General features: G+C 54.6%; 3 protein-coding genes, 2 long non-coding RNA genes and 1 other non-coding gene across 19 annotated transcripts in view; 2 read left to right on the top strand and 4 right to left on the bottom strand.

The window, feature by feature from the left end:
* Positions 1-6,602: 6,602 nt before the first annotated feature.
* Positions 6,603-21,255, bottom strand: RASGRP2 (RAS guanyl releasing protein 2). 4 transcript variants are annotated; one of them, XM_025879319.2, is made up of 17 exons: positions 21,132-21,255; positions 19,116-19,256; positions 18,356-18,458; positions 17,743-17,805; positions 17,280-17,414; positions 16,344-16,494; positions 15,967-16,140; positions 15,682-15,798; positions 14,303-14,584; positions 13,098-13,175; positions 12,746-12,868; positions 12,304-12,419; positions 8,959-9,100; positions 8,613-8,649; positions 8,062-8,238; positions 7,004-7,068; positions 6,603-6,823 (listed from the first exon to the last, which is right to left on the bottom strand). In XM_025879319.2, exons 2-16 carry the CDS (start codon positions 19,186-19,188, stop codon positions 7,010-7,012), a joined length of 1,830 nt encoding a protein of 609 aa, XP_025735104.1. In that variant the 5' UTR covers positions 19,189-19,256; positions 21,132-21,255; the 3' UTR covers positions 6,603-6,823; positions 7,004-7,009. The 4 variants fall into 4 exon arrangements, with proteins under 4 accessions (XP_025735104.1, XP_025735106.1, XP_025735105.1 ...); XM_025879321.2 differs by having other exon boundaries at positions 17,280-17,411; XM_025879320.2 differs by lacking the exon at positions 21,132-21,255 and adding an exon at positions 20,390-20,512.
* LOC112829624 (uncharacterized) lies at positions 20,607-25,014 on the top strand. Its single transcript, XR_003209732.2, has 2 exons — positions 20,607-20,697; positions 23,208-25,014. It is a non-coding gene; the product is annotated as an uncharacterized lncRNA (long non-coding RNA).
* On the bottom strand, positions 22,779-34,608 carry PYGM (glycogen phosphorylase, muscle associated). The gene is made up of 20 exons (XM_025879318.2): positions 34,287-34,608; positions 33,156-33,257; positions 32,970-33,048; positions 32,779-32,882; positions 32,258-32,389; positions 30,870-30,981; positions 30,699-30,781; positions 29,996-30,139; positions 29,578-29,670; positions 29,195-29,341; positions 28,856-29,019; positions 28,336-28,450; positions 27,818-27,919; positions 27,337-27,484; positions 26,977-27,035; positions 26,707-26,848; positions 26,093-26,300; positions 23,600-23,734; positions 23,315-23,381; positions 22,779-23,201 (listed from the first exon to the last, which is right to left on the bottom strand). The coding sequence occupies exons 1-20, from the start codon at positions 34,527-34,529 to the stop codon at positions 23,052-23,054; spliced, it is 2,529 nt and encodes an 842-aa protein (XP_025735103.1). The 5' UTR covers positions 34,530-34,608; the 3' UTR covers positions 22,779-23,051.
* A 2,328-nt stretch (positions 34,609-36,936) lies between these two features.
* Positions 36,937-37,009, bottom strand: TRNAQ-CUG (transfer RNA glutamine (anticodon CUG)). Its single transcript has one exon. It is a non-coding gene; the product is annotated as a tRNA-Gln (tRNA).
* Positions 37,010-38,986: 1,977 nt separating this feature from the next.
* Positions 38,987-53,155, bottom strand: SF1 (splicing factor 1). 11 transcript variants are annotated; one of them, XM_073883513.1, is made up of 14 exons: positions 52,408-53,155; positions 50,980-51,108; positions 48,170-48,245; positions 44,994-45,146; positions 44,698-44,787; positions 44,170-44,353; positions 43,966-44,081; positions 43,743-43,850; positions 42,840-43,020; positions 42,299-42,572; positions 41,589-41,648; positions 41,293-41,472; positions 40,346-40,550; positions 38,987-39,909 (listed from the first exon to the last, which is right to left on the bottom strand). In XM_073883513.1, the coding sequence occupies exons 1-14, from the start codon at positions 52,802-52,804 to the stop codon at positions 39,780-39,782; spliced, it is 2,283 nt and encodes a 760-aa protein (XP_073739614.1). In that variant the 5' UTR covers positions 52,805-53,155; the 3' UTR covers positions 38,987-39,779. The 11 variants fall into 11 exon arrangements, with proteins under 11 accessions (XP_073739614.1, XP_025734008.1, XP_025734006.1 ...); XM_025878223.2 differs by having other exon boundaries at positions 52,774-53,155; XM_025878221.2 differs by lacking the exon at positions 40,346-40,550.
* Positions 53,156-53,266: 111 nt separating this feature from the next.
* Positions 53,267-60,948, top strand: part of LOC141370952 (uncharacterized) — an 8,980-nt gene continuing 1,298 nt past the window's right edge. The window contains exon 1 of the long non-coding RNA XR_012375475.1: positions 53,267-53,619. This is a non-coding gene — a long non-coding RNA (uncharacterized lncRNA). The remainder of the gene's footprint in view (positions 53,620-60,948) is intronic.

Below are 60,948 nucleotides of genomic sequence, written 5' to 3'. Positions count from 1 at the left end.
AGTGTGGATGGAGCCGGGCGGGGAGCCGCCCCGACAGATGGAGCAGCAGGGTAGGTGGCGTGTGAGACACATGGTTGGCGTCCCCCTGGGGGCTGAGCTCGGAGCTGGGATGAATGGACAGCGTGGCTCCAGCGTCAGGCAGGGGTAGGGCCCCCAAGGATTAGTGCCGAGGGTGGGGGCCTAGAAATGGGAGTTTCTGGGGAAGGCCAGGTGTAGCTAGTGACAGGGAGGGATTGTGGTTGTGGTCAGGAGGGGTAGGAGGGCCTGGGGCTTGAGGGGGCTCTCGCAGGGCACAAAGATATGAGAGTGAACGAGAGCAAATGAAAGTGGAGAAGCTTAGGGGGTGAGCCAGGGCATAAAGGGTGTTAGCAAGCACGAGCGTGTGCCAGGGTGCACACACACACAAAGGCCTGAGGCAGCGTGGTACCATGACACATCGTGATGCCGACTGGGGCTGGGGGTGTCCGGGAGGGTGTGTTCCGGAGGCGAGGGTGTGTATGGAGGAGCGCAAGAGTGCTGACTTGACCCTGGTTCCTGGGGAAGTGAATGGGTGGGTGGGGAGCTGTGTGTGTGTGTGTGAGTGTGTGTGTGTGTGAGTGTGTGAGGGTGAGGGCTGACAGTGCAGAGCTGGGGCTGGGGCTCCGGGGGCAGGTAGGGGCCATGCATGTGTCGCGTACATGAGCACAGGGCACCTGGGGGAGGTCTCTGAGGCAGGCAGCGAGGTGGCAGTCTCCGGGCAGGGAGTGTAGGCGTGTGCTGCCGGGAGGTGTATTGTGTATGCAGGTGTGTGTGCCTGTGTAGGTGTGCGTCTGGGTGGGTGCCACCGAGTGTATGTATCAGTGTCAGGTTGTCTGTGTCACTGTCAAGGGCGGGCAGGAGGGAGCCGCTGGACCCGGGCAGAGACTGCGAGCTTCCCAGAGAGGTGCCTAACAGCCAGCCCCTCCAGAGCCCAGCCCCAGCCTCTCAGGAGCCCTTAGTGTGGATTCAGCCCAGGCCAAGAAGCCAGGACAGAACCCCGACTCCTGGAGAGAGCTTCCCAGCCACCCAGTGACCACCGGCCCCTGCCAATCGGTCAGTCCCACCCACCCATGGATCTGAGGACAGGATGGGTCTGAGAACACTTCCTCCAGCAGGAATGAAGGAACCCCCAGCTAGAGCCTTCTCCCCTGCCCTCAGGAAGATCCAACCCAGCCTCAGATGCCAGCATCCCCAGAGGCATCCCTGGAGACAGGAGGACTTAGGGACTGGAGTGGATGAAGCACCCACAAAACAGAAGGCCTCACGATTTACAGACCAGCCGACCTCCCTCCACTCTTTCTTCCCTCTGTCTCCTTTCTCTTTCTACTTCTCTGGCAGAAGATAGAGAATGCAAAGCCCTAAAGTCCCCCAGAAGGAATACCCAGACACAAGGCAGGTGGACAGAAGGAGGGGCGGGAGCGAGGGGAAGGTCCTCCCCCACCCCACCCCAACCCCAACACACACAAAACCAGAGGTGTATGGAAACCCCCAAGGCAGTGGAGAGGACTGGATGCCCAAGACCCACCCCCTAAGGTTTATTCCATCCCTCCAGGTCTGGACGACTACCCCCTTCACCTCCAGGCACCAAGAAACAATCCCTTCCCAGCCCTTGCTCGTTCAATGAGGCACCAAATGCCTTCACCCAGGACTCAGGTAGAGGTTGAGAGTAAAGAAGACAACCACCCCCCGAAAAGCCAATTTTGCCTCCAAGGGCCCATCGAGGGTTCAAGGGCTCACACCTAGCCCAAAGAACCCAGGGCAGATGGCTCCTTCAGCTGGGGGGAAGGCCGGGACATGAGAAATGGTCCCCTCCTCTTTGGGGGTGGGGGAGCAAGCCCAGGGCCCTGCAGCTGCCTCTCCCTGCAGCACTCTCTGACCATAACCCTGTCGCTGCCCCCAGCGCATTCCCACCCCAGCACAGCCCCCTCCTACTGATTTCCCAGTCTCCCTCTCCATCGCCCCCAACCTTCCCCCGCAAGCTTCCGCTCCTCTCCCTCAGGCCCCCTATCTTAACCGGCTCTCCACCAGCACAAACCCATCTCTGCCTCAAGCTCCTTGGCACCTTCCCCTCTGCTCCCTCCCGATAACCTCCTCTCCCCTTGGCTCCCATCCCCCAGTAAAGCCTGGTCCTCCGTGGTGGCCCCCAGTGTGAAGCCCTTGGCCTGGCCCCTCCTCCCTTCTTGCCTCTCCACTTCTCCCTTTCCCCTCTCCAGCGCCCTCTCCTTCTCCCACCAAGCCCAGTTCCTCGCTGGTTTCTCCCCTGCAGACCCTTCAGAGCACAACAGCTTCCCAGCCCCTCTGGATGAACACTGCTTCCAGCCCTTGGGGCTAGCACAGACTGGGGACCCCCCCCTCCAGAGCCTCCCTCCCAGCCCTCCGGATGCCCCTCCTTCTCGGTCCATCCCTTCCCCCAACGACCCTCCCTCCCACCCTTCTCCATTCACCCCTGCTCAGGACCTGTGCCCCTTCCACAGGGAGCCTCCGACCCCCAACCCCCTCCCCAGCCACTTAGCCTCCTCGCTGTCACCTAGCCAGCCCTCTCAGCGCGGCAGCGCCCCCGTCCCCCCAATCCATCCTTCCTGCCTCCCCCGCCCCTCCGATCGCTCCCCCCCCCCGATCCGCCCCCGCCCCCCGCCCCTCCCCCCCCCGCCCCCCCCCCCCCCCGCGTACCTGGTTCTGAGGGCGCCAGGAGCTGGAGGGTGGGGATCAGAGCCCCAGGGCCGCCCCGTCTCCAGCGGGTGGCAGAGCCGGGGCCAGCGGAGTCGGCCGCCTCGCGCCTCTCTCGCTCCCCGCCGCGTCCCCGCCCGCCGGCTCGTCCGCCCGCCCGCCCCGCCGCGGTGCCGCTCGGAGGAGGATGCTCTGCGAGTCAGGGCGGCTGCTCCCGCCGCCGCATCCCTGCAACACCGACTGACGGCAGCATCAGCACCAGTGCCCGCCCCCCAGACACGATCATTGGGCCACGCTGCGCTAACGGACGAGCGGCGCAACCAATGCGAAGGCGCAGAAGCCGCCAGTCCCGCTGCTCCACGGGCCCACCTCCCTCCCCTGCCGGGGACCCAGGCGTCCCGGCCCCAGGGCATCCGAGCCCTGCCCCGCCTGTCGCGGTCCTTAGCCCTGGCGCCCAGGCTCCCAACCAGGCAGACCCCCAACTCACCCCCAATGTCTTTTCCGGCAACCCAGACGCCCTAACCTCTCCCGTATTGGGTCGGGTTCTCGGGTCCCGCATCCCTCGGCCAACGGCCCCGTGTGGCAGCGCCCAGGACTGGGACGTGCCCAAGGAGAGGCTCTGGGCCCCGACTTGGGGCACCGAGGGAGCAGGACCAAGTGAGGGGGCTCGGGCCGCAGCGCCCTCTACTGGTTACTCCCAGGGACGGGCCCGGGCTGCCGGGAGCCTAGGGAAGGAGGACCTGCCCGAGGCCGCGGGGGGGGGGCTTTTTCCAGCCCCTAGCCTGGCCTCCGCTTCCCACCGCCCGAGGGCGCCCTGGCTTCCCCTAGAACTGAGGCGTGAGGGTCTCAGCTGGGATAAGGAAGGAGGCAGTGCGGGAGGGAAAGGCAGCGATGACGGCGGGGTAGACCTAAGGGCTTAGGGTTTCCCAGCCCTGCCTGATGGGAATCCGAGTTTGAAGCCTGGTTCGCAGTCCTCCTCCTACCCCCCGTCCAGAGTTCCGGGCAGGACTGGGGGAAGAGGTGAGGTTGCACTTTGCCTGGATCTCTTAAGGAATCCGGTCCTCTGTTCTCCTCCCCAACCAGGAGTTTCAGAGTGAGCGTGGCGCTGGGCGGAGGCCTTCCCGGTGAGGACACCCTAACTGTGCGCGTGCATGAGTGTGGGAGGAAGGGGACACCCCTTCCCTCACTCAGCCAATCAAAGATGGACCTGGCACCTAGTGTGTGTACCACAAAGTTGGACACTGGGCTTCTGAATGAGGCTGTGTGTGTGTGTGTGTGTGTGTGTGTGTGTACCAGACCGTTCTGCCACCTCACCCAGAACCCTGATCTCTGTCGCAGGGTCCGCGATTTGCATAGCCCGTAGCAGGTGGTGCTTCTTTAGCCAGAGGCAACATGCAAGAACACTCACGTTCCACTACTAATGCAGGCACGGGCACCCAGGGGCACACCCTCACAGCCATGCCCACCTATCCATGTGCACACAGGCATTCCCAAAGAGACACCTAGGGACAGCTGCAGAAATGCCCCACTGGGGCAAGATACCCACAGGAAGCACATGCTTGCCCAAGAACATACACCTACACATACAAACTTGAGCATACAAGTGCCTGCACACTCAGAGGTAAATGCACGCCCAGGAGAATAGGTGCACACAGAGGACTTGCTCACAGGGTCATTCTGCCCCCGTGAAGCACTTTGCACAGGAGTGGCCAATTACCGAGTAGATGGGCGGGGATACCCACCCACAAAGTGGTCTTCCTCTCCAGACTGTGTGGGGGAGGAGGGGACCCAGACTGCAAGGGGCGTTTCCTAGGGGTCTGGAAGAGCGATCCCTAAGCCAGGTCCCAGACTCGAGGCCCACTCTGACCTTGGAAAGACCCTCAGCCTGGCCCCACCAAGGCCACTAGAGGAGCCAGAGAATGGGAACTGCTGAGTCAGGGACTGTAGATGTGAAATAGGCTCTCTGACCCCACAGGCCACTGCCCCACCCATCCCCCACTGCTCACACACACACACACACACACACACACACACACACACACACACACACAGACTTGCCCAGCCAGACACCAGGGCACGGAGAGACAGGCAGACAGGTGCAGTAACTCAGAGATTCTCTCAGACCCTTTCAGATGGGTGTAAAAAGGGAGAGCAGGAGGACAGGGGCAGGGAGAGATGTAAGAGTGAGCATCTGTCTCCTGTCCCTCCCCGCAGCTCCCTCGGCCACCTTTGCCCATCAAGGGCAGGAAAGGTCACCTGGCAGCTCCTGCACCTCCTGCCCCTCCTCCCAGCTACAGGAATGTCTCCCCCCAAGGTCCAAGGTTCAGACTACCCATAGTAGTTGGGACCCACCACCTCCAGACAACCACCCCCAAAAGGCACCCACTCAATGTGGCCCTTCTCCCAGGCACAGTCCAGCGGGGACACACGGTAGGGGGAAAAGGCAGCAAATAGAGCGTGTGTGTCTGTGCACACACACACACACACACACACACACAATGTGAAAGCTCATACACCACATTCACACAGGCAACCATGAAATGACAGTCCCACATTACACTCCCGGGGCAGGGCAGACCTGAGCCCACATCTGCATTCACACACACACACACTGGGAAGAGGCCCGGCTGGGGCTGAGGTCTGCAGGGAGGAGAGCCGACCAGGCTGCAGGGATGGAGGCAGCGCGGGAGGCGGGCGGCACAGGGAGCGAGCTGCTCTTCACAACACAATCGCCGTCTGTTGTTATAGCAACTCAGCCCCCAAATCGTGAAACGGATATTACAGCCTTCAGAGGGGGAAGGGCAGGAGGGGGCTGAGGACGCTAGTGCGAGGGACCCGATGGGGGACAGGACTGGGGGCCTGACAGAGGGTGGTGCTGCAGCTGAGATGTAACAGGATGGGGGGAGGAGGTGACCTCAGTGAGGAGTGGGCCAGGAGTGGGGTCTCAAGGGGAGAGGTGGGCATGGGGTCAGGGGACCCTGAGGGAGGTGCTGAGGCCATTGCTTTGCAGGTAGGGATTGGGGTGCTCAAGCCTCCACCCCCAGGACAATCCACAGCTGCTGGAGGATACACCCCAGGTTGGGGGCTGAGGAGGTAACTCCCCCACTCTCCCGCGGGCTGCTTGGAGCCTGGCGCAGCTTCAGAATCTTTAAGAAGACCCCCAGTCCACCCTCTTCACCCAGACCAGCCTTAGAAGTGGTCTTAGCCTTCCTCAGGTAGCGGTGACCCCCAAAACCTCCGTGCTGCAAACTCAGGAGGGAAGAGCTGGGCTGGGAGAGGCCACAGGAGGCTGAGAGCAAGGATCAATATGCATTTCCCCTGGAAGTTGCCGTCCTTCCGGCTGGGCTGGCAGCAGCACGGGGCCAGGAGGCTGCAAGCTCAAGCAGTACACCCCCCCACCCTGAAGCATGCAAGCCCAGCAGGGGCTACTGGGGCCTAGGCTGCCCAGGGCCCCACCTCTTCCCCTCCCCCTCAGCCAGCACTCTGGGCTGCCCTCTCTCCCCCATGATTCTCTGCTGTGCGGTCCCCATTGCTGGAAGGATTCAAGCTGGGGCTGAAAGGCCACCTGTCAAGCAAGGGAATTTTGGCTATGGGCTGAAGGCTATGGTTATACATGACCATTGGCCCCAGCAATTCTGGGAGCAAAGAAGCACAAGCTTCAAGTTTTAGACGCCCAAGATTCTGGACTCCTGGAGATTGTAGACCCTTTCCCAAATTGTTATATTCCAAGGTTTTTTGGTTCTACAGTTCTAGCTCCCAATTCTAGTCCCCCTACAATTCCCAACACATGAGACTCCAGACCTCCCAAGATTCTCTGACTATAGAGTTCTAGACTCCAAGACTCTAGTCCCTATGATTACAGTTCTCGGCCCCCCGACCCCATCCCCCGCCCCCGTGAAGATTCTAGACTCTGATGGTCTAGGTTAATTACACGGGCCTTTTTATTCCATCTGGAAAATACAAATATTCACAAGAGTCTGTACAACCTTAGGGACGCCAGCCCTGGCCCAACCCTCAGTTGCATGCTACCCTCACACCCCGCCCCCCAGCCCCAGCCTGCTGCCCCAGCACCCCAGGCTTTCTGCTCTGGTCCAAGTCTTTTTTCCAAGGCAGATATGAGTGCTTGATCCAGTCACAGCTGGGAAGGAAAAAAACAACAACAATAAAATAGAGGTTGTAAGGAAGACCTTCCCCAAAAAAGTAGGAGTCCACCTGGCCTGGGCCATTTGGACAGACCACCTGTTTCCCGATCCCGCCCCCCCCCCCCCGCCCCCATGCCCCAGCCCTCAGTGGCACAGGCTGTGGAGGGACGACTCACCATCCATTACAAGTGGATGTCGAATACGCCATCCTCCACTCTCTGCACCTCCTCTTCTCGGATCTCTGCAGGGAAGGGGGGGTCACAGGAACAACACCTGGGTCCTTGTGCCTTTGGCAGCCCTTCCCCCACTCACAGGAGGCACCCCACCCCATCCCGGAAGCAGGCCCATCCACCAAAAATCAATTCACCAAATGACCAATTGGCCTCATTTTTGAGGCTCTTTCTCTAAGTTTTCATTCCGCCGCAGCTTTTTCACAGCCACAGATTTGTCAGTGCAGTTTGCTTAAAATGTCAATTTTGTGTGTGTTTCACATTTTAGACCCCCAGCACTTCTGGAAGGCTCAATGCAAATGGTTTCATCTTTTCTATTTTTGAGGACTTATGCCTGGTGCCTGCCTCTATTTTTGAGGACTTAATGCCAATCCAAATGGTTGCGGTCAACTGCCTTAGACCCCCGTTTAACATGGTTGCTCAGACTGTTCTCAGCAAAACAATCATTGGGGGAATTGTCATTCAGCAAACTGACCCTAAAGTTACCACCAGAGACCCCAAGAGAGCCGCCAAAGATGTTCAGGGCAAGGGACTTTTCTCAGAATGGTGTCCAGAGCAGCCAAAAAGGGAAATACAGGCAAATGGCTCACACAACTCCCTCTACAATCCATTGTCAATCCCCCTAACAAAATAAGAGTGTGACTGGAATTTTTTTTTTTTTTTAAGTAAACTTTATGCCCAACATAGGGTTTGAACTCGCTACCCGGAGATCAAGAGTCACATGCTCTACAACTAAGCCAGCCAGGTGCTCCTGTGACCGAAATCTTGAAACCTCTCTCACTTTTACTCTTCTTTATGTATTAGCCTCTCTTAGCTTCAGAAGATCAAGGGTTCCCAAGCCCCCTCCTGGCCCCCTTACCTGTTCAACCCTTCTTTATCGCCCCACCAAAATAATAGAATTACCAACTCTGGAACGGTTTCCATCCTGGATAAGTTAATACTTTGCCAGAATGGCCCTGCCTTCCTCCCTTTAGAGACCAAAACAGAATGAGATCCCCTCTTACCTGGAGGCCGGGAGCCTCGCCTACCGGGGCGGGGCAGGGAGAAGCTGAAGGCCCGATGATGGGTGTGTGTGGGTGAGGGTGAGGGTGCAGACCCCTCCAGACTCACACTCTGGGCCCGGCGCCGGCACTCAACTGACAGACGGTCTTTACACTGCTTGTGGCAGTTCACACCACAGGCTGGGGGAGGCAGATGGGGAGCCCAGCCAGGGCCATTTGTCAGAACACCCTCACCCCGTTCTCCAGGCCTCCACCTCTCCCCAGTTTCTTTTGCTCCTGAGCAGCTGCCCCACCAAAATAAGAATCTTCCAAAGTGCCTTCTTCATCCTACTTGCCAGTCCATGCCCTCTCCAAAATTCTCTGTTCCTGGGCAGCTGTCTCACCAAAATCAAAACCCACTTGAAGGCTACCCCCCACCCCTTCAATATGACCATCGTGCCTCTCTGGCTGCAAGGTTCTTCACTGCTCGGCAATTGCCCCACCAAAATAAGAATCCCTACCCAGAGAGTAACTCTTCCCCCGCCCCCCAAATTCAGCCCGCCAGCCCTGCTCACCTCGGCATTTGAGGCCCTGCTTGTAGATGCCCAGGATCTGAAATAGAGGAGGGGGCCGTGCTGGGGAAGAGGTCTTTAGAGCTAATGACTCTACGTCTTCCTTCTCAAGGGCAGGGACTGGGACTGACCCTCTCTGGGCCCCTCTCAGGGCTAGTTAGGCGCAGAACAGCGAGAGCAGAGACAGTCGAGATTAAAACGGTTTGCCCCGGCAGAGAAGCCTCCAGCAGGGGCGGGGCCAGGGGGCGCGCGGGGCGGGCGGAGGGGGCCAGGGCCGGAGAGGCGGGGCTTAGGCGGGGCTTAGGCGGGGCTTAGGCGGGGCTTAGGCGGGGCTTAGGCGGGGGCTCACCAGGGCCTTGCAGTGGCGGCAGGCAACCGGGCGCAAGGAGTTGCTCTCGTGGAAGTTGTGCACGAAGCCCATGCGGCCGCCCAGCACGGAGCTGGAGCGCAGGAAGTAGGAGACCATCTCCTCCCTGCTGATGCAGCCATCCCTGTCGGGGGAGGGGGAGCGCCTCAGGTCGGGCCCTCCCCTGGACCACCCACCAACAGGCCTAACCCATCCCACTGGGAAGCTCCCTACCAGGTAAAGATCCTCACCCAACTCCTGATTTTGGATTTGGATTCCTGGTGCAGGAAAGACAACGCTAGCCTTGGAGTCAGGCAGATGCGCGGGCGGCTACTAACTACTTGTGTGGTCTTGGGCAAGCGACTTGCCCCACTACCAGTCACCCCCCCACCCAGATTTCCTCCCGCCGAAAAATGGGGATCATAATTCCTGCCCCGGCCACTTCACAGACTTGGGGTAGACACCAACTAAAAGGGCTGTGCACTTGCCCACGAGATCATCAGCTTTTGTTTTCCAAAGTGAGCTCTTTGGAACACCAGTGGGGAGCCCTGAGAGTTAAAAGAGATTTGTGAGGAGCTGCGGGACCGGGCAAGACCGGGGAAAAGCCGCGTGTGCCTCGCTCTCATGTGAGTGTCAGAAGGACACCTGCCGTCAGGGTTCCCCACATAATCCAGGGCTGCCCACAGAACGCTTTTCTCACCCATCAACGTAGAGTAGGACAAGAGTGAGCATGTGCTTGGGAGACAGACCTCAGTTCAAATCCCGGTCGGCTACTTCCTGGCTGTGTGACCTCTGGGCTAGTTAATCTCCCTGTGCCTCAGTTTCCGCTTCTCCAAATGGGGACTGTGATAATCCCTGCACCTCAGAGGGTTTGTGTGAGGATTCAGTGAGGCAGGTGCATAGGAAGCATTTACAACAGTGTCTGTGTAGTTAGCAGGTCCTGGGCCCCCAGGAGCTATTTCCGGCAGGGTTGGTCCTTGTTGGAAGCTCCTGCCCATTATATCTGGGGCTCCGGGACCTGACCCAGGCGACTGACCCCTCAGTTCAATGGGGCATGGGGGCCACTGGCCATCTAGAAAACAGTATCACCCTGGATTCCTACCTCCACACTGTGCATGAACATTAAATCTTCATCAAACTGAGAACACTAATGTAAAAACATAAAAATTATTAAAGTATCTGAAAAGGTGTAAGAGAATAACTTTGTAATCTCCAGGAGATGAGGGCCTTTCTACACATAACACAAATCCGAGAAGCCATAAAGGAAAAGACTGACATATTGAGCACACGACATTTTTTTAAAATTTTATATGGCAAAAGACAACATAAATGACAGACTGGGAGAAAATATTTGCGAACACATTCAACAGCAAAGGGTTAATATTCATTAACACAGATTCTGAAAATTGATGAGAAAAAGACCAACGAACCCAGTGGAATAATGGAGAAAGAATATGAACAGGCAATCCACAGAATAAATATAAGAGGCCAATAAACATATGAAAAGATATCCTACCCCCACTGGTATTGGAGAGATTCAAATTTAACCAAGACACCATTTGCCAATTAGACTGACAAAATTGTAAAGCTTATTATAGCGTCCACTGTTGGCAGGGAAGTTGGGAAATGGGCACTTGCTCACTGCTGATGGGGGTGCAAGCTGACACAACCTTGCCGGAGGTCACTTTGGCAGTCTCTCTTCCAATTTAGAATGTGCATATCTTTTGATGCAATTATCCCACTTCTAGGAATTTCTCCTACCGAAATAGTGACCTGAGTGCAAGGGTACAAAGATGTTCACAGAAGCATGGCATATATTAATAGCGAAAACCTGGGAACAGTCTACACGTCCGTCAGTAGGAGAGTGGTGAGGCCAATGACGGCCCAGCTACACAGTGGGGCTATGCTGCGGCTATTCTAAAGAATGAGGTCGTTCTGCATAAAGCAGCGTGGAAAGCTGTCCATGATAAAGGGTTAGGTGGCTAACAAAAGCAAAAGCAAAAAACCAAGATGTGCAGTTCCATCAAGACAGTGATTAAACAACAACAACAACAACAACAACACAAAAACCTGAAAATCCTACTACTACAAATACATAGAGCCTAGTTAAAATACATCCACATTTGCTTTAAGGGCATAGGTGAGTTTTCGAGAAAGAAATGGAAATCCCCAAGTTGCAGAAACAAAGAGCGAGCTTCAAGCTGACGCAGGGAGTGGGGACCAGATGTTGAGGCTGCCCCAGAAGGGGGTGGCTGGTCTCCCCAGTGAGCCAGGTGCTGGGTTTTGATACCCAGCTGCGCTGGGCATAAGGCTTGGGGCGTGCAGAAGGTGGGGAGTGAAGGCTGAGACCCCTGTGTGAAGCTATATCCAAGGTCTCCAAGGACTGCACCCTCACTGAAAGTGTGCCCTGGAAAAAAATCCACTCACCAACCCAGGGACCTAACCTAGAACTCGGTCTCAGTTCTGGTAGCAGAAACAAAGCAACTACAACCAGCACCATGGGCAGAGCCAGATTTGTACCAGAACCCTGTTTGTCCATGGAAGGGACCCAGACAAACAGAATCTGTATCAATTTGCACATACATGGGGGAAAAAGACTGGAAGGATACTCTGTTGCCAAACCAGTAACATTGCTAACAAGTTACTAAGGATAATATAACCTCTTCCCATGGGAAAGAGAGGGGGAAAGAGGAAGGGAATTTTCACTTCTTACTTCATAGGTTTTATTCACTCTAAGTCTATTTTACTACCTGGATTTCTTTTTCACCACGGAGTGTTGCAGTATGAAAAAAAAAAAAAAACCCACCAGATTTTTTGAAACATGAATAACATTAAAATATAACTCGCCCCGCCCGAGATGGACTGTAAATTTTGACTGGAGTTTTGTCCGCTCAGCAAAACAGGGATATGAACATGGTTGCAGGGGGGCATGTTTAACCTACTTCAGAGAACCAGCTGTTTGTCCAAATTGTCAGGATGTGAATTGTTGATAAGCAAGTGGGTGCTGCTAATTACAGGCCTTTCTTTTCTATTCATTAAAACAGGCTACCCAGGAGTTGAACTTGCCCACACTTTTTGCCAGCTGTGAGCTCCACAAATAAAACGGCATCTACGTCCCCAGGCCACAGTCTTTGCAAGATTCAGGTGGAGCCCCCCATCTGTCTGAATGAGTGCCATAGCTGCCAGCCTCCCCCCACACACACACACCAATAAGAGCCCCTCCCCACATTGGTAGCTTCCTCTGCCGAGATCATCTGGTTCAATGGCCTCCTCTTGCACAGGAGGAAGCTGAAACCGGAGGGGAAGTGAGCCTGCCTTCCCTCTCTCCCAGCCCCCAGCCCTCCTCACTGGTTCTGGTCGAGGTCCCCAAAGGCGCTGAGGTAAGGGAAGTTCCCACGGATGATCTGGAACTCTTCCTGGGAGATGTGGCCATCCCCATCGACGTCAAAGTTCCGGAACACAGACTGGAGCATGCAGAGGGACACACAAGGGCAGGAGATAAAACAAGCATCAGCCCCATCCTGCCCCTATTCCCAGGCCACATTAGGAAGGATGTCTCAGATGTGGGTGACTCTCCTTCTCCCCTTTTATCTCCCTCTTCCATACCCCCACCCCACCCCCACCCACTGGCTATGCCACTTGCCTTCTGGAGACTGAGCACTGGCCCTTGAACATGACACTGGTGTGGCTCCAAGGGGAATGGCCTGGCAAAATCGCTCTTGATTGGCCTGTCCTACGGACCTGTCCCCCGGCCCCACAGGTGCCAGGGCAGGGGGCCACAGAGTCTCACCTCCACCATCTTCTCGATGTGCTCCACCAGGAGTGCCTGATCCAGCTTGGGTTTGGCAGCTGAGGTCCACTCATCCAGCACTGGGGGTCGGGGAGGTGGGGTGCAGCTTGTGGGGCTGGTTGGCTATGGGAATGGTCAGGACTGAGTGAGGGCCAGAGGGAGGGAGCCCAGGGCCCAGGAGAGCAGAGCGGGGGGGAAGCCTTGGGGAGAAGGGAGCCCACCCAACAAGCTGGAGAGGTGAGGTAACCTCTAAGAGCTCTGCTTGCCCTCATGTCCTGGGATTTTCAGGAAGGGCAGAGGTAGGAGACAAAGAGGGCGGGCGGAGTGGGGAAGCAGGGATTCCCTATCTCACCGAGGACTTGGAGCGTGGCTCCCGCTGCAGGGACAGCTGGTAGAGTTCATCCTCCGTCTGATACTGATCCAGAGATACCTGGGACACACACAGGTCTGATCATACCCACTGCCCCTGCTGCCCTCAGGAGCCCACTGTCCAGAGCCCAGGGTCATAGGGCCACCTAGAGGCCATAGCTCGGCCTGGAACCCAGTCCAGAAGCTAGACTCATGGGGCGCCTGAGTGGCTCAGTCGTTAAGCATCTGCCTTCGGCTCAGGTCATGATCCCAGGGTCCTGGGATCGAGCCCCGCATCGGGCTCCCTGCTCCGCGGGAAGCCTGCTTCTCCCTCTCCCACTCCCCCTGCTTGTGTTCCCTCTCTCGCTGTGTCTCTCTCTGTTAAATAAATAAAAAATCTTAAAAAAAAAAAAAAAAGAAGCTAGACTCAGGACAAAGGCCAGCTTAGAACACACCGCAACAGGGCGCCTGGGTGGCTCAGGCTTGATTTCGCCTTAGGTTGTGATCTCAGTGTCATGAGACTGAGCCAGCAACCACATGCCAGCCTAGCACACAGACCAGAACCCACATCTTGGCCCAAACCTGGAGCACAATGCACTGCCAAGAATCTAGCCAAGAATCCAGGTCAGAACACAGCCAAGAGCTCTGAGATAAAGCCCCAACCTAGAACCCAACCCAACGTCCAGAATCCAGCTCAGATTTCAATCCTGATCCCAGTCCAGAGCCTAGAAACAGCTAAGAATTCACTCTAAACCCAAAACCCAAGCCCCAGCTCCATGTCTAGAACCTAATCCAGATCTAGACTCAAACCTCACTCTCATCCTAGACCCCAAAACCAAGTCCAAGTCTGGGCTTGAGCTCAAGGCCATGTTTAGAAACCACCCCTGCACCCAGAACCCAGAGCTGGGCCCCAAGCTTTGAACACAACCCATTCCCAGGAACTCAACCCAGGACCCAGGACCTGCTTCAAGGCCCAGCACAAAAAGCCCACATGGCAGCCTTGAGCTCAGACCTCCGTCCATAGCCCGTTCAGAGCCTGGAACTCATCTCAGAGTCCACTCCAAACCCTAGAGCCCAGGCTGGATCTCAGTCCCTCTCTCAGAACCTCGAACTCAAGGTCAAGTCCACAACCTTGCACAAGCCCAAGACCGGGTGTGGTTGTCAATCCTGGTGCCCAGCCCCCCAGCATCCCTGCTCCCAACACCTCACCGTGAGTAGGCTCAGCAGGTCGGGGTTGGCCTGCACCGGTGGTCGAAGGCTGGTCACCATGGCCAGCTCCTCCAGGATGCTGAAGAGCTGCTTCATCTTGACGCCATTAAGTCGGGTCCGGGCAGGGTCCAGCCAGTCAGGCAGTGCTAGCTGCAGGGCCACCAAGTCCTTGAGGTGTACGCCCAGGATGGGAAAGCGGAAGCCCACACAGGCCGCCAGCCGGCGCCGATAGTTGCCATAGTTGCCCGTGGCCGTCACTAGTTCTGTCAGACCTTCCCAGAGCTGGGGGGGGGGTGGGCAGAAGACAGAGGGTCACACACACACACACACACACACACACACAACCATTGGCTCAACTACCTTCCCACCCCCCAGCCCGGGAAACATGGGAGGGGTGAGGGGTCAGAGTCAGGGGTGGGTGAAAGGTTAAAAATCCTCCCTCACTGTCCCCTGACAGTGTCTCCTTTAGCCCCAGAGGGTCAGAGTTCATAGGTCATGAGCTCAAGGGAACACCCACAGCCCAATACCACACCTGTGCACCAGGCCTGGGCATGGACCATCAACAACACTTCACAAGAGAAGAAACTGAGGCTCAGGGAGGAAAACCGCACAGGAGAAAGATCCAGAAGAATGTTCCTAGCTGTGTTGTTTGTGACAGCCCATACTGGAAAGACCCCCAGATGTTCAACAGGAAAGTAGATCTATACATTGTGGTAGACTTACAAGAAAATATCATATGGCAACAGAACCGAATGAACAACTGCTCCAAGTAACAGAATGTAAGAATGAAAGAAGCAAGACATAAAATAACATACAACAGGATTCCATTCATAGAAAATCCAAAAACAGGCGACAAAAACCCCGCATTGTTTGGAGATTCATGCGTAAGTGGTACAGTTATAAAGAAAAGCAAGCCCATCATCATTACGAAAGTCATGACATCCGTTACCTCTGATGGGGAGGGGGTTATGCTTTAAGGGGCTGGGAGCTTCGGGGCTGGCAATGTTCTATTTCTTGACCTGGGTGGTAGTTACACAGGCGTTTTCTTTATAATGTTTCTTTAATCGCACATATGCTTTCAGTACGTCTCTATACGGACGTCACCCAATATGTGAAAAGATAAATATACGGAGAGGAGAAAAGCGCAAACTCTGGGGTCAGGCAGACTTGTGAGCCCTCACTCTGCCACTCTCACTGTGTAACCTAGGAAGAGCATTGAATCCCTCCGAGCCTCAGTTTCTGTATCTGTCAAATGGGGATGGGAGTGGCCAGCCCCCAACACTACTGGGAGTTCTCAGTGAGGCCAGACCCGGGAAGGCTGGCCCCGCAGGCTTGATGAGGCTCTTCCCCTGACACCCCCCCCCCAGGGTCCCAGGCACCTTGATGGTCTCAGGGCTAACATGACTGTGGGTCTCCTTGAGGCGGGAGATGGAGCTATGGCTCAGGCCTCCAACCACCGCCATCAGCGTGTTGAAATTCTGCAACTGCAGCAGCTTCTGGGGGGAGGGTGGGAGGGGAGAACGAGGAGGGGCAAGGCAGTGAGTCACTGAACAAGGCCCAGGATTTGGCCCGGCTTTTCTGGAAAGGAGGCAGTGGGTGAGTGGAAAGGAGGGAGTCACCCTCCTGGCCCCCTGGGAGCTTAGGAGAGGGGGAGAGGCAAGCACCTCTGCCACGTGGACGAAGTGCGTGATGACCAGGGCTCGCTGAGGGGCCGTGGGCTTGCTGAGGATCATAAGCTGCACCCACTGTGAGACACTGTTGAAGAGGGAGATGAATCGCTCCAGGACCGGGTTGTCCACGGTGCAGCCGTGGGTCACGAAACTGTGATAGTCCTGAAACTGGGGGCAGGAGTGGCCTCAGCCCCGCCGGGCTCCTCCCCTCACAGATGGCCACTCCTCCCCCTCCAGCTGCCCGTCATCGGTTACACTGAAACCCCCGACGCACCCCGGGACCCTGCCTACCCCAGGGACCGACCCCGTTCCTCCTGGGACCCTCTCCCCAGCCCACACTCCACCCCCTGACTGAGGCCCTTGCGCCGCACCAGGATCTTGCAGAAGGAGCGATACTCCAAGTAGGTGAGATGCTCTGCCAGCTCCATGGGCTCCAGGTGGTCGAACAATAGGGACATCTTTCGCTTTTTCTGTCCTACAGGGTTCCGCTGGGTCACCTGCCTCTTCCACTTGTAGGTGGGGCTGAGAGGTGGGGCAGGGGCAGTGAGCCCTTTGCTGGAGACGCCCCATGCCGTGCGGCCCCACAATCATGCAGACACACCACTCAAGCTGACAGAGGACCTATACCATCTGAGGCACTGTACCGGACACTGAGGTCCCCCGTCCCAGCAACTCCTGCAATCTCCCCCTCGTCATGCACTCAAGTACTGTGCTAGGCGCTGGGGCGACAGAGATGAGCAAGACACAGTTCCTGCCCTTGAGGAGCTCACAGTCTACTGAGGGAGACGGACACAAAAACAGTCACAAAACAGCATGGCACATATACAGGTCTTTGCACAGGCCGGCAGGGGTGGGCGGGGTGTCTGCACACAGTGCTGTGGGGGAACACAGGAGGGAATGACAAATTCTGCCCTGGGAGGCCTCCGAGCCCTCCGAGCCCAGAGACACTCCACACTTGAGCGGAGTCTTCACAACACAGAGAGGCAGGCAAGGGGACTCAGATGAGCAGAGCACCATGGTGGGAAGGGAGGTAAGGCTGGAGAATGGCGAGCAGACCGCGCAGCTGCAGTATGGAGGGCGTGGGATGGGAGTGGGCTGTGGAAGATGAGGCAGGAATGCCAAGCTGGCCGGAGACTACCAAAGGCCTTAATCCCCGGCCGAGACATTGTGAAAGTGACAAGGAGCCATAGGTTTTCAAGCAAGAGAGTGACATGACCCTCACTCATTCAAGTCAACAAACATTTATTAAGCACAGATGGCGTGGGATGCTGAGTGCCCTCCCCAGCCCTCTAGCTTGCCCCACGCACACACTCTCGATGTCAATGAGGCTGCTGTGCCGCCGGTTGCCTTCTTGGTCAAGCAGAGCCTTCAGCTCCTTGATCTGCTCAGCAAGCTCAGGGTTCAAGTCAAACTCTGCTGGGAATGCTGAGATCCAGTACCTGCTAGAAGCTTCCAGTCACCCAAGGCAGTCCTTCCCCCATCGTCCCCGGAGACCGGAGCTCCCCAGAGAGGGGGAAAGAGCCCCAAACTGTGATTCCCCCCCACACACCTCGGGGCTCATTCCTTCCCCACCCCCGCTGTGCAGATCCAAAAACCCAGGCCCACGCGAGCAAGGGGCAAGCCTGCAGCAGCACACCCACCATGGACAGAGCCAGGACTCAAACCCACACGACCAACTCCCAGAACGTGCCCTTTCCACTCCTCAGGCCAGTCTGAAGCCTGAGAGAAGGAAGCAAGAGGAGGGGACAGAGCCCCAAAAGGAAGACTTACCTGACCAGGTGGCATGTTTTCACCTGCAGCGAATTGGAGTTGTCCTTCCGGGATTGTTGGTAGGTGGAGGAGAGTTAAGGAAATCGAGAATGGAGACTAATTCTAGAAAGGGAGGCAGGGGAAGGGTTCCGAGTTCCGGAGGGAGGCTGAAGGCCCGGCCTGGTCCTAGGAGAAATGCTGGGGGCGGGATCTGGGGTGGGGCCTGTCGGAAAGGGGCTGAAGGCTGGGGGGGTGAGGGGTGAGCTTTGGGAGGGTGCACGGCTGAGAAGGGGGCTAGGTTCTGGGGGTGGCTGAAAGCGTGGCCTGGGTCCTGGTAGATAGGCCAGAGGACGGACCTGGGCTGGGAGTAGGGACAGGTCCTAGACTGTAGGGAGCAGGAGAGTAAAGCCCAGATTGGGGAGGGGGCGGGAGGGGGGGGAGGGGGCGGGAGGGGGCGGGGCCTGAGTCGAGAGGAGGAAAGGGGTGGAGCCTAGGCCGTGGAGAAAGGCTGGGCCAAGCCTGAATTCTAGGTCCTAGGAGGGGCTCGCGAAGCCCAATCTTGGCCTGGGCTGGGCAGCCGGGCTCCCTCATGGACTGGGACTGCGGGGCCCATGGCGAGGCCTGCGAAGGATATATGTGGAGCAGTTTCGCCGCCAGCTGAGAGGAAGGGATGTACCAAGGGTGCATCATGAGGAACATGCGCACCAGCTGAGGGTCCCGCACCTTCCCGGAGTCATCTAACTCCGAGGGGTCAGAGAGAAGCGGGTTGACCCTTGGTCCCGTAGCTGCGGTCCCTCAAGCCTACCTCACAGCCCCGCCGGATATCTGGCCCCCCGCCCACCACCTGCTTTCCCAGACTCTGAAACCAGCAGGCAGATGAGAGAGAAAAGGTAGGGTGGGAGAGGGATAAGGCAGGATCCGAAGAACTGGAGGAGGGGAGCATCTGACCCGGCCCATCGTCCCGAGGGGAACAAGCTGGGGCGGAAGAAGCCTGGGTTCCCCAGGGTCAGGAATCCCAGAGGTCATTTCCTGAGTGCTTGGGGGAAGGGGCACCCCTTCACCAGATAAGCTGACCCCCATCAGCCGGAAACAGCTCCCAGGCCGGAGATAGAGAGTTCCTCCGGATCCTCCGGGGAGACAGATAATGCTCCTCATGGGCCAGAGTCTGGGGATCCCATCCCTCTCCCTTCAAAGCCGGCATACTAGGGAAGGGAAACAATCTTTCTGAAGCGTAGGGATCTCTCTACCCTGTGACGAAGAGCAGGCTTTCGTTAAAAAGGTTGCAGGATACGGAACTGGGTGGGTCTAGGCTGGGGGTCTGTCCTTGGAGGCAGGGACCCCGCTTCAGGCTCAGGGCTGGGCTCAGGCTGGGTGTGCCCTCCCGTGCCACTCACCGAAGGCTTCGATGCAGCCGCGGAGCAGTTCCTCCACTGTGCAGCCCTTGTCCAGGTCTAGGGTGCCCGCCATGGCTGTCGGAGCGGGTAGGCTGGACCAAGCTGCACCCCGGAGCCTCCCACGGGGCTCGGACCGGACCCCTGTCCCGGGAGAAGCAGAGAGGGAGTCTGCGGAGGCGCGGCGGGCGGCGGGGCGGGGGGGGGGGGGGGGGGGGGCCCGGGGGGGGGGGGGGGGGCGGGGGGGGGCGGGCACGCCCCCTGCTGGGCAGGGGCGGAGTCGTCCCCTGCGGCCACTCCCGGGGTTAAACGGTCTGGCCCGCGGATGGTGCAACCCACCAGTTGGGAAACCGACTGGCCGAGAGGCTTCCGGCTCACCCTCGGAGTCACGGGAAGGCCGAGGGGGACTCCCCGGGGATGGGGACGAGCCAGGACTCCGGGGACTGGTTTGTGCCCCAGCCCCTGTTGGGCCCTCTTCCCCTCGCGTCCTCTCCCCAGAGGCACCTGCAGCACCCCGCGGCTCGGCTCCGCGCCCCTCCCGCTTCCCTCCTGCCACAGCCTCCCTTCCCCCGCAGGGTTATTTTGGGAACCCGGAGCCTGAGGGGACCTCGGAGGAATTTCTCCCTGGGATGGGAGGGAGGGAGGAACCCAGGCGTCCTGCCCGCATCGCCCCCTCCTGGGCTCCCTAGGAGGGGAGGCGGGGCTGTGGCAGCCCCCAGGGGCCTGCCCCTGGGGAGGCGAGCTGGAGTGGAGAAGAACATTCCTCGGGCGGGGTGGGGGTGGGGGGGAGCCCGCGGCGGCCGGGAGGCGTCAACGGGAAGCCTGAGCCTGGGAACCGCGCGCTCCCAAGCCACCTCCTCAGTGAAGGCCCCAGGGGTCCGGCCTCAGCCCTTCAGCCGACCGTCTTCCTCCCCAGCCGGAGTTCCTGACCCAGGCCCCCACACTGCACAGTCGAACTGGGAGCGCACACAGAGGCCGGCCACGTTCGAGCACACAGAGAAGGGTGCCCAGAAGGGGGCGCTAGCGCCGTGAGGGGTGGAGAATGCCTGGCTGAATCCACCAGCAACTCCAGTCACTGGCAGGGTCGGACGCACCCATGCAGGGACACACACTCATTCTATACCCGAGGCCAGGGGCTCATATTGGGGTGTAAGACACCCGCCCCCCCACACACACACCCGAGCCTCAGGCACTTGCCTCCCATCCTCCGTCTCAGACACACAATGGCACTCACACCCCGCACACACCTGCAAGAAGGAACCCTCCGGCACACATACCCAGCCTTCCAGCCCAGAACGCAAACCCGTTGATGGGGCCAGTTCCCGGACTTGCAGCTCACTCGAGCCAGGCCAACCTGGAGTTCCGCAGCCACAGAGGCGCTGGAATCGCACACGTGTGCACACACACAAGACAGGGCACCTACACGCATGCACACTCCCACACACGCACACGCCCCCATGGGTGCGCACACACGCCCATTCCGCCGCCCCCCCCCCTTCATCCGCAGTCCAAGACAAGCTCTGCGGCCGCAACGCCCTGCCACCCCTCATTCCCGGACTTTGGCAGGGCCTGGCCCCACGAAAAGGTACCCCGCCCCTACACAAACTCCCCCGGGCTGGAGGGGGGCTACTCTCCTGAGTTCTCTGGCCGACTTTTCCTAGGAGCCACCCATAGCCAACCCCGTCTAGCCCCGCTGCTGCCTCGCTGCGTGACCTTGAGAGTCACTTGGCCTCTCGGAGCCTCAATTTTCTTATCTGTCAAATGGGGGGGTCCGCGGGAGAAGGTCCCGCTGAGACGTGGCTGGGAAGAGCCGGATGTGCCGCGGATGCCGCCCCCTCCCGCGGGTTGTCCAGGGCGCTTCAGCTCTCTCCCTCCCACCCCGGACCCGGCCGCAGACTCTGCACCCACCAATCCACCCGCTGCCCCCAGCCCGCCTGCGTCGCCCGGGGTGGGGGGAGGGGGAGCCCTAGGGGCCCGGCCCTCTTCTGCCCAGCGCCCCGCCCGCTCTCGCTCACTCACTCTTGGGACCCGCGGCACTGAGCCCGCACCCGGCCGGGCCGGCGCCACCTCCGTGCGCTCCAGCCCGCCGGCCTCGCTGCGGCTGCGGCTCCCGCCCGCTCTCCGCGCCGCGGCCCCGCTTCCCGCCGCCCCGCCCCCGCGCCGCGGCCGCCCCCTCCCCTCCCCGCCCCTCCCGCCCCTGCGCGGGGCTCCGAACCGCTGGCTGCGCCTCCCCCCACCGGGGGCTCCCTCTCGCCCCGCACGCGGCGGGCCCTGCGGCAACTTAACCCCTCCCCTGCCGCGCCGCCCGGGAGGCCAGGGCCGCGGGCTGGGGCTGCGCCACCCGCCGCGCGGAGGGTGGGCGAGCGGAGGTCAGGCCTCGCGGGGCGTGGAGGGGGGGGAACTGAACCGAGAGCTCTCTCTCCCCACCCAGACGCCCCTATGCCCCCCGCCCTGCCTGGTGTTGGGCAGAGGAAGCCGGGAGGGGCAGGAAGCGGACTGCGGTGGGGAAGGGGCGCCCCGCCCAGCCCCCGGCCCGGGTTCCTGTTTTCGAAGACAAACCGTTCCCACGGGGCTAACCGGACCCGGGGCCGGGCGTCTTCCTGCGGGCAGAGGGGGGCACGGACCTGGTAGAGATCGGGGCCGTGGGGACAGCGGGTCCTTGTGATAGCCTGGAGCAGGGGCTAGGAACATTTGGGGACAGGGGCCTGTGGGAGGGAGGAATGAAAACGCGGCTACCTGAAAACGTGGCCTCGGTGTCTGGGGATGGGGGCGGGGGGGCTCCAGTTCATACAGTGGGGACGGGATCCGGAAGCCTGGCTCCCCACGGGGCCAGATGGGAAGGGGCAGCTGCAAGCCGCGGGTGGGTTCTGCGCAGCTTGGAGACTGGAAACCGGCGTGCGGGTCCCCCCACCCCCGGCAGGGAGGAACTTGGGAGGGGCAGCCACAGGCAGTTGGGGTCCCCACAAGCCAGGCCCAGGGGAGCCGGTAACCATTTCCGGCGGTTTGGGTTCAAACACACTCACTGTGAAACCACGGGCCCCAAACCTGCCTTTGGAGGCTTGCCCCTTCCTGCCTCAGGGCTGGGGAGGCAGAACCTCCCCTACACCTCAGTCTTGATAATATGAGGCCCAGGAACAGGCCGTTTCTGGTCCTCAGTTTCCCCAAAGTGGGAGGGGGCAACACTGGCCTAGCCTAGACGGTCTGTGAGTGTCCCCCGCCCTAACTCCCCGACTTCAGACCAAGCGTAGCCACCTGCTTAGAGACCCTTAAACGCCGCAGTGGGGCGGGGCTAAGGGCGGAGTCCAAAAGGCGTCAACCACCCACAGGCTCCTCCCCCTCCCGAGTCCCGGCCGGGACAGCGTGGATCCTCGGTAGTCCCGGAGGCCTCTGCCCAAGTCCCAGCTCCCGGCCCCGGTGGGCTCCACCCAGGAGACGCCCCGCCCTCGGCCAGCCTGGCAGGCCGCTGACCTAGTATGGACACAGCTCTGGGAAGAGAGGCGTGGAGGGTGACGCCTGAAGGAGGCTGGAGAGTCTCGGCCCCGCCCCCATGGGCTGCCCCCTCCTTCCGAGGGGACGCACCTGCGGGTGGAGGGGTGGGGCACGGTGCCTGCGCGGCGGCTGTTAGGCCTGCCCAGAGCTAAAAATATTTCCCAACAGACATTGGAATAAGGAGGCTCCCAAGGAGAATCAATTTATTGGGGAGTGGGTGCAGTCGGTGAGACCCATACTAGGAGGGGCAGGGAGCCGGAGAACAGGATGGGAGCAGCGTCCTCAGTCATGCTGGACACGAGGATCTTGATGCCGGGGGAAAATGGGGGGTTCCAGGAAAAGGTTGAGAGATCTAACTGTAGTACCCCCCTCCGGACCAAGAGCTGGGGTTGGCCCACCCAAGGGATTGCAAACAAACTCAGGGGCCAGTTTGGGGTCCGGTCTGGAGGCTCAGATGGTCTTGTCAGGGGCTGGCAGGCGCGTGCGTGAAGGCTCTATGCCCCAGATATCCTGGGCGTACTGGGCAATGGTTCTGTCACTGGAGAACTTGCCTGATGCGGCTATGTTGCGGATCACCATCCGCGTCCACTCTCTTGGGTTCTACAGGCCAAAACACAGCTCTGGGTTCATTCTGCCCGTGGGATCCCCAACATCCACCACAGCCCAGCCAGGGCCACCAAAGCCTTGCTGACCCCTGGCCCAGGACGCCTCACCTTGTACAAGGCACTGACTTTCTCCTGGCATCTAATGTAGTCTTCGTAATCTGCAAAGACTTTAAACCTGGAAAGGAATAGAGAGGCAGGGAGTTCCATGAAGTCAAGGGCCAAGCCCGTCCTCTCCTGGTGGTCTTCCGGGGGCCAGGAGAGTAAAGCTGCTTCCAAAGGAGCAAAGGAGCCTGGCCCCAACTGCCCAGGACCGCTGCCCAGCCTCCCCACACCGCACCTGAGCCGTTCAGCCCAGCAGCCCCACCTGCACGGTTCCCTGGCCAGTCAGCTCACCGGTCATGGTGCATGAGCATGTTGACGATGTTCTTGAACAGGTCCGGCTGTTTGGGGGAGAAGAAGCCACTGCTCAGCTGCTCAATGATCTGCCGAAGCTCGGGAATTCGGTCATAGTACTCCTGGGCGTTGTACCTGTGGGGAAAGAGCGGTCAGCGCCGTGGAAAGGAGTTCCTGGTTCCTCCTCCCAAGAAAACCCGAGAAGTCCTAAGCGCCAGGGTCAAAACCCAGGCCCAGCCTGCTGCTGCCCTCTCCGGAGCAGCTGCACCACCTCTGGCGGTCCTTCCCTGGCGGCCCCCTCCCTTCTCTGCCCAGCTTTTCAACCCCCTTCTGTGCTTGAGGCCCCAAACCAAGTGCTCTTCTGCCCACACACCGCTACCTCTGCTAACCAGTATGTTTCCTTCCGGAATGCCTGGGCTCAAAACCCTCCCCAAGGCCAGTCTCATCTCTTTCCTTCCCTCCCCACCTCCATCCAGCCACTCAGGCCAAGGAGTGGGTGCAGTGGGTCAGGATCCACAAATACGAGGGGGCAGGGAGCCAGAGGACATCCTTCACCCCGATCCCCAGCACTGACGCTGGAGGCCACTCTCCTCGCACTCCGGTGTCAGCCCACACACTGGGGCCCCCACCTGCACTTTGCCTCCTCCTCCCCTGCAGTCCAGTCTCCACCTCGCAGCCAAAACCGTCCTTCTGGAGCCTGCTTCTGAACATGTTGGATCTTGCTCAAAACATGTCCTATCTCCCTCCTGTCCAAAGGACACAGTCTGAACTTCCTAGTCAAGCCCAACAGGAGAATTTCCTTTCAGTATTTAATGCCAGCTCTCAGAAGCAGTTGGGGGGAGCGTAAACTGGTACCAACTTTCTGGAAGGCCATTTGGCAACATGCATCAGGAGCCTTAAGAACTCATACTTTAAAAAAAAAAGAAAGAAAGAAAAGAAAAAAAGAACTCATACCTTATTTGACTCAGAAATATCCCCTCTACTAATTATCTTAAGGAAATAAAGATGGAGACATGGGTGTAAAAGGATGATCATCACAGGGATATTTACACTGCCGAACAGCAGAAATCAACCTAATGTCCAACACTATGGAACTAGTTCAATAAGTTATGACACCTCCATTTTGATGGAACCCTGTGCAGACATTTAAAATATTTTAAAGATTGGGGCGCCTGGGTGGCCCGGATGGTTAAGCACCTGCCTTCAGTTCAGGTCATGATCCCGGGGTCCTGGGATCGAGCCCCACATGGGGCTCCTGGCTCGGCGGGGAGCCTGCTTCTCCCTCTCCCTCTGCCTCTCCCCCAGCTCATTCTCTCTCTCTCTCTCTCTCTCTCTCTCTCTCTGTATCTCTGTGTCTCAAATGAATAAATAAAAATCTTAAAAAAATAAAATAAAATATTTTAAAAACTGTTTAATGATATCAGGAGTCAAAATTGTGTGAAGGCATCAAAATTGTACAGGTGTTGGTCCCAACTTTTACAGATACACACACATACATAAGTATGTAGAAAAAGAGCTGTGACTTTAAAAATGGATGATGAGATTATGAATGACAGTTATTTTATTCTTTGTGGTTTTGTATGTTTCCAATTCAGGAGCATGTATTGCTTTTATGATAAGGAAAAAAATATATTTTAAAATAAATTTTAAGGGCACCTGGGTGGCTCAGATGGTTGGGCGTCTGCCTTCGGCTCAGGTCATGATCCCAGGGTCCTGGGATCGAGTCCCACATCGGGCTCCCTGCTCCTTGGGAGCCTGCTTCTCCCTCTGCCTATCTCTCTCTCTCTCTCTGTCTCTCTCTCTGTCTCTCATGAATAAATAAATTTAAAAAAAGTTTAAAAAAAATAAAATAAAATAAATTTTAAGAAACGTAAAGCCAGGGCGCCTGGGTGGCTCAGTTGGTTAAGCGACTGCCTTCGGCTCAGGTCATGATCCTGGAGTCCCGCATCGAGTCCCGCATCGCACTCCCTGCTCGGTGGGGAGTCTGCTTCTCCCTCTGACCCTCTTCCCTCTCATGCTCTCTCTCTCTCATTCTCTCTCTCTCTCTCAAATAAATAAATAAAATTAAAAAAAAAAAAAAGAAACGTAAAGCCAGGAAAATATCTACTTTGAAAAATGGCATTTCCGACCACAAACACAGCTGTACGTACTCTACTTATATTTCCCTTTTTGCCACAGCTGCCAGGGGGTCAGAATTTAATTTTACTTCCAGAAATTCCAGAAATAATATCATGTCCTAGGATTGATATAATTTTCTTTTCCTTTGCCTTGAGTTCTGTGTGGCTTCTTTCTTTTCCTATGCCATTAACCTCATGTGTTATAAGTTACCTCAAAAGTTCTCCAGAATCCTGAGGGCCAAAACTAAGACCGTACACAGCCTGGACCAGCCTTTCCAGGCATGCCCTCTGGCCCCCCAAGCCCTACCCTCCAGGAGCCACACCTCGGTGCCTCCTGCCCACGGACTGTGAACTTTGGAGCCCTTGCCCCCCATACCCTCTCTGGTCAAGCTTTTCCACATCCTCCACCCGCATGCCGAAGATGAAGAAGTTCTCTTCTCCCGCCTCTTCCGCCATCTCCACATTGGCCCCGTCCATGGTGCCGATGGTCAGAGCCCCATTGAGCATGAACTTCATGTTGCCCGTGCCTGAGGCCTCAGTGCCTGCTGTGGAGATCTGCTCAGAGAGGTCAGCGGCGGGGATCACTGTGGGGAAGCAGCAGGGGACAAGCTCAGCTCCAGGAATAGTCCCACCCCAGCCGGGGACTGCGGAGTTAACCGGATTCAGAGCCCCCTCCACCCCAACCCTACAGAAGTCACCCACTGAGTCTCCCTCTCATCACCAGCCCCCTGTCACTGCTTGGTGATCCTTGAACACCCGAGATCTACCCTGGACTCTCTCCCCAACCCTGCCCCAGTGTGTGTGTGATTTGAAGGGCAAATCTGCCCTATCATTTCTGCCTGAAATTCCACCATGAGAGGGGGACATCCTCGTGATTTGAGCATTGTCCTCTCCAGATTCTTCTTCCAAGTGCCAGCATGCTAGGAACAGGTAACCAATAGCTCTTCCTGGCACTGAACTCATCAGAGCCTCTCTCTGGTGGCACCCCACCTTTCTCTGCCAGCGAGACTCGGTAGTTCTCCAGGAAGATCACACGGAGGCGGTCTCCTACCACCGGGTCATGGTTAACCACATCCCCAATGGCCGTGATGAGTTTGATGATCATCTTGGCCATGTGGTATCCAGGGGCAGCCTGTGGGGGCAGAGTCTGGGGTCAGCCCCACAGCCTGGCCCCCTACCCCCTATCCTGCAACCCAGCCAGGTCAACCTCAACCTGGGTGTCAAAGGACCAGAGCCACAGTCTGTGTCCTGGCTTCTCACCTTCCCTCCAATCATCACAGTTCGGGGCACAACAAACCTATTGGGTTCCTGCTTGATGCCTGTAGAGAAACAGAGCAGAGATCAGTGGACCAGGTCTTCCCTCTGGGTAACCCCTCCTGACAGCACCCATCCAGCCAGGGCCTTGGCCAGGAGACAGTGGACCTGATTTGGGCAACCACTTGCTATGTGACCTCAGATCTGCCATTTTCCCCCTCTCTGAGCCTCAGTTTGCCCGTCTATGAAATGGGGATAATCCCATGTCCCAAGAGTTGTCCCAAGGCCAAAGGAGAGACATTGATTAGGAAATATGGAGTACACAGAGGAGAGCCCCAAGAGACCAAGTGAAACCCTGCCACTCACGGTTGTACAGGGTGATGATGTGGAGGCAGTTGAGGAGCTGGCGTTTATATTCGTGAATTCGCTTCACCTGGATGTCGAAGAGCGAGTTGGGGTTGATATGGACTTTGTATTCCTTCTCTAGGTATGCAGCAAACTTTAACTTGTTTTCCTGAAGGGAGGGAGGGAGAAGAGCTCACCAACAGGCCTCAGCCTCAAGAAATCCTACAGTGTAATTTCTTTCCCAGAAAGGTGGAGGATGGGAGTCTCGCTTGCCGCCCCCTCCACGCCTGCCCCAGAGCAGACATTGCTAATCAATGTCAGCACTCTTCCAGGGCCATCAGCTGATGCCTTCTCGCCATGGACTCCAGGCAACTTCTACCAGGGGCCTGAGGTTGCAGGAGAGACGGGCTCCCCTGGCCATTCCCGGACGCAGGCAACCGGCGCCTCCAGCACGCTCCCTCCCACGCTTGGCACGAGGGTCCCGGGTTGTCGCACTGCCTACCTGCTTCACTTGAGCCACATCCCGGATAAAGGCTTCATCATCCACAAAGGAGAGCAGTTTGCGCAGCTGGTCCAGGTCTGAGATGTAGTCCTCCCCAATGCGCTGCGGGAGATGGCGGTCAGGCCTATGTCCCTCTTCTGTCCTCCCTCACAGAGGGGTCCCTTTCCAGGTCAGCCAAGCCCTGTCCCCGGCAGACAGCCCCTCCTTCTCCAGCCTCCAGCAGAGGCGTGGGGTGTGCACAGCCATCTTCCCTCTGGACCTTGAGCTCTGATGGCTGACCCCACCTGACCCCAGCAGGCCTTCCTCCTGGCCTTTTCCTCAGACAGGCAATGACCCCGAAGCCCTGCTCACAGTCTCTGCCCCCTGCCGGTCTCACTTCTGATGTGACCTGCTGATGACCCTCTCCATTAGACTGTGAACCCGGGGGCCCCCTACAGTGACCCACCTCCACATCCATACACAGCTGATCCCTGTAGTGACCCGTGTTGACTCCTAGTGGCCATACAGTGACCTCTCACCTCAGCAATGACCTCTGCCAGCCCAGGGTTACACATAACTAGCCAGCGACGAGGGGTGATGCCGTTGGTCTTATTCTGGAACTTATGAGGCTCCAGCTCGTAGAAGTCCTTGAAGCTGCGGGATGGGGTTGGAGGGTCAGTACTCGTCCCTGTGGGATGAAGGCCTCCTCCCTGAGGCCTTACCCTGCTTTCTTGCTTAGAGGGGCCTGGAGGTGAGGGGGTGGTTGTGTGTGAGAGGGGGTCATCTGGGGACAGAAGTGTTCTGGACATCAGGGCCACGATGCTTATAAAAGCCGTGCTACCTGTGGAAAGGGCCAGCAGGGGTCAGGTAGTGCCCCTCCCTCTCCCCCCCCGCCCCCGCCCCCGCCCCCGCCCCCCGGCCTGTACGTCAAGGAGGTGGGCCAGGGGCGGGGCCAGCGAGAGGGGCGGGGCCAGTGGGAGGGGGTCTCACGGAGGGGCCAGAGGGAGGGGCAGGACCAGCAGGGGGCGGGGCCAGCGGGAGGAGAGGGAGGTGTCTCACATGGTCTTCTTGAGGATCTCTGAGTGGATGCGAGCCACGCCGTTGACCGCGTGCGACCCGGCGATGCACAGGTGGGCCATGTTGATGCGCTTCACTGTGCCCTCCTCCACCAGCGACATGCGCCGCAACCGGTCTACATCCCCTGGGAACGCAGCTGCCACCCGCTATGCGGGGACAGCCCAGAGCTCAGGCACGGACCTGTAACCCAGGTCCCCAGCCCCATACCCCCAGAGCTCCGCGCATAGCGCCCCCCACCCCCCCACCCCCGCTAGTGTCAGGATGCCTACTGCGAGCAGCCTTCCCCAGCCCACGCCCCCAGCCCAGGGGTCCTCCGCTCACATTCAGGAAGCGCTGGTTGATCTCATAGATGATCTGGAGGTGGCGGGGCAGCAGCGTCTCAATAAGATGCACGGGCCAGCGCTCCAGAGCCTCGGGCAGCACAGTGTGGTTGGTGTAGGCGCAGGTCCTGACTGTCAAGTCCCAGGCCTGATGGGCAGGATGGGGAGTCAGGAACCCTGGGGCCTAACCGCCAGGGCTCTCTACACGCACAGTATGCAGCCAGGAGCCTGGGCCCTGCCACCGAGGAGCAGGTTTGAGGACACTCGCCCTCTGGGCCTCACGCTGCGGTCTGTTCCACGAGGGCGGCACTCCCATATTTCCACTTCTCACACTGGGAAGGGAACCCTGGGACGGAAAGAGGGTCAGTCACTCCTGAAGCTCACCTTGTCCCAGTCAAGCCGCTCCAGGTCCACCAGGATCCTCATCAGCTCAGGGATGGCCAAGGAGGGGTGGGTATCATTTAGCTGGATGGCCACCTGTGGAGAGGGGGGCTGGGAGTCAGTCTGGGATCCAAACCACGGCTGTGATCACTGTCCTTTGCCCCTTCGAGCCCCCTCCAAGGGCCCACATGGCCCCAGGGCAGAGCTGGGGGTAGAAGTCCTCAGAGGGGCAGCTGTGGGCAGGAGGAGGGGGGCAGTCCCCAGGTGATGTGCCCATCGATTGAGGGTCCTGAGCAGGGTACCCTCAGCCTCTACTTCCTCCTCTATAAAATGAGTGGGGCAGGCAGAGGCTGGAGGGGAGAGGTTGGCGGCACACCCGTCATGGGAGGTGTGGAGAGGGGCCCTCCCTGGGCCCTGGTACCTTATCCGGAAAGGCATCGAAGCTCGTGCGCACAGGGTCGCAGCAACCGAACTTGGAGGACTTGAAGCGGCGGATGATGTCCTGGAGGGTGGCAGCCACTACAAAGTACTCCTGCTTCAGACGCAGCTCCTTCCCCTCAAAGAACTGGGAACAGTCCAAGGCAAGGTTAAGCAAGTCAAGGTTGGGGGGGTTGGCTAACACTGCTGCGGGTGGGGCCAGGAGACTCCTGCCCACGCCGAGGCCCTTGAGCCCTGAACAACCCCCACCTCCAGGGCCCAGGGGTCTTTCGCCCACCGAGAAGTAGTGGCGGAGGATGGTGTTAGGAGGGAGGCACACAAGGACCGGTATTGTCAGCATCACCAGGGAACAGCAGATCCAAAGTGCCCTGCCCTAGCTTGCTGTCCCCAGGACTTAGGTGTCCTTTTAAAGAACTTGGGGGGAAAACAAAGACACACAGGAGCCACCAGTATGTCCCTGGGTGCAGGGCACGTGGCTGGCTCAGTCAGAAAAGCACGTGACTCTTAATCTCCAGGTCGTGAGTTCAAGCCCTACATTGGGTGTAGAGATTACCAAAAAATAAATAAACTTAAAAAACAAAAACTATGTCCTGGGTGTGACTAGGGCACCCAGGGACAGTCCCTCCCAGTCTTTGCCCTCTCCCAGGCCCTCAGGCTTCCTGTCCCCAGCCCAGGAGGTGACATACGTTGTCATTGGGGTACAGGACACGCGAGATGTTCTCAGCGAGGTTTCGATCCAGCACAGCTTGGATGTAGCCACCGACGTTGACTGAGGGGTGAAAGTGGGGACAGCGTCAGGCCGGGGACTGAGTGCGGGCAGGGTGGGCGGGGCTGCTGGTGGCCAGGGCTGGACTCACAGTCCTTGAGGTTGAAGTCATTGGGGGCCTTGGCCGACCACAGGCGCATGGTGTTGACGATGTTGTTGCGATAGCCGGGTACCGGCGTGTCATAGGGCATGGCCAGCACCACCTGCAGGGGTGTCGGGCTTGGTGTCAGGAGCTAGGTATCTGCCACATGAGTCGTGGGGCCCTGAGAGCTGGCATTCCAGCCTTTGTCCTTGTGCTTTGCCAGTTCCCAGCCCTGGGTTCCCGCGCCGACTCTGGGTGACCATGAGCAAGCCTCTCAGCCTCTCTGGACCTCGTCCATAAAGAGAGGACCCCCCCCAGGACCTCCCCACACCCCCCACCCCACCTTGCCTGGATGCTTGTGAGGATTACAGGGGGCAGTGATGAGCCCGGAGCCCAGAGCTGGGCTCTCTGTTGGTGGCCACCCTGCAGGGATGGGGATGAGCTGGCCCACCTGGTCTGAGCGCAACCTAGAGGACTCTCTGGGCGCATGAGAGGGCTGGGGGGAGCCTGGGGTCCTGCTGAAGGGGACACAGATGTCAAGGCCATCCCAAGGGCTTATGCCCGCTTGACCACAGGGCTAATCGGCAGTATCTAATGCAGGCCCCACCTCCCGCAATGAGCCAATGGTTCCTGCTACCACGGACCTGGGGGCACATCCACGCCCACCAGGGGGCAGCACCCTTTCTCCCCAACACTAAGTCACTGAGCCGCGGACTGGAACAGAGTGGAAGCTGCAGCTCAGAGAGGGAAGGGACCGGCCCAGGAGCATAGAGCTTGGTGGGCAGCCAGAGCCCCTGCGGAATCGTTATCACGATGGCAGCGGAACCAATGCCTGAGTCTGGAAGCCAAGAGGTTTCTGTGCAGCCCTCTGGAGGCCCATGACCTACAGCCACAGCAAGAGAACTGACGGGGCTGGGATTCAGACACCTGGTTTGGCTTTCGGCTCCCTCTAACTTGTCGTGTGACCTTGAACAAGTCAGTTCCTCTCTCAAGGTTTTCACTTTCTCCCTGTCCCCCTTTCTGGGCTGTTGCTTTGCTCCCCATCAAGCTGCCAGTTTCGATGTGCTGGGGAGTCAAGTCACCGTGATTATTCTTGGCTGAGTCTTATGGGGTGGAAAGGAACCAGGTCAGGGAAAGGGCACTGGTGGAGCAGGGTGGCCTCTCTCCTCCTCCTGGGCTCTGTGCTTTGGCCTGGCTCCTCTGTGATCCTGTCTCCAGCCTCTCCTGGCTCCAACTGTGTGACCTTGAGTAAGTCACTTAACCTCTTTGAGCCTCCGTGTCCTCCATGATAAGTAGCCCTGGGTCCAGTAGCCTCCAGGCTCTTGCCCTGTATCTCCTTGTTTTCTTCCAGAGCCTCCCCACTTCCCTCTCACTGGCAGCTCCCCCAGCTCCCTCACCTGTGTGTCCACCCACTTGGCCCCCTGGTTGGTGTGTTCCACTCGGCCATAGAAGTGCACCGGCAGCGTGAACTCGGGGCGGCCCTTCTCCCAGGGGTTTCCATAGCGAAGCCAGTCATCAGCCTCCTCCATCTGAGCCCAGGGCAGGGCGGGGAGAAAGGAAGGCAGCGTCAGACCCAGGCTCAGACCCAGACGTACACCACAGGGGGCAGTGGGTAGGGCAGGAGCCAGAGCCTTGGTATGCCCTCTCTAGAGTGTAATTTAAGGGCCCTAGGGTGGGTCCCTGGTCTGGTGGGGTATCCAATGGGACATGGCATGTGTATGGGAGTCTGAGAGGTTCCATAGGCGTGGACCACCTGTTCCAAGAGTGACCAGCAGGTTTTGGGGCCAGGGGGAAGGGACAAGGATGCTTTCTGTCAAAGCTGAGGCTGGTTCTGGATCTATCCAGAGGTGGATGACCCAATGGGGGTCCTCTCCATCATGCCTGGGTCCCCACAAGGCCAGGGCCCAAGGTTGCTCACCTGCCAGCCCCCGCAGATCTTCTGGTTAAAAATCCCAAATTCATAGCGGATCCCATAGCCATAGGCAGCCAGGCCCAGTGTTGCCATGGAGTCCAGAAAGCAGGCTAGGGGTTTGCAGGGAGGTGGGTGTCAGGGACCTGGCAGAAAGGAACCCTACTGCCCACCCCACCACTGCCACCCTGCCCACTTACCGGCCAGCCGACCCAGGCCCCCGTTGCCCAGCCCCGCATCCTCCTCGATCTCCTCCAGCTCCTCCATGTCCAGGCCCAGCTGGAGGGGGGAGGATGTGGCAGTGGTCAAGGCCAAGGGCCAGCAGGTGAATCCCCCAATTCCTCAGCTTGCCCCACTCCCCGCCCCGCTCCCAGCCCCCTCCACACCTGGTAGGTAGCCTCATCACAAGCATTCTCCAAGGCCAGGTTCACCATGGTGTTTTGTAGTGTCCGTCCCATGTAGAACTCCAGAGACAGGTAGTAGATCCTCTGGCCGGAGAGACAAGTGCAGGGGAGGGGTCAGGGCTGCCCAGCAGCATTTGGCCAGGCCTCTCACACCTCCTGTCCCACTCCTCGGGCCCGGCACGTGCCAGCCCTGTCTCCATTTATTTTCTCCCCATCTCAGGCTTCCGGACCCATCGGGAAGGTTCCGGCCCAGCATTTCCTCTGACTTTGGACACACGGCTTTTCTTCTCTGGGCCTCAGTCTCCACATCTGGGAAATGGGGCTGCCCTATCTACCTCGGGGATTGAGGTGCTTAGGAGAGGTGAGAACCCCTGCCATCTCACACGAGCCTCCCGACGGCCCACCGGGGAGTCAGGACGTGGAGAAGCCCCTCCAAGTACTCCCCCAGAGGGGAAGGCCAAGGTAGCGGAGAAACCAGTCATTTGCTCAAGGTCACCATGACTCACAGCTAGAGTTGGCCACCTCCTGTCCTTGTGGTGCCCAGTCCCCCTTGGTCCTCAAGCCTCAGCCCCAAGAAGAGGACAGAGGATGCTGACGGTACCTGGCCTCCTGGTTTCCTAGGTTCCCCTCCCTGGCCCACTCGCCTGCCCCTCCCCCTCCCCTGCCCACGAGTGTCAGGTTGCTGACATTTACCATGACCCCAGCAGACACTTGATCCCACTACCCCAGCTGTCCCGGCTGCACACCAGCACCACCCACTCCACAGAGACACCACGCTCATATTGAATGACCCGGCCTTCCACTTCAGGTCCAACCCAGGCCGCAGGGGTCTTCCCGACCACCAGAAGCCCCTCTGCTCTCTGAATGGGCACTTGCCTTTGCAACCAGCCCGCCTGATCTGAGCCCTGCAACCTGCCCGCCACCCTGCCCCCGGGTTTCTCTGCCCGGGGTTGTCCCTGCCCCAGCTGCACTTGGCACTCCTGCTCCTCCAACCTCAGCAACCTGGAAGGACCCTTTATTCGAAGGACCCCCCACGAAGGGCCGCCACTTCGTCAGGATCTCCCGGGTGGGGGGCCCCAGCCCATTTCCCACCCGGGGCGCCCCAAGCAGCACCTTGGGGTCCTTCTCGTAGTAGTGCTGCTGCGTGCGGATCCAGCGACCCACGAGGTGGTCGCGCACGGTGTGGGCCAGCGCAAAGTAGTAGTCCCTCGGGGTGGCCACATTGCGGTCCTTCACGAGTGTGAAATGGAGGTGCCGGTTGAAGTTCTTCTTGAGGTCGGTCACATTCTCCACGCCAGCCAGGCCACGCACGCTGATTTGCTTTCTCTTCTCCTGGTCTGACAGGGGCCGGGACATGGCTGCGGAGGGCAGGCCTGAGTGATGGGTGGACAAGCAGCCTCGAGCAGTGCCTCCAGCCAGGGAGTGGAGATTCCCCCCCTGGCTGCCTGGGGTTTTAAAGCCTGGCTCCGGGCGGCTTGCCCCGCCTCCCCCTGCAATGGGAGGGTCTTGGCCTGGCAGCTCAGGGAGCTATTTTGGGGGCAAAGGAGGAGGGGGAGAGGGGAGAGGGGCAGGGAGAGCAGGCCCAGCCTGGCTCATTCACAGCCTGGGGCTGACCCACTTCCTCCAGGCCTCGCGCACTGGGGTCTTCTGTGCCTGCCTCAGAGACAAGATGCCGCAGGTCGAGCGCTGCCTGAGAGGCCTGAGGCTTCACTGGAGCTCAGGGGCTGTGCCTTTGGCGAAGAGGTTGCCCTGATCCGGGCCCTTTCCCTGGGGGTTGTGGATGAAGGGTGGGGCCAGATTTTGGCCTCGTTCAGGGCTCCTGGAGAAGCCAAGGAGGGCTGTCGGGGGGCAGGTGTCAGGAGGCTCAGCCTTCATCAGAGCAGCTGGGCTTCTGTTTTAGACATTTGCCCAAAGACCACCAACCACCAGCTGGAAGACCTCTGGTCAAGCTTCCATGGTGGCCCTCCCCGGGGACGGGGCAGGGGGCTGGGCCTAGGTGGGGAGGTCATATGCTGTGGCAACAGGGGCCAGGACACCCCCATGCAGGCTTAAGGGCCAGGAGCCGAGGGTCAGCTGAACAGAAGAGGTGTAGCCAACAAAGGACACTGGGTGCCCGAGAAAAGGGGGACCAGGACTCTGGGTTCCAGGGGGTGGTATGGAGGAAGGAGGTCGCCTGAGGCAGGGCTACTGCCCCCCCCCCAAAGCTGAGCCACCCTGAGTTCCCCCTGTTGCTGTCCTTCAAGGAGCTCTGAAGTGACCTTTTGAGAGGGATGGTGGTCAGATTACAGGCCAGCTTTGGCTAGGGACTGCCAGCCCAGAGCAGGGGCCTCTGGGAACTGTAGTCCTGGGCCCACAGTGGTGGAATAGACAAGCATCCCCCACCGACTCATAGTACTGGCCAGTGGTATTAGGTCTCCCTGTGACACAGCTGCCAGGTGACTGGAGCCCTCCTCCCCTTTGTTCCTCCCACCCGGGCCACGTACGGGACCGGAATTCAGTGGGCCCAGGGATCACAGCTGTGACCTTACCCGTAAACTGGGAGCCTCTGCACCCAGAGCTGGACACCACTCACTCGTCTTCACGGCTGGGCAGCTACGGGACTGTCCCCAATCCACTGCTCATGCCCTGGCCCCAGCACTGATTGCTGTGCGACCTTTAGCTGGTTGCTTTACTTTTCTGAGCCGTTGAATTCCTTCATCCAGTTTATACTCTCAAATGAGAATATAAATTCCTGCCTCCTCCAGCTGCTGCCTCCTACTCTTGTGGAGGCAACTTTGGATCCTGCTTTGTTCTTTGAGCAAAAGGAGCCCAGGGCTTTGTGCTATTTCAAAGGATGCCTGGGCCTCCCAGGGCAGTGGGCTGGTAGAAGAGGGGCTGGGTGTTCTGGTCTGAGGGCCAAGGAAGCAGGTCAGAGGCCTGGACCAGCTGCAGGGTGCTACTAAGAGCCTGGTTTGGGGGAAGGCTGAGCTGTCTTCGAGGACATTCTGAGCCACGGCAGACCCAGGCCTGGAGGTACAAGCTTAGCGTGGGGTCTAAACTCCGAGTCTTCCAATTCCCGAGCCCTGCTCTCCCCTGCCCCCAAACAGCATTACGGTGTTGATCTCCCATAGCTGCCATGCTTCAAAGTGAGAAAAAAGATCAGGAAACACCCAAATGTGCCTACAGATGTAGTGGGAATATAGAAAACTTCCTTACACTTCACGGTATTTTCCAGTTTCTCCTTTTGGTCTTTTGTATGCTCTAGTTCAATAGGGTGCTTGGTGGCTCCGTGGTCTCTTCTGAGCCCCCATCCCCAAGGCTCCCCGCCAGGGCTGTGCCTCTGCAGGGGTCACCCACCCTCCAAGAACCTGGTCTCCAGCCTCGGCTCGCATCTGGGGCTGCTGGGCCCGGGCTTGCTCTCAAGAGGCTGCTCTGAGTCAAGCTCAGAAGGCTCCTTGGTGCTTAGTGCTCCCTGGAGAAAGCCACCCGTTATCTGTGCTGTCACCTCACACCCCTGTTGTGGCAGCGTCCTGGCCACACAGCTCTTCTACTGACCCCTAGTTGCCTACCAGTTTCTTTTCCTGCCACTAAGGACCTGCTCCCAAACCATTCCCAAATTCTCCTACTCCCCAGTTGAATCCAGTGCTCTTCCAGCCGACTGGTTCTGATGCCCCGCTCTGCATCAGCGCTGTGCTCGCCCTTCTTCGGGGCTCAAGGCACTTGCTCAACTGGGACTTGGCCTGTTTCTACTAGGAAACAAATTCCTTTTTTAAAGTAGGCTCCGTGCCCAACGTGGGGCTTGAACTCACAACCCTGAGATCCAGAGTCCCACGCTCTACCGACTGAGCCAGCCAGGCACCCAGAAATTACTTTTGATTTCTCCACCTTCCTTCCTCGTGGGTCCCTTCTATCTTTGTTGTCTGTGCCCCCCCCCAAACTGTTTCCAGGCTTTGTCCAGGGGTGACCCCACCCTGGGGCCCCTCCGTTTATTTTGCAAGCCCCAGCCCAGCATGAGACCTTGAAGGCTCAAACTGACCCACTTCGTGTCCTAATGTCCTCTGCAATTCCTCACTCCCCCGTGCTGCGGGTGCAGATCAAGCTGGAACCCTGGAAGCACTTAATCAACTTGAATAACCCAAGGTTGTTTATGTCTTACTAGGTTTCTAACCAGAAATCCTGCCTCCTTTTCAGACCAATCTTGGGTTTCTCCAGAGCCCTAAGGCTGACCTTTCCCAACTGGTATTCCTTTCACCAACCCAGCTGGGAGGGGGGGGGCGGTACAGACAGGAACAGACCTGGTGGAGCTAAGGTTTTTTCCTCCACCCGAGGTGGTCCGAAGGTGGGTGGGAAAGCATTTCTCCTCTCTGCCCACTCTGCCACAAAGGCAGGTGCTCCCTGCACTTCTGAGGGCCAAGCCTTCCTGCTGTCTTCCATCTCAAGGTCTGGAGCTCCTTGGAGAAAGGCCTGAGCCCGATGCCTTAGCCAGCCACTTTGTTCCTCTCCAAAACCTTAACAAAAGCTGACAGCAGGGAGCCGGGAGGGAGCTAGCACAGGAATGGAGCTGGCCCCAGGGGGGGGGGGGGGGGGGAGACGGAGGAGATAGCTAGGCTGCGGTTAAGTCATTTATTGATTTTATTTCTAAAACCCACATAGCGCCACTTTGCCTCTTCCAGAGCTTCAAAGAGCTAATTAACCGCCCAATGAGCCCACCAGGGAAACCAACCTTGTGGGGGAAGCAATGAGGTGAAGCCAAGGTCAAAGAGGGTTGCTAGGCCCCAAGCCCTGCCCCCATTCTGTCAGTTAAGGACAGAAAAAAGATCATTCTCTCCTTTTAGTCAAGTGAAGTTTCAGTCTTGGTTAAGGAAACCCACTAAACTTGCCTTGCTTCCGAGGCTTTGTTAACTCTACTGGCCTATAGCCAAGTAGTCCAGACATCCCGGACAGGGGGCCCACACAACCCGCTTCTGCTCCAAAGAGCTGTGGTCAGATCCAACTTGAAGGTAGAAAGCAGCCCAGGCCAGAGGTGTCCCCACTGCCAGGTGCGGGGGGCAGCAGAAGAGTGCTGTCCCTTAACCTCCCCGAAGGAAGGAAAGGCAATCAGGGAAGGGCAGGCTCAGCACGGCAACAGCTGGGTAAGGACCTCATGCCTTGTGGAGCCCTGACGTGGATTCTCCGGGTGCCACAACCAGCACTGCCCACTGCCCCAGATGTGAAAGAACAAGACAACCTGAGACCCCCGCTGCGAAGTGCTTACAAAGCACAAGACAGGGCATTTTTTTTTTTTGCCCCCAGCCATCCCCAAAGCCTGCAGTGCCGGCAGGCTGCAAGTCACCAGCAGAGAAAGAAAAAGCCACTTGGCGGTTTTAATTTTAGCTGCTCTGTGCCTCACAGGCAGGATTAGTTAGCTTGACCTTTCGTGCTGATGCCTCCCTAGGCCCAGGGCCTTCCGTCAGGTGGTAGCTTCCAGGCAGAGATCGCAACCAGAGCTCAGCAAATATCGGGGTCCAAGCCCCAGGGAAAGGCCTTCAAAACAACAGGGACCAGGGGATTGAGGGGTGATGGGGGTGGGTGGTGGTGGTGAAGAACCTGGTTCTCAGCTGTGAACCAGTAAACAAGGGGAAGATGGTGGGACCACCCACATACTCAGCTTCCACCAGCAAAGCCACACATAGGGATGCAGGCAGGAGGCTCCCTAATGAAGGTCCCAGGGGTTCCCCAGAGAGAATGGGATGGCTGGGGCCAAGTGCTGAACGTGGGCAGGTGAGGTAACTCTGGAGCTGCTGCTAAGGGTACAGGGGGTTTGATGAGAAAAGAAAAATGAAGAAACAGACCCAGAAAACCACACTGCTCTTTTATTCAATGGAACATCCCCCTTTTAACGCAGTGTTGAATCATACACCGAAAAAAAAGCCCAGAGAAATTTCTGCAGATAAACCAGTGAAGAGAACGCGCATTATACATTATTGTCAACATAATCACTCCATGAAGAGGGAAGGGGAGAAAAAAGTAGAATGAAAAACAAGGGGCTTAAACCCCTAGACACTGCAAAACATTCAGACGTTTGGGATTAAAATAAAATTTGAAAGGAAACCTTCCAGGAAGGAGAGGAACAAATGGAATCTGAGGCAGCTCAGGTGCTCAGGGAGCAAGGAAAGGACTCTCCAGGGTGGCAGACAAGACCAAGGTAGCTTGGGTGGCCCCACCTACCACTGGCAGGGGTGCCAGGATGGGTGTCGGCCCGGAATCTGGAAATTAACCCACTACTACTCTACCAAGGTGGCAAAAACAAATGTCACACTACAAAAAAACAAACAACAAAACTGGGGTGGTCATGGCAACCTTGAAAATCTTAGAACCAAAAGTAACCCCCCCTTCCAAATAGCCTGACATTAATGGCCAAAGTTTGCGCCTAAAACCATTTGCTCCCTCCTCTCCTTGGGAAGCGAAGAACAAGGAATGGAGAAAAAGGAAAGGAATCTAATTGCAGCAGAAGATCGGGGAAGAGCATCTCCTTGGACGGAGTCTGAAGAAAGGAAGAGATACGGAAATAACAAAGGAAAAAGAAAAAATTAATAAAAATTTCACGATATGGAGCCAGCGTGTTCCGATTCCGTCCACAAAAATAACTCAGGCTGCTTTGCCGAACCATCCTGTCCACCAGGGGCGCTGCTGAGGCTGTCTGCCTGGAAGGGTCACCAATGGGCGCGGAAAGTCCTCACTCTCATGGCTCGGGCCATCGCCGCCGCGGGGAGGGATCCTGGCGGCCCGGTTTGGGGAGAGGCAAAGGGAGTTGGGTGAGGAGAGAAAGAAGACAAAGAAGACACTCGATGCTACGGGGCGCCAGGAGAGCCCAAGCTGGCGCCCCTACTATCGCCTGCCCGTTCCCAAGCGAGTCCTCAGTCGCTTGGCCCAGCCCGGTGCGTGCACACACACACATGCGTGCACACAAATCACATGCGTGCATCCCAATGTCTGGCTCCATATGGTGAGGTTCGGCGTGTGTTTAAACGAGACCAATTCTCTCTCTCTATAATATATATTTTCTTAAAAAAAACCGAGTCTAGTTCTGTGGTGGAGGCGGTGGGGGAGCTGGAGGCATCCCGAAGGGCGGCATGCCCGCCACCCCCATGCCCATCATGGTGACAAAGTTAGAAGGGTCCATGGGAGGCGGAGGAGGAGGGGGCGGGGCATACATCATGCCGGCGGAACCAGGCGGCGGAGGCGGCGGAGGGGGAGGGGCCCCGGGCGGCAGAGGCGGCTGGACCCCGGGGGGCAGGGGCACCATAGTGGGGTTGCCTTGCATCTGAGGGGCTCCTGGAGAAGCTGCGGCAGCCGCCTGCTGCTGTTGCCATGGCGGGATGGACCCTGTGCCAGCGCTCGTGGTGGTAGTCGTCGTATCTGGGGTGGTAAAGAAGCCCAAGGTCACACGCGCGGGGGCACACCGCGGCTCTCTGCGGCTGCTGCCTTGGGATGGGGGGGCGAGGGGCGCCTGCTCCTTGCTTGGCATGCGGTACGGTGGTGGGGGGCGGGCGGGCGGGGCTGTCCTGGCGATGGGGAGTGGAGGGGTGGGCAGGACTACCCTGGGGTCAGCCTCGAGGTCTCTGGGCTTAGCAGAGCAAGCCCTTTGTCACCAGTGCCCCTAGAAGGGCTGAGGGGAAAGTACCAGACACAAGAACCGGCTCTGACATCCCTCCGCCCATCCGCCGCCACCACCGAACGGCACATTCAACCTCAAGGCCACAGCTACTCTCCCCACAGCCCGGTCCCAGCCCTGCCGTCTCTCAGGCCCCAATCACGTCCCTGTGCGCAGCATGCAAGCACCCTCCCCACCCCAGCCTTACACACAGGCTCGGGCCAGCCAGCAGCCGGCAGCTCTCGCAGCCCAGCCCAGCCCGTGACAGCCTGGATTTCTGGCACCCTACCTACGATGGCAGGTTCCCTCCAGGTCCCCCAAAACCGCTCCCCAGACACAACCACGCCAAACATCAGCTCTCTTCCCCAAGACCCCCAGGGGCCACGAGGCCCTTTCTGCTTACACCCCCAGCAGAGAACGGCGTCTCCTCCCTGGCTGTCTGCCTGCCTCCGTGAGCCCCACCTCCCCATCCCACCCACCCCCACAAGCCCCAAATAGTCCACTCACTTTGCTGCCATGGCAAGGGGGTACTGGAAGCCATACTGCTGCTGGGCGGAGGGGGTGGCGGAGGCTGCTGCTGCTGCTGCTGCCATGGGGGAAGAGGGCCAGAGGGAGGGGGCGGGGGCTGCCCACTGGGCGGCGGCGGCGGCGGCGGCATCATGCCCATAGGCGGCGGCGGCATCATACCTGCAGGAAGGCGGACGCGAGGATGAGGCCTCAGGGGAGGAGAGGGGCTCGGGACGGAGACCCTACTCCCAGGCCCAGGGCATACCCCAGAGTAAGCAGATGACGGGCCGCATTACCTTTTCCTTGATGCAGGCGATAGACCCCAGAGCCCACAGGCGTACTTCCCAGGTACTGATCTTGATGGAAGGAAAGAGCAGGGACTTAGCAGGACATTGGAACTGGCCAGGGAAGATGCCCCCACCGACAGCTTATTTGGTTCACACAGCTCGCAACCACTACCCTTGTAAGAACCATTCTGTCGGGCGCCTGGGTGGCTCAGTTGGTTGGGTGACTGCCTTCGGCTCGGGTCATGATCCCGGGATCCCGGAGTTCCGGGATCGAGTCCCACATCGGGCTCCCTTGCTCAGCAGGGAGTCTGCTGTTCCCTCTGACCCTCTTCCCTCTCGTGCTATCTCTCATTCTCTCTCTCTCAAATAAATAAATAAAAATCTTAAAAAAAAAAAAAAAAAGAACCGTTCTATCAAAAGCTCATGATTTAATGTATGGTGATTAACATAACAATAAAAAAATTTAAAGAAAAAAAAAAAGAACCGTTCTGCAATCTGGAACCTGGAACCTTGCCTTTAAGATGTAGGTCTGTGTCTACCCCACACACAAACCACTTCCTAAACCAGGATGAAGTCTTGCTCCTTCTGGAGCCCCAGCCTTGGCAGGAGACCCAATGCAATACCCAGCCACTTTTGAGAGCTGCTTCTGGTTCGCAGCAACCTGACGTCACCCTTGCTTATCCCAAAGCCCCAAGGTTTCTGGTCTGACACTTACTTACCCATTGGAGGAGGGCCATGATGCCCAGGTGGGTGGGGGCCCTGGTTCATCGGTGGTGGTGGCGGCTGCATCCAAGGGGGTGGGGGTCCGTTAGGGTTGTGCTGCATGGGATGTCCACCATGCCCACCTGTCAGGCTGGGTAATGGGTGTGGGAAGCTGTGGGGGCCACCTCCAGGCCCACCAGGACCACCTCCATGCATGCCATGGTAGGGCCGACTCTCTGAAGGGCCAGAATTCATCCAAGGTGGGCGGCTCTGGGTGGTAGACATGAGAGACTATGTGAGAGCATTTCCCGCCAACGTCCCCGCCTGCTCCCCCTGGTGGCAACACTGTTCTTTCGGCTATGCCAAGAGGACCAGAAAACACAGGAGGACAGGACCTTCCTCAAGTGAAAGATCCCCAAACATCCTGACACCCGGAAGAACAATGTTGCCAGCCATGTCTGTCAACGTGCTCTACCCCAAGCACCTGGTCACAGCCCTCAGTCTCTGAGGAAGAGAATGGGGGCGGCCAGACCACAAGAACCAGCCCCTGAAACTCACCGGTGGAGGTGGGTTGTTGGCGGGAGCAGCAGGTCGAGGTGCACTGGCCAGGGGCGTGGTGGCGGGCCCAGAGGTGGAGCCCACAGATGCCGGCACCGGTGCTTCGCCCAGTTCAGCCATAAGAGACAAATATTCTTTATCCATCCGTGCTTTATCCTGAGCTGACTGGGGGTCACCAGGCCTGAAGACAGGATAAGGAACACAGAGAAAGAAAGAAAGAGAGAGAGAAGAGAGAAAAAAATTCATTAAGAAGTAAAGTTCTATCCTGTAGAAGAACTGACTTGAGAGTTTTTTGAGGAAACCAATCATCCTTTCTAACCGTTCCTCAAAATAGTCTCATCAAGTCCTCAGTTCTGTGCCCAGCTCTGCATCTGGGAGACCACGTGGATTTCTGCCACAACAGAAAAGATCGAGAGCACCCAGCCAGCCACACGAGCCAGGAAAGCACAGGCTCTTCCAAAGAGCAAACCTTCATCAAATCCTACATTCCCAGTTTGAGGGAAGGAAGGCCTATGCAAGACTAGAGCACCTGCCAGGTTTTCCAAAGGAGAACAAAGTAGAAAAATGTTGCTATCAAGTGCTGGTTCAAAACTGGTCAAAAATCCAGATGGCTTCTGAAACCGACCCTAAGCAGCAAAAAGTAGTTAATACTGAGCCACAGTGGAAACATTTACACTCAGGATGGAAATTTCTAGTTTTCCTGAATTGAAGATGAGGCACAAAATACTGGCGTTCGCACAAGCTGCTTCTCATCATCCCAGGCTTTAACATCACATCAATACAGACCACATTCACAGAAAGGAAGCTTCTCTAGAGTCCAAAGGTTAACAGCAACCAACCAACACACTCAAGAAATGTCTTGAACACCGCGGCTACAAAGAAGTCATAATCCCAGGCCCTCACCTTTGGAATTTGCAATCGGAAGCAATGTGTCCAGCCCCACCACACTTGGTACACACTGTGGTATTGGTAATGCTGCGTGTCTCTGAGCTCTGCCAGGGTCTTAAGATCCTGTCGAGGAACAAGGGGGGGGAAAAAAAAAGTCACGTCAAGGGCTACGGCCAAGCTTCCTACTTCCACAGGTTCTTCAGCTTTGCACACTTTCCACTCTAAACTGATCACAGACCTGTTATCATCTTCCCGAAGGGTCCCATTCAAGCGAGCCAACTCCCGAAGCTGCATCTTCCGTAGATCATTCTGGTCCTCAGGGGTCTCAATACCCTGCTTCAGGATGTTTCTTATCTAGTGGAGATGCAAGGGGCACAGTTACATAAAGCGCTGGGGCCACCACTAGATTTCTAGCAAGAAGCTTCCTTTCTGGCTGCCTCACCTGTTCCACAGCTTTCTTCACATTCTCCATGGTGTTGGCGGTAACTAGGGCATGAAGTGGCTCATCCTCTCCAGGGAGCATCTGGCCATCTTTGCGGCCAACTTTCCCTTCTTTAACAGACCCTTTCCCCCGGATCATAATCTTGGCATTACATTCCTTCTCTATGTTCTTCAAGGTGTTCCCTCTATCAGGGGCAGAAAAAGTTGAATTGTTAGATTTGATAGGCAAGTTCCCGTGCCAGAGGGGACAGAGTGGGCAGATCACACCGGCAGGAAACCATGAGTGCAGGAGTTGGATTTTCCCACCAAGAGCTCCATGATCTCTTTTGAGTTAAGGGCAGCCACACCAAATCCACAAGATTTGAGTTCTCTGCAGTAAAATGGGGTTGAAGAGATTTTCTCACAGAAAAGTGTGAACTCCCACCAAAAACAGGAAGGGAAGCCATCAATGGCACCCAGCTGGGCCTCAGACCCACACAGCTCACGGTTTCGGAACACTCCTGTAGCCCACAGGGTAGCAGTTACTCACCTGGGCCCAATCAGCAGACCCACAAAGTTGATTTCTGGATACTCGTCTTGTGGAATCATTACTTTATCGCTCACGCGCGTTGCTGGAGGTCTAAAAAAGAAAAGACTCATAGACTCTGCATGTTTCTGAACAGGACACAACCCACAGCTTTTAGAACTAACCCTGCTACCATGTCCATGTATTAACTATACACGATTTCAGGACAAGAGGTATGACGTTAGTACCAAAATAGTTCCACCAGATCACACATGATCTGTACGTGTCCTTGGCCTGGACAACCTAGCCCCTCTGCTTACTTGTAATCTGCAGGTGGCTTGAAATCAGGGTTGAGGGCAACCATCTCCGTGATGAGGTTATGCCGCTCCTCTTCAAGCTTTTTGCGTGTGCGGAACTCGCGGGTGTTAAGCCGCTTCCCCTCGCTATTGTAGATGGGCTCAGGGGAAGGGGACCTGTGGGAAACAGATCACCGTTACTGCTCTGCCTTCACTCTTCTCATCCCACATGGGCTAAAATTAGTCTTCCCCAGCCCCTCTGCCTCTCAGACCCTAACACAACACTCTTCGGAGGAACCGACCATAACGTGTGCTACTCAAGATCGTGTGGAATGGGGAGATGAAAGCTGGCTTAGCATTAGGGGGACTGGGGTGTGTGTGAGAAAGAAAAAAAAGGTCTTGCTTCTAAGTGTTGAGAAGAAAAAAGTCTGTCCTTCTGGGGGAAAATCTTTGGACTGTAAATGGCAAGGACAGTATCATCCTCTGGAGTCTTCTTGCCAAATATGGATTTTTCATTTTAAAAAACTGTACATTATTACAACTTTATGAACCACGGAAACCCAAGAGTTTAGGTAAAATGTGAACTCTTGCAGAGCTCGTGCCCTATCAGGAAGAGTGTCTGCACCCCTGCCACATAGTATGAGCTCTTTAACCCAATGCAACTGGGACTCAAGGCTGCTGCAGCTACTTGGCCCCACAATGGAGAGAGATGGTTCAAGGCTTCGTCTCTGCTTTTCCTTCAATGGCCTGGCTGGCTGTGTCCAAGGCCCAGGAGTCAACCTGTTTTCTGGCTGTTCGAGGTTGGGGAGTCTGGGTAGAGAAAAACGTTAACGTGCTAAAGCAGCTTCTGCTAGAGGCTGCAAATGCAGATTTGGTCAAGTACTTGTCTAGGGTCTGGACCTGCAAACGGCAAGGGGAAAACCTAGGATTCTCCACCAGAGTTTACAAGTCCAGAAAGCAGATTTTCTCTCTCTCATTTTTTTAAGGAGTAAAATGCTGTTGCTACAAGTAAAAAATAGTAATGATAAAATGGTCAGTTTACCACAGCTGGATTTTGCGGTAATAAAAAAAGAGAAGTTACACTCCTAGAATTCTGAGTTGAGATTACAAAAAGGACCATAGCTTGATATTCTGAATGAAAATTTAGTAGCAGCTGCAAGAAGGGAAGAGACCATGTGGATCAGGTTATTAAAAAAACATCCTGAAAGTAGTCAAGACTCCTATACCCTTGGTTTAGTTGAGAGAACCTTGCCTAGTTGGAGAGCAAGGACTGAACTCGGCTGCTCCCACTGTCTTCAGCCTAAAGGGAACCATGTCATACCACGTTACACACACGATGGAATAAAAGGTCAGGTTTGTTCATGGCTAATGACGGCTAAATGACACCTCCGTTTCTAGCGTTTATATAAACTGTTAACACAATCCAATAATAATGAACAAAAGCAAACATACCCCAGCTCATTAGACTATCATCTTATACATTTAAGTCTACAAGAGATTTTTAAAACATTTTTAAGTGTGCAACTTAAGCAACATCAAAATAGCATAGTGGCTTAATATTGAGAATACACCTTCTTAGGAAATAACCTCAGTAAGGTAAGAAACTCATGCAGTTCCCTCCAACCTGGGCTCAAAAGCAAAACCAGTCAGGCATTAGGCCCTCTTTCAAACTGAATACAAGGGAGGAAAAAACTGCTCTGGTTTTATTTCTAACGTGCTTGACGTTTCTAATTCCCACCCCGTAGCTGTCTAGAATTAAGCGTTTCTGGCTAATCAACAAAACAAGGTTTACCAGTACCAAATTGGTCATTTAAAAGCCTCACAACAGTTTAATCTCTTCCCAAACTGTGGATGTGAAAAGGCAAAAGCTAATATTCTAGAGATTAGACTGGCCCAACTTCTTCACTTCAAAGAGGCATCGTATAAATCAACTAAATTCTAATCCCATTTCTCCAGGAAGCAAAGGTTTGTTAAAAATTCAACCTTTTGAGGAATTGCCTGGTAACCTGTTAGACGTATTATCAAAGGGAAAAAGGCCAAAAAAGCACTCAACAGTTGTGGTCTACAACCTACAATGCAAATCTTTAAAAAAAAAAAAATATATATATATATATGTATATATAAAACACAACACAACCCTCCAACCAAAATCTGCAGGTAAAAAAATAATAAATTTCATTAAGTAAAATTAAAGAGCCCATGTGGAGAGATTAAGTTAATTTGTTCCCTGGCAAAGGGCAGCAGAAAGATGCGTAAGTGAGTGGCTTCTAAAATCATTACATCATCTTCCTGATTTAACAAGTCATTAATTGGGTAATAAAAGCTAAAAACACTACTTTTTAAAGTGAAGTGTTTTCAACTATGCCGCATGCACTAAGAGCAATTTCACGGAGAGGGAGGCATACTGCCCTTCTATTAAATGGACCAGATTTAGCTGTTCAAAGTTCAACCAGCCAATAAAATTCCTGGTTAAAAAGTTCATTTCCCTCAGACTTTTTACTTTTCAAAGGTGAGAGAAATTGTAAACTGAAAGGACATGACCACAGGTGTTTGAAGACCACACTCTTAAAAAATAAAGGTGACTTAGGGTTGGTTGCTAGCCTTCCCAAAACAGGCGAGAATATTCTGGCCCCTCCCAATAACCCCAGGCAATGGCCAAGGCGGAAAATTCACTGGCAGTGAAGGAAGCTGGTTAGAAATCTCATCTATTTTAAAACCATCTCAAAACCATGAGCAGGAAGACTGCAGCAATGAGCTAACCAGACTGAGCTTCTGGTCTGCTCAAATTCAGTGATGCTCAAAAATATTCTTAATCCCTGCACCGTGTACCTGTGAGAAAAGCTCTACACCCTCGGCTTTCAACCAAAGCAGTTACTGAAAGGCTGGTTAACGGGCCACCTCACTGTCCCTACGGGTGGGTAAATCAGGTTAAAATCTACGTGCTTACCAATTGGAAACCAGATGTCCATTTTCCCGTAACTTTTTATTCTGCTAGTAATTAAGTTTCATTCCAATTTTCTAACTGACGACGACTGACCATATGGATTGCTAATTAAACCCTAGGCCCCAAAATGGTCAGAGTATTATCACAGTCGTCTTACTAGGATTTCATTGAACTGACACAATATGTTGCCACCAGTAAAACGTATTGAGAAAAAGGTAAAAGCGTTACTGTCAGCTGGTTAAAACTGTTTCCCAACCTGTCCTCAGGGTTAGGGGGGATGCCCAGGTCTCCTGTGCGCAGTTTACGAGTCAGGTCTTCTATCTGCAGTTGCACTGGAAGAAACCAGGTTAGGAAAGAAAAAAAAAGGATGGAAAAAAGACAATGTTACCAAAAAACATCTCAAATCTCAACAACAAGCATGAAGAACTCGGAGACTTTGAAAGGGACGATTGATCAGTGAACACATTGAGGCAAAAACCCCCAACCACCTATCGGCAGGAGTCCATTTACATCTATAGGTATTTTTCACTTCAAAATGGTTATCACTTAAGGAAGCAAACAGTTTGTTGGAAGAGGGGTTAGCAGTAAGACTGTTCACTAAGGCTAACATCAAAGCAATTATTAGGTGTTTCACCTCTCCCTCCCCTCCAAGGCTTGCTATACAATTGGCACCCAGAACAAACCATGTTATGTTATCACCAATACCCTGTTCCCAACCAAATTACTTCGAGGGCAAGACTCTTGAGAGTTTATTTTTCTTCATTAAATATTAAGCATAGCCCAAAATGAAATCCAATTAACATGGGACAAGGAAAAATACCAGTTGAGCAAAGATCATTTTCATTGATACCAGGTTCAAAATTCCTTCAACATGTAAGACATTTAATAACCAATTCAACACCTCATAAAAAGCCCATTATACATACTCAACCAGATCCGTACTAATAAGGATCTCCCAATACCTGTTGCTTTTATTCAAGTCTTAGGTAACAATCCATATACCTTAATCAACCAGTAACCAATAGACGTTAAGAAGTCTGTTCTCAGACTTGCTCCTCATGAGGGGAGTAAAAGTAGGGGATGTAGAAAATATAAAGTGTGGGTCAAGGAGAATGTGCGTGGCCCTCAGATCTTGACAAAATGAGGCTGTACATAAAAAGGAGAGGAAGGTTTCACAAAAGTTCAATGATTCCAGGGAAATGTTACCCGGGTGACTTCTCAAGATAATGGCCAACTGTAGAGCCAGATCACGGTCTTCAGCGTGCTGAAGACCCACCCGTTTCTTACCTTTGCGGCATTTGAGAGTTGCGAGCAGGCATCTCTAATAAGGACAAGTCTTAGGGGGTTGGGTTAAAGTTGAGCTGGCTCCAAAACAGGATTAATGCATGTCTTAACCCAAGATAACCTTCTAATTTTAAATACACCCCACAGGGCTATACCACATACCCATTCCAACTCCAAAAAACTGAAAACCCACATTCACATCAAGAGGAGATATTGGGGGCATTGTACAAAGCAATGTGTACCCTGAGAGACAGAAGATGAATTAAGATACATAGATTCCCTAAGCTCTTCTATGCCAGAAAACTTCTGACTTGACAGTCAAGTATTTAGCTCAAGAACTCAAGGTGAAAGTCAGCTTCATGGAGGCAGGCAGCCCTCCTAACTGAACTGTAGGGGTGTGGGGTCTGACCTGAGGAAAACTGGCACTTACATCAGAAGTTTGTGATCTTTCTTGGAGCTGAGATCTACACTGGCCTCTGCTTTGGCTCTATCCATTTTGATTAGAGCTATAAATACCCTCAGGGCTCAGTGCCTTAACTCCCTGCACAGGAAGAGAACTGGAGATGTAGAGAGTAAGTCTGTTTCCCCCCCTTTCTAAGTCTGCTTGTGTCCTTGGAATGTCATTCCACTAAGGACATTTCCACAAGGTTGTAAAGACCCAGGCCGATCTATCTAATGAGACAAGTGGGTGGGTGGAAGTAAATTGAACAGTGGGGAAAGAAGAAATATTAGTACTGTGAAAACAAGGTACAATTCCAACACCTCAAAACTCTCAGCAGTTAAAAAAAGGTAAGATATAACGATCCTCAAGAATAACACATGCCAGCCTTGAAGCTTTTGCTCTGTGAAGGATACAGCCTCATAGGCCTAGGCGGCCTTTGCCCTAATTTACTCCAAAGGGGATGTTTATTTGGTTAGTAGGAAATGTTCATCAAGTGAACTTTTTGGAGACAGCTGCAGATACATGAATAAAGGTGAAACTCGCATTAAAAACCTTATATTTAAAAAAAAGGTAATTTTGAGATTAACTTCATTTACACTGTGGACAATTATTGTTAATTCCTGAAATTTCCCCACAGATAAGATCTTTTATCCTACCACCTCGTTCCATATCCAAGTAGTACCCCCTTTCCCAGCAGAGTTCTTTGATAGTAAATAATAAAAGAGCCCTCGTTTTAAGACAGCTCTCCAAAGACCAAACCAGAAAAGATGCTGAAGGAAAGGTTAAATTCAACAAAATGGTAAAAAGGGGTGCACTGTTCAACACTTTCAGGACCACTCTTTGATTAAACTGAGTTTTTCTTTTCAGAAAGTACCTATAAAAAGTAAAAGACCACATTTGAAGGGGAGGGAGAAATATGAAAATGGTGAAAGGCCATGCTGTGAAAAAGGTACTTAGTTTATAATACCTGCAGTGTTCTCCGCCGGGGCCGTGTCCAGAGAGGCACAAGACACTCACCTCACCAAATGGCAATGACAGCAGCTGAAAAGGGTGGGGTGGGGTGCTGGACTGGGACTACCCTCACTCCTAAGTGGGTCCCTCTACCTTCCTGGCACTCATGGAGAACACTGCTGTTACAAACAGACCAAAACAAGGAGCTTCAAATGCAAGACTTACAGAGTAAAAACTGACGGGTTACGTCAAAGTCACGAAAGTACACCTGACCGTACCTCATCTCAAAAGAACAAGACTTTAAGGTCTCAACTTATAACATGTAAAATGTTGCTCAGAATAAATCGTATCAATCTAACAACGTATTTGGATGCAGAACGTGTATTTACCTATATACGCTCTCTCTTGCTCCCTCGTCAGTCCGGGGGGGATGACCGTAGGCATTCCCGGAATCACCGTCTTCTGTTCCATTGTATCCTGGTTCCAGCGGCTCCTCTTCCGCTTCTTACTTGGGAAGTCTGAAGGCAGATAAAGTCCATCAAATGCAAATATAAACCAGCAAACTAATTACCAACAGGCAGTTCAGGATACTTATGATACTAGACACGACCTCGGCAGACTGGGAAACTGAGAACTCGACCTAAAATGTATATGGCAAAAAAATGAACACACACCCGAGAATTCAGAGACACACGGCCACCACAAGGGTACCTGGCTCTGGATACGAAAAGGTAACATTTCACATTTATAATACGTATCCAAAAAAACCGTGAAGTATGTAAACAAGCAAACACATCTTTCAGATATGCGACATCAACCATGAGTGTTTTAAAAGCCCCAGGGGAGACAAGGTATACTGAATAATCATACCTTGGTAAAGCAAGATTGGGGAAACTGCTGATTCTTCTCACCTCCACTCCCCACCAGTCACCTTTCTAAATGGGCCGAACACAACCAAACCTAGAATTTACTAAATGAAAAAGCCCAGTTCTTCAACAAGATCACTTTTTTCTTCAGAAATTTAGCCAAGATAAGGATTCAATTTTCCTGGCCAACTAGACACTTAACATCTGAACTCCTAGAGGGTGTATCAAAGTCCGACAAAAAAAAAAAAAGCTATACAACAGCAGCCAAATCCTCCTCCTCTGATACAAAGGTATAAACTCCATACACATTGGTACACGTAAGTCAGTTCTACTTCCCAGGGGAAAGCCCCAATAACTAAGGGGAGGCATACCAGACTTCTCTAAGATAAATGGAGATTAGGAAAAAATTCCTTCCTCCCAGACCCAACCACAGTCTAAAAATTTTCGACCTCTTCTTTCACTGTAGTGAAAACCTCGCCCTACTATAGAAAGAAAAACTACTCTTGCTCCTTTTCTGCCTTTTGAACTTCTCTAGAACCAGGAAGGAGGGGCTCCACATTATCAGCTGACCCTTTCATGCCCTCCTGACATGCACACCCAATACCCCGTCCACCAAATCAACCTACTCGACACCGCTCTCCTATACCAGGGTCTAGAATACGACAGACACACCCCCCCCCGCCCCCGACCAGATTATAGTCGGGCCACAAAGCCCGGCCGCCACACTGCGCCTGCGCACAGCAACCCTCCGCTCCCCCCCCCCCCTTCCAGCGCGCGTGCGCACTCGGGGCCCGAGAACCGGGCCGCGCGCCCCGTGGCGCCTCCGCCCGGGGCCTCCCCGTGCGCGCGCGCGCCCCTGCCGCGTGCAGCCTCCGTCGCCGCCGCCGCGCGCCCCTCAGGCGGCCGGGCCCGTCCGCGCGACGCCTCTCGCGCTCTCTCGGCCCGACTCACCTCCTCCGCCGCCGGCCGGGCCCGGCTGCTGGTCCTGACGGGGCGGTTGGGGTGGCGGCGGCTGCGGCGGCGACACGCGCTGGTAGAGCGGCGGCGGAGGGGGAGGCTGCGGCGGCGGGTACGAGGAGCCCGGGGAGGGCGGCGGCGGCGGCGGCTGCTGGGGAGGCGGGGGCGGCGGCGGTGGCGGCGGCGGCAGCGCCGCGAAGGGGAAGGCCGCGGTCAGGGCCCCCACCGAGCCCACGGGCGGGGGCGGCGGCGGCCCGGGCACCAGGAGCCCCGCCCCAGGCCCGGGAGCAGGCGGTGGCCCCGGCTCGAAGCCCCCTTTGGGCCCGGAAAGGGGGGGAAGGCCGGGGGGGCCCAGCTTACCCAGCGGCGTGGCGTTCGCTCCGGTCGCCATGGCGCCCCCGGGGACCGGCACCGGCGGCTCCTTTTAGGCGGCGGTGGCGGCTTCCTTTCCACGAACCTTCCGGGGGGAGGGGACCCGACTGCGCTGCCGCGGAGCGCGTCCTCTCACGCGGCGGGCGGCGGCGGCGCGAGACGCACAAAGAGGGAGGAGAGAGGGCGCCGCGGGGGCGGGCCGGGGGCGACGGGTCCGAGGCCTGGATTGGGCCGAGCCGAGGCAAGGGGGTCGAAATCGGCGGCCTCCAATTGGTGGAGCCTTAGCCCTCCTCGATGCACGCTGGGATTGGCCGGACCGTTAGGCCAGGCGAAGAAATGGCGGCCGAGCCTGGCGAGCTGGGAGGTGTCGCAGCGCGCACTTCATTTGTTACTGCGCGAGCTGAGCTCGGAGTCCAGAAAGGAGGGGAGAGGGTGGGGTAAACTCTGTGACGTAGGGGCAAAGGGCTTTCTCATTGGTTGAAGTTGGTTGAGTCAATCATTCTCAGTTGCGTCGTAGTGTCGTGGGATTGGCTGTCGCTTGTTCGATTCTTTTTCTACTCCCCTCCCACGGGGAGCAGCTTCGCTGGGATTAAGCGAGAGGTCGCGGCTGTACCCCGGCTGAACGAGATTTGCCGCCGGGGAGGAGTGGAGCAGGCGCGCGCATGCGTAGACGGGGCAAAGCTATCTCTCCGCCCTACGCTTCAGGGTCGACCCCGGGGTCCGGCGCGGAAGCCCTAAGTGACGTCAATTCTCGATTCCCATGGTAACCCGGAACCGAGGGACGGGGAAGGGGCCGGCGCGCGCCCGTAAACCGGATCCGTTGACGCGCCTCAGGTAAAAAGGGACTTCCTGTTTTCTTAAAAAAAAAAAAAAAAGAAAACGTATAAAATAGTCTTTTTGAAGGATCAAAGCAGTATCTGGGCGTATGGAAGAACACGTAATCTTAGGCGGAAAACAATATAAAGTCAATTCCAAGATTAATTTACAAACACATTGCATTTCCATTAGAATCTCAACTGGGTTGGGGGTCGATTACATCATCTTAAAATATAATTTTGAAAATAGTGGGGAAACTTGAAAACGAGGTTGAAGAGGAACTTGCTTTTCAGACAATAGGAACAGCACACAAGACAGGGTAACGAAACTGATTTTGTTGTAGGAAAGACAGATTAGTGCTACAGAATAGAGACTGGAAATAGATTGATTCCCCATATGTAAGTAGACTCAGTAAAGAAAAAATTTAGCTAACAGATTGTGTAGGGTCCTAAATTAAACAATAAAACAGACCTAGAATACAATACAGGCGACTACCACGGTCATCTAAAGGTAGAGACTTTTAGGGAAACAAAAACTCAGACCAATAAAAGATACAGTTGATCACCAAAGAAATTAAAACTGATGAAAGTCAACAAACAGTTACACATTAGGAAGATATACTTGCCATACATGATAAAGAGCTAATAAGCAAAGAAGTCTCAAAAACTAATTACAAAATAAGACAAAAACAATAGAAAATGAGCAAAGATTGTAATAGGCAAGTCTCAGAAGAGCAAATCCAAATAGCAAAAAAAAAAAAAAAAAAGGAAAAGGCACCAGTACCCACCCTCTGCAGGAAAATGCAAATTAAGGTGATAAGGAGGAATCTCTTTATATAACCATCAAAATAGCAAACAACCAATGTGCTAACACTACTGAGAATTTATTTTTTGGAAAGCATTCGTTATCTATTAAAATTGTACTCCTTTCAAGAAAAATTAAAAATAAGCCTTTTTAATGTATCAGTCCCACTCCTGGGAATCTGCCCCAAAACAAGGCGTGTGATTATATAATGTAACGTGTTCATGGTCTTCTACTGCATTTACTGCAGCACTGTCTGTAATAGTGAAAACCTGGAAACAAAGTGAGTTTCTTTTAATAAGTGAAGGGTTCAATAAACTGGAATCCCTAACCTATTTTAACAGGCAGACTTGAAAATCAGTTAATCCATACCAACTGATTTAGAGGGACGTCTGTGCTGTTACTAAATAAGAAAAGCAGAGATATATTACATGATCTTGTTTTTGTAAAACCCTGTATATGTGTGCATGTGCCTGTCCGCGTTTGATTACGCGAGGACAGAGAAAGCTATAGAAGGGTATACGCAGCATGTTATTAGTGAAGACGTTGGAGAGGAAAACAGGTTACCTGGAAATTGTTCCATACGTTTCAAGAACTCAACGTATTTTTAAAATATGCCTCATGGGGGGCGCCTGGGTGGCTCAGTTGGTTAAGCGTCTGCCTTCGGCTCAGGTCATGATCCCAGGGTCCTGGGATGGAGCCCCGCGTTGGGCTCCCTGCTCAGCGGGAAACCTGCTTCTCCCTCTCCCACTCCCCCGGCTTGTGTTCCCTCTCTCACCGTGTCTCTCTTTAAAAAAAATATATGCTTCTTGGGACACCTGGGTGGCTCAGTCATTAAGCGTCTGCCTTTGGCTCAGGTCATAGTCCCAGGGTCCTGGGATCGAGCCCCGCATCGGGCTCCCTGCTCCGCGGGAAGCCTGCTTTTCCCTCTCCCACTCCCCCTGCTTGTGTTCCCTCTCTCACTGTCAAATAAATAAAATCTTAAAAAAAAAAAAAAAAAAGACTTTAATAAAATCTTGGTGCACCTGGGTGGCTCAGTGGGTTACGTGTCCAACTCTTGATTTCGGCTCAGGTCATGATCTCAGGGCCATGTGATCAAACCCCCCCCCCCGCCCCCCTCCCCACTGGGCTCTGCTCTCAGCAGGGAGTCTGCTTGAGGCTTCTCTCTCCCTCTGCTCCTCCCCCTGCTTTACAAGTTTTTCACTCTCAATAAACAAATAAATAAAAATCTTAACTAATATTACACTATATGTTAACTAGAATTTAAGTTAAAAATTGGAAAAAAAACATTGCAATAAAAATAAACTGCTTCATTCTTTTTAAAAATTTATGACAATCCCATTTTTTAAACATATAACTATAAACATAAATGCATTGATAGGAAAACACCAAATTTCTTTTTTTTTTTTTTAAGATTTATTTATTTGAGAAAGAGTGAGCAGGGGGAGGACCAGAGGGGGAGAGAGAATCCTGAAGCAGACTCTCCACATAGTATGGAGCCCGACATGGGGGTCGATCCCAGGACCCTGGGATCATGACCTGAGTGGAAATCAAGAGTCGGATGCTTAACCAACTACACCACCCTGGTGCCCCAGAAAAACCACCAAATTTCTAATGGTGGTGGGATCTCAGCTAATTTTCTACTTTTTTTCTCCTATTTCTATATGTTCTATATTCTACTTTAATTTTCTTATACTGAGAAAGTATTAATAAAAATGAAGCTAATATGGACAAGAAGAAAAAATATAAGCTGTGTAAATCCTCTGTTTGAAAATGAAAGAAAGTTAATTTCTTCGGTAAATACAAATTCTCTGGAGGAAGAGAGAAAAGAGTCATTCCATGTGTGAGCAGCTGTTGAGTGCAAGACAGGTTGGATACCAGAGTAAATGAAACACAGTTCCTACCTTCCAGAAAATCAGTCTAATAAAGGAGAAAGACAAATGCACAAATGAAAATGTACTTTTTTTTTAAGATTTTATTTATTGGATGCAGAGAGAGAGTGAGCACAAGTAGGGGGAGTGGCAGGCAGAGGCAGAGGGAGAAGCAGGCTCCCCACAGAGAAGGGGGAGCCCGATGTGGAACCGGGATCATCACCTGAGCCAAAGGCAGTCGCTTAACCAACTGAACCACCCAGGTGCCCTGAAAGTGTACTATTTTTTTTAAGATTATTTTTTTAAGTAATCTCTACAACCCTCATGGGCCTCAAACCTACAACCCCAAGGTCAAGAGTCGCATGCTCTACTGGCTAAGCCAGCATTATAATGATGCTCCTGGGGCGCCTGGGTGGCTCAGTTGTTCAGCGTCTGCCTTGGGCTCAGGTCATGAACCCAGGGTCCTGGGATCAAGCCCCGCATCAGGCTCCCTGCTCCGCGGGAAGCCTGCTTCTCCTTCTTCCACTCCCCCCTGCTTGTGTTCCCTCTCTTGCTGTGTCTCTCTCTGTCAAATAAAATCTTAAAAAATAATAATAATAATTATGATGCTACCATACTGATCTTGGTAAAGGCTACAACTCCGTCTGACGTCTGCTGGGCCAGTCCTTCTCACTGCCCTCTAGTCATTTCAGTTGCATTTCCTCTTTTATTTTTTTTTAAGATTTTAATTATTTAAGAGAGCGAGAGAGCACAAGGAGGGGGGAGGGGAAGAGAGAGAGGGAGAAACAGACTCTCCCACTGAGCAGGGAGCCTGATGTGGGGCTTGATCCCAGGACCCTGGGATCATTACTTGAACCAAAGGCAGACGCTCAACACCTGAGCCACCCAGGCGCCCTGTGATCAATTTTTATGTGTTCCAAGGGCAAATTTAAGAGCTAAGAGTTTAGATGTTGGCTACTCCAGGCACTGTTTTGGGTTTTCTACATAGAGTAGTAGTTTATTTCATCTTCACAACCACCTTCGGAGATGGTTATTATCTCTAATTTATAGATGAGAAAACAGGCACCGAGAGGTTAAGTCAACCAGCCCAAGGTCGCACAGTCTACCAGTATAGTCTACCAGTCCAAGACTCCTGTTTGGTCAGAACGGGATTGGAATACCGTCCACGCCACTTTCTGGCCGAGGACCATCAGGCTAACTCTTCCCAGTTTTGAGGCAAGTTGGAGCCTTACAGACCCAGGCCAGCCATCCACCAGCTGGCAACTAGGGAAGTAATTTAATCTCTCCATGCCTTAGTTTCTTTGTCTGCAGAGTGCAGACATTGACACTACCCTTACAGGGTACTGTGCTCCTTCACTGAGATCAGAGAGCACTGTTGGTTTGAATAGGATACCTCTTGAGTTGCAGGGGCAAGAACTACACACAGATTTCAGACACAGATGCCTCCAGATTTTCTACAAGGCTGCAGTACAATAAAAAAATAATATATATTGCTTTGTCCCAAGATCCTGGCACAGAGCTTCAAATACCTTTAGGATTTCCTGAGTGATAAGACACTCCTTCCTTGGGCGCCTGGGTGGCTCAGTCGGTTAAGTGTCTGCCTTCGGCTCAGGTCATGATCTCAGGGTCCTGGGATCGAGTCCTGCATCGGGCTCCCCGCTCAGCCAGGGAGTCTGCTTCTCACTCTGCCTCTGTCTGCCGCTCTGCCTACTTGTGCTCTCTCTGTCAAATAAAATCTTAGAAAAAAAAGACTGTCCTTCCTTATTCATAACAGGCCCCTTTGGACCATACCAGACTTTAAGCTAACAGGTGACACATTGCCATCTCCGAGAGCCCTGGGATAGCTTCAGGGTGCTGGCTGATCAGAAAAACCAGCCAACTTCCAGCCCCACTTCTGGGGAGGAGAAGGGAGCTGGAGAGTGCATTCAGTCACATGGCCAGTGATTTCATCAACCATGACTGTATAATAAAACCTCAATTTAAAACTCTGAACAGGGGGGCGCCTGGGTGGCTCAGTCGTTAGGCGTCTGCCTTCAGCTCAGGTCATGATCCCAGGGACCTGGGATCGAGCCCCACATCGGACTCCCCTGCTTGGCGGGAAGCCCGCTTCTCCCTCTCTCACTACACTGCTTGTGTTCCTGCTCTGTCTCTCTCTCTGTCAAATAAATAAAATTTTAAAAAATAAAATAAAAAAACTCTGAACAGGGGCTCCGGGGTGGCTCAGTTAAGCATCTGCCTTTAGCTCAGGTCATGATCTCAAGGTCCTGGGATCAAGCCCCACATTGGGCTCCCGACTCAGCAGGAGAGTCTGCTTCTCCACTTCCCTCTGCCTCTTACCCCCATTCGTGCTCTCTCTCAAATAAAAAAATAAAATATTTAAAAAAAATAAAAACTCTGAGCAATGAGGTTTGAAGAGCTTCTCTTCAACATACTGATGTAACAGGAGCTGGTACATACCCTGACTCCGCAGGGTCATAATAAGCTCTTGGGCTCAGGACCCTTCCACACCTTACTGCATTTCTTCATCTAGCTAGTCATTTGTGTTCTCTGCAATAAAACAGTAGTCATAAATGTAGTGCTTTCCTGAGTTGTGTGTGTCCTCCTGGCAAATATTTGAACCTGAAGGGGCATTGTGGGAACCCTGAATTTGCAACCAGGTTGGACAGAGGTGTGGGTAACCTGGAGACCCAGGACTTAAGGCTGAACTCCTTAACCTGTGGGGTCTTCACCAACTCAGGGTAATTCATGTCAGAATTGAATCGAATTGTAGGACGTCCAGTTGGTGTCAGAGAATTGTCGCTGGAATGTAAAAGGTAAAAAGTTCCAGCCCTTCGTACTAATCTTTGGTATTTTCGGTCTTTTAACTCTGTATCTTATAGTTCAGAAACCCCAGCCCTTGGTGAGATTGATTGGTAGTATCATGTAGCTAGCTGACACTATAGAAGGAGCAAGTCCATGGCTGTTTGCCTCTGTGTCCACCCTTTGGAGAGCCCCACCTGCAATTCCATTACCTGAATTAGGAATAATATCTACCATGGAGTGAGGGATTCACTGTGCACTAAGAACTTTTCATAATTTTGTCTTTCCTGGAAAATGAGGTTTCTTTACCACTTCCTATTATTAAAGGTAATTTGAACCGGGGGGAGATAGGTAGTGGAATTTGTGACTTAGGCACAGACTAGAAATAACAGCATAATAGGTGCGTGCAGATTACTTATCTGATAAGGGACTTGTATCCAGACTCTCAAAAACAACAAGAAGACAACCTTACTTCTTTAAAAGGAGCCAAAGATTTGAACACTCTTCTCTTTTTTCTTCCTTTTTTTAAAAAGACTTTATTTTTTTTTAAATATTTTATTTATTCATTTATTTAAGAGAGAGAATGAGATAGCGAGAGTACATGAGAGGGGGGGAGGGTCAGAGGGAGAAGCAGACTCCCTGTTCAGCAGGGAGCCGGATGCGGGACTCGATCCCAGGACTCCAGGATCATGACCTGAGCCGAAGGCAGTCGCTTAACCAACTGAGCCACCCAGGCACCCAAAGACTTTATTTTTAAGTACTCTCTACACCCAATGTGGGGCTCAGACTCACAGCCCTGAGATCAAGAGTCACATGGTCTGCCAACTGAGCCAGCCAGGCGCCCCTGAACAGACTCTTTTCCAAAGAAGTCCTATAGATGGTAAATAAGGACAGGAAAAGATGCTCAACATCAGTCATGAATGAAATGCAAATGAAAACCACCATGAGGGGCGCCTGGGTGGCTCAGTCGTTAAGCGTCCGCCTTCAGCTCAGGTCATGAGCCCAGGGTGCTGGGATTGAGTCCTGCATCGGGCTCCCTGCTCCGTGGGAAGCCTCTCTCTCGCCGTGTCTCTCTCTTGTCAAATAAATAAATAAAATCTTAAAAAAAAAAAAAACCCACCATGAGATTCTACCACACATCTGTTTGAGGGGCTAAAACGAACCAAGACCGACCATACTGAGTGTTGCCGAGGAAGTGGAGAGGTTAGAACTCTCCCTATCTTGCTGCTGGGAATGCAAAATGAAAATGGTACAACCACTCTGGAACAGTTTTGCAGTTTCTTTTTCTCTTTTAAAAGATTTTACTTATTTCACAGAGACGAGACACAGGGAGAGAGGGAATACAAGCAGGGGGAGTGGGAGAGGGAGAAACAGGCTTCCCGCGGAGCAGGGAGCCCGATGCGGGGCTCAATCCCAGGACCCCGGGATCATGACCTGAGCCGAAGGCGGCCACCTAATGACTGAGCCACCCAGGCACCCAGTTTCACAGGTTCTTAAAAAGTTCATCAACACTCACCACACGATCCAGGCCTTGTACTCCGAAGTATTTATCCAAGAGAAATGAAAGTATATGTCCACACACAAGACACACATACATGAATGTTCACAGCAGTTTTATTTGTAATAGTCCAAAACTGGAAATAGCCCAAATGTCCAACAGGTGACTAGCCAAACAAACTGTGGTACATCTATGAAATGGAATAGTACTTGGAAATGAAAAAGAACGGCTATGAATACATGCAACATGGGTGAATCTCAGATAATCTGCTCAAAGAGGCAGAGAAAAAGTGCATACTGTACGATTCTATATAAGTTCTGAAAAATGCAAATTGATCTATAGTGATGGAAAGCAGTTCAGTGGGTACTAAGGAGGAAC

The sequence above is a fragment of the Callorhinus ursinus genome, unplaced genomic scaffold (assembly GCF_003265705.2).
Source record: "Callorhinus ursinus isolate GAN/ISIS: 27379988/994484 unplaced genomic scaffold, GSC_fseal_2.0 scaffold51, whole genome shotgun sequence".
Lineage (NCBI taxonomy): Eukaryota > Metazoa > Chordata > Mammalia > Carnivora > Otariidae > Callorhinus > Callorhinus ursinus.
This window is presented reverse-complemented; position numbering and strand designations above follow the sequence as displayed.

Bases quoted from the DNA above. Each gene is read 5' to 3' on its own strand.
- RASGRP2 (XM_025879319.2), bottom strand. From the start codon at position 19,188: ATGGCGGGCACCCTAGACCTGGACAAGGGCTGCACAGTGGAGGAACTG. The intron at 15,799-15,966 runs GTGCTTGCCTCT...CCCTCCCCCCAG, and splicing joins ACTTCGTCCACGTGGCAGAG to AAGCTGCTGCAGTTGCAGAA. The intron at 8,239-8,612 runs GTGAGCAGGGCT...TGCCTCCCCCAG, and splicing joins GCAGGGCCTCAAATGCCGAG to CCTGTGGTGTGAACTGCCAC.
- PYGM (XM_025879318.2), bottom strand. From the start codon at position 34,529: ATGTCCCGGCCCCTGTCAGACCAGGAGAAGAGAAAGCAAATCAGCGTG. The intron at 26,301-26,706 runs GTGGGGTGCCAC...GCTTCCCCACAG, and splicing joins AGTCTCGCTGGCAGAGAAAG to TGATCCCCGCCGCTGACCTC. The intron at 23,202-23,314 runs GTGAGGCGTCCT...TTTGGCCTGTAG, and splicing joins AAGTCAGTGCCTTGTACAAG to AACCCAAGAGAGTGGACGCG.
- SF1 (XM_073883512.1), bottom strand. From the start codon at position 52,804: ATGGCGACCGGAGCGAACGCCACGCCGCTGGGTAAGCTGGGCCCCCCC. The intron at 44,788-44,993 runs GTAAGCAGAGGG...TTTCTTTTTTAG, and splicing joins AAGCCACCTGCAGATTACAA to ACCTCCAGCAACGCGCGTGA. The intron at 43,851-43,965 runs GTCTGTGATCAG...GTTCCTCGACAG, and splicing joins CTTCGGGAAGATGATAACAG to GATCTTAAGACCCTGGCAGA.